Below are 72,089 nucleotides of genomic sequence, written 5' to 3'. Positions count from 1 at the left end.
TGGGTTCAGTGTCAGCCGATTCACCTGTCATCGATCACATCTGAGTTATAAACTTAGATGTGATCAGTAACACTCGATCCTGCATTACTTTACTTTACATTACTTTAGGGGGAAAATGGGAAAAGAGATTTTTTTTACTTGTAACATTTTTTTTCTCCTATTTTAGTAAAAACCTTATTTAACCCTTTCATGACCAAGGATCATTGATACCCCTGTGTCCAGGTCAAATTTGCCATTTCTGATATCCACTTCCTTAAACGATAATATCTTTGCAACCGCTTTGAATATCCTAACTATTTTTACTGTTTTTTTTACAAGACTTATGAGGCTTTAATTTTCTAGACTAGTTTAAAGAATTCCCTGTTTTAAATTTTTATTATGAGCAGACAAATCACTAAAAATTTGAAAAAAACAACACTTGTATTTTTTTAAAATATATTTATCTGTGTTATTTATGTGTGTATATATATACACGTGGTTTTTTTAAAAAATTTAACAAATTTAACAATAGACGTCGGGTCCCCCACATTTTTAATAACCAGCCATATACAAGGCCGCAGCAGCCTGTCATTACACGGGTGGGAAGGGACACTGGGTTTGTCCATTCCCAGGCTAATAACACTGTGTTGTATGTGGCTGTTTATGATAAATTGGGTGGAACCCCATGTCTTTTTTAAAACAAATTATAAATTAATAAATAAATAATTAAAAAAAATTATGTGGGGTCCCCCCATTTTTATAACCAGCCCGATACAACACAGCAGCAGCAGCCTAGCATTACAAGGGTGGGAAGGTCCACTGTTTTTGGCCCTTCCCAGCCTCATAATACCAGCCTGCGGCCGCCCCAGTACCCGACCATTACAACAGATGGTCGGGTACTGGATCGTACCTGGCTCTTCCTAGCACCCCTGGTGGTGGTGGGTACCAGGGTAATAATGGTGGTTAGTGTTAGCCTCTGCACCGGCTAACACTAAGCCTCGCCTTAGTAATGGATGTTGTCACTCAGACAGCGGCCATTACTAAAGTGGTAGTAATAAAAGTTGAAAAGAAAAGACAAAGATATAGATAAAATATTTTATTGAAATAAAGCACCCCCAACACAACCCTCATTAACCATTTTATTGTTGAAAAAAAAGCCGTCATCAAAGTAGTCCTCGATACCGACGTAGTTCAACGACCAAACCTGTAAAAAAAACGTGAATAAAACATGTCGTAGGCTTAGTTTCAGTTTCATGTGTGATACTGACTGTTATACCATGTATAGAAGCCTGCCATAAAGTTGGCTTAGATACAGGGCGCCAGCAGACAGTATCATATATGGCCATACAGACATATATACAAACAAACATACATACATGCAAACATACATACATACATACATACATACATACATATATACAAACATACATACATGCATGCACATATATACATGCAAACATACATACATGCATACATACATACATGCCAACATACATACATGCAAACATACATACATACATACATACATACACTACCGTTCAAAAGTTTGGGGTCACCCAGACAATTTTGTGTTTTCCATGAAAACTCACACTTATATTTATCAAATGAGTTGCAAAATGACTAGAAAATATAGTCAAGACATTGACAAGGTTAGAAATAATGATTTTTATTTGAAATAATAATTTTCTCCTTCAAACTTTGCTTTCGTCAAAGAATGCTCCATTTGCAGCAATTACAGCATTGCAGACCTTTGGCATTCTAGCTATTAATTTGCTGAGGTAATCGGGAGAAATTTCACCCCATGCTTCCAGAAGCCCCTCCCACAAGTTGGATTTGCTTGATGGGCACTTCTTGCGTACCATACGGTCAAGCTGCTCCCACAACAGCTCTATGGGGTTGAGATCTGGTGACTGCGCTGGCCACTCCATTACAGATAGAATACCAGCTGCCTGCTTCTTCCCTAAATAGTTCTTGCATAATTTGTAGGTGTGCTTTGGGTCATTGTCCTGTTGTAGGATGAAATTGGCTCCAATCAAGCGCTGTCCACAGGGTATGGCATGGCGTTGCAAAATGGAGTGATAGCCTTCCTTATTCAAAATCCCTTTTACCTTGTACAAATCTCCCACTTTACCAGCACCAAAGCAACCCCAGACCATCACATTACCTCCACCATGCTTGACAGATGGCGTCAGGCACTCTTTCAGCATCTTTTCAGTTGTTCTGCGTCTCACAAATTTTCTTCTGTGTGATCCAAACACCTCAAACTTCGATTCGTCTGTCCATAACACTTTTTTCCAATCTTCCTCTGTCCAATGTCTGTGTGCTTTTTCCCCATATTAATCTTTTCCTTTTATTAGCCAGTCTCAGATATGGCTTTTTCTTTGCCACTCTGCCCTGAAGGCCAGCATCCCGGAGTCGCCTCTTCACTGTAGACGTTGACACTGGCGTTTTGCGGGTACTATTTAATGAAGCTGCCAGTTGAGGACCTGTGAGGCGTCTATTTCTCAAACTAGAGACTCTAATGTACTTGTCTTATTGCTCAGTTGTGCAGCGGGGCCTCCCACTTCTCTTTCTACTCTGGTTATAGCCTGTTTGTGCTGTCCTCTGAAGGGAGTAGTACACACCGTTGTAGGAAATCTTCCGTTTCTTGGCAATTTCTCGCATGGAATAGCCTTCATTTTTAAGAACAAGAATAGACTGTCGAGTTTCACACGAAAGCTCTCTTTTTCTAGCCATTTTGAGAGTTTAATCGAACCCACAAATGTAATGCTCCAGATTCTCAACTAGCTCAAAGGAAGGTCAGTTTTATAGCTCCTCTAAACAGCAAAACTGTTTACAGCGGTGCTAACATAATTGCACAAGTGTTTTCAAGTGTTTTCTAATAATCCATTAGCCTTCTAACACAGTTAGCAAACACAATGTACCATTAGAACACTGGAGTGATGGTTGCTGGAAATGGGCCTCTATACACCTATGTAGATATTGCATTAAAAACCCAGATGTTTGCAGCTAGAATAGTCATTTAGCACATTAACAATGTATAGAGTGTATTTCTGATTAATTTAATGTTATCTTCATTGAAAAAAACGGTGCTTTTCTCTCAAAAATAAGGAAATTTCTAAGTAACCCTAAACTTTTGAATGGTAGTGTACATATATACAAGCATGCACATATATACATGCAAACATACATACATGCAAACATACATGCACATATATACATACATACATACATGCAAACATACATTCATGCAAACATACATACATACATGCCAACATACATACATGCAAACATACATACATGCAAACATACATACATGCAAACATACATACATGCATACATACATGCATACATACATACATGCATACATGCATACATACATGCATACATACATGCAAACATACATTCATGCAAACATACATTCATGCAAACATACATACATACATGCCAACATACATACATGCAAACATACATACATGCAAACATACATACATGCATACATACATGCATACATACATACATGCATACATGCATACATACATGCATACATGCAAACATACATGCAAACATACATACATATATACATACATACACACATATATACATACATGCATGCAAACATACATGCATAGATGCAAACATACATGCATACATGCTTACATACATGCAAACAAACATGCAAACATACATACATATATATATATATATACACAAGCATGCACATATATACATGCAAACATACATACATGCAAACATACTTACATACATGCAGATACAGTGGAGGAAATAAGTATTTGATCCCTTGCTGATTTTGTAAGTTTGCCCACTGTCAAAGTCATGAACAGTCTAGAATTTTTAGGCTAGGTTAATTTTACCAGTGAGAGAAAGATTATATATAAAAAAAAAAAACAGAAAATCACATAGTCAAAATTATATATATTTATTTGCATTGTGCACAGAGAAATAAGTATTTGATCCCCTACCAACCATTAAGAGTTCAGCCTCCTCCAGACCAGTTACACTCTCCAAATCAACTTGGTGCCTGCATTAAAGACAGCTGTCTTACATGGTCACCTGTATAAAAGACTCCTGTCCACAGACTCAATTAATCAGTCTGACTCTAACCTCTACAACATGGGCAAGACCAAAGAGCTTTCTAAGGATGTCAGGGACAAGATCATAGACCTGCACAAGGCTGGAATGGGCTACAAAACCATAAGTAAGATGCTGGGTGAGAAGGAGACAACTGTTGGTGCAATAGTAAGAAAATGGAAGACATACAAAATGACTGTCAATCGACATCGATCTGGGGCTCCATGCAAAATCTCACCTCGTTGGGTATCCTTGATCCTGAGGAAGGTGAGAGCTCAGCCGAAAACTACACGGGGGGAACTTGTTAATGATTTCAAGGCAGCTGGGACCACAGTCACCAAGAAAACCATTGGTAACACATTACGCCGTAATGGATTAAAATCCTGCAGTGCCCACAAGGTCCCCCTGCTCAAGAAGGCACATGTACAGGCCCGTCTGAAGTTTGCAAATGAACATCTGGATGATTCTGAGAGTGATTGGGAGAAGGTGCTGTGGTCAGATGAGACTAAAATTGAGCTCTTTGGCATTAACTCAACTCGCCGTTTTTGGAGGAAGAGAAATGCTGCCTATGACCCAAAGAACACCGTCCCCACTGTCAAGCATGGAGGTGGAAACATTATGTTTTGGTGGTGTTTCTCTGCTAAGGGCACAGGACTACTTCACCGCATCAATGGGAGAATGGATGGAGCCATGTACCGTCAAATCCTGAGTGACAACCTCCTTCCCTCCACCAGGACATTAAAAATGGCTCGTGGCTGGGTCTTCCAGCACGACAATTACCCGAAGCATACAGCCAAGGCAACAAAGGAGTGGCTCAAAAAGAAGCACATTAAGGTCATGGAGTGGGCTAGCCAGTCTCCAGACCTTAATCCCATCGAAAACTTATGGAGGGAGCTGAAGATTCGAGTTGCCAAGCGACAGCCTCGAAATCTTAATGATTTACAGATGATCTGCAAAGAGGAGTGGGCCAAAATTCCATCAAACATGTGTGCAAACCTCATCATCAACTACTAAAAACGTCTGACTGCTGTGCTTGCCAACAAGGGTTTTGGCACCAAGTATTAAGTCTTGTTTGCCAAAGGGATCAAATACTTATTTCTCTGTGCACAATGCAAATAAATATATATAATTTTGACAATGTGATTTTTTTATTTTTTATTATATAATCTATCTCTCACTGGTAAAATTAACCTAGCCTAAAAATTCTAGACTGTTCATGTCTTTGACAGTGGGCAAACTTACAAAATCAGCAAGGGATCAAATACTTATTTCCTTCACTGTATATACATACATGCATACATACATGCATACAAACACACATGCATACATACATACATACATGCATACATACATACACACACATATACATACATACATGCAAACATACATGCATGAAAACATACATACAAATATGCACATAGATACATACAAACATAAATAAACTCACTTGAGACGTTCCCACGAAGATCTGAACGGTCCCGTCACTTTTCTTCTTACTGCTCCCATTCACAATTACAAAGCGGTGGGCGCAGATGAAGTAATCACGTGAGCGTGATATGATTACGTCATCTGCGCCACACCGCACTGTTACTATGAATGCGAGCGGCGCCAAGTAGCAGTAAGATGGCAAGTGACGGGACCGCTCAGAACTCCGTTGGAACGTCTTAGGTGAGTTTATTTTTTTTATATATTTTATGTTGTTCGCCGGGTGCTGATGCAGCTACATGTAGTGTGAGGGTGGGGGGGGGAGTGGCTTGCCGAAACGGGGGGAATATAGTGTAGTGTTGTTGACATTTACGTTGCGTTCGTCTTAATCGGGCTTACCGTGCCTGGTTGAGACGAACATTCTCCCGATGTTGCTAGAACTACAGTATCAAGCAACGTCGGAAACGCGCACACTGCAGAGCGGCTTGATTGACATCGAGCCGCTCACGCCCCTTTTTACAAAAGATAACCAGCACTAGCTGAGTTATCAAGTGTAAAAAAAAGGTAGTTAGGGAATTAAATTTTTAACATCAAATGTTTTAATATTAAATTCCAGCTTAGAATGTAAAAAAAAAATAATTTGACTCAACTTGGGAATAACCCGTTAAGTATCCTACAAAGTTTGGTATCGTCAGCAAAACTGATACCTTTCTATCAATCCCATGCACAAGGTCATTAATAAAGAGATTAAAAATAATTGGGCCTAACACCGATCCTTGTGGTACCCCGCTGCTGACTTCAGCCCATTTTGAGTAAGTTCCATTTATAACGACTCTTTGTTTTCTGTCCCATAGCCAATTCTTTATCCACTTGCTTATCTGGTCCCCCAGTCCCTGTATCTTCAGAACAAGACTGTTGTGTGGAACAGTATCACATGCTTTTGCAAAATCCAAATAAATCACATCAGTCGCATGACCAACATCCAGATTTGCATTTACCTCCCCATAGAAGCCGAGAATGTTATGTTCACATAGAGATTTTTGCAGGCAGAAAATTCTGCATGGAAAAATCAGCTGATTTTTGGCGCATTTTTTGCCACGATTTTTGCCACGTTTTTTTTATAGCTATCTCTTCAACAGAAAGATGGAATAATTAGGCTGGATTCACACTTTTTTTCAGGCGGAAAATCTGCCTCAAAATTCTGTTTGGAATTTTGAGGCAGATTTTGCTCTGCCTGCACGCCGATTTTCGCCCGCAACCATTGAGCGCCACGGGCAAAAAACGCCGCAAAATACGCTTTCTCTGCCTTCCATTGATGTCAATGGTAGGTCAGAGGCGTAAATGCCCGAAGATATGGCATGTCCGTTCTTTTTCCCGCGAGACGGTTTTTTCACTCGAGGGTAAAAAACGCCTCCGACTCCCATTGAAATCAATGGGAGGCATTTTCGGCCGTTTTTTGGCACGTTTTCCCATGCAAAAAAATGCGGCAAAAAACGCGTTTATTCCGTCTCCCATTGATTTCAATTACGTTTTTGAAGCGGAAAACGCCTCAACATAGGGCATGTCGCTTCTTTTTCCCGCGAGCGTTTTTTTTTTGCGGCAAAAACCACGGCAAAAAATTTAGTGTGAACAGTTAGGAACGACCTGTTTTTCATGAATGTATGCTGGTTATCAGTTATCAGACTTTTCTTTGCTATATATATAGAGATTCTGGTGGTTTTATTTTCTTATTATTTACAGCGGTCACCGTGTGAGTTAAATAATGCTATATTGTAATAGTTCGAACTTTTACGGGTGCAGCGATACCAGTTTTGTTTATTTTTTTTTTTTTTATTACATTACTTTAGAGAAAAAAGAAAGAAAAGGGTTCTTTTTTTGTTTTTTTTTTCACTACTAAAAACTTAATGTAACCTTTTTTTTTTTCACAATGTATTAGTCCCCTAATGGGACTTGAACCATTTATTGCAGTCTATTGTAATTTGTGCAGACTTCTGTTAGTCCCCTGGGCTGCCATGACAACCATCGGCACCCTGCGATCTTGTCACAGGGGGACCCGATGAGCTGTCGGAGGGGGTCGCCCACCTCTTTTAAACGCCTCAGATACTGCGGTCGCGATTGACCACAGCATTTGAGCGGTTAAACTGCCAGGAGCAGCGCGATCGCTGTTCCCGGCCGGTAGTCTCGGGTGGCAGCTGTAAAACACAGCTGACACCCGCAGCGTATAGAGCACGCTCCATACATTCCCCCCTGCACCCGGATGTAATAGCACATCGGGGTGCCCAAAGGGGTTAAAAAGAATTGGGCCTAACACAAATCGTGGTACATACTGACTATGTAATCAGTAAGTGGCCGGGAAGCAGCGTGAGCACAAAAAGCTAGAACAGGGTTTAGGGGGCCCCGTTCTAGAGATAGGTGCGGGTCCCAGAAGTGGGACCTGCATCTATCTGACATTTATGATGTATCCTGTGGATATGTCATAAATGTCCTTCATGGGAAAATCCCTTTAACCATTTTTTCAGCTAACTAACCTACTATTCCTGCCTGCTTATTCCAACACTTAGGCTCTATGCACACGACCGTATATTGCATCCGTAATTACGGCCTGTAATTACGGTCCGTAGTTACGGACCCATAAAGTTCTATTGGCTACAGACACCTTTCCTTATATTTACAGAAAGGTGTCCGTGCTCAAAAAAATTATAGAACATGTCCTTTTTTTGGCCATAATTACATCACAGACTCGCCCATAGAAGTCTATGGGAACTTCCGTAAATGGGGACGGCTACGGATTTGCATCTGTAGCCATCCATAATACGGGAGCGTTGCTAGGCGACATCAGGGGATTCCCCAGTAGGCATCCCACAGCCCCATTTGAGTTTAAGTTATACTACTTGTAGCAGGGTGACATGGGGCAATGGGCACAAGGGCCAATTACGGTTATACTACTTGTAGCAGGGTGACATGGCAGCAATGAGCACAGGGGACAACTACGGTTATACTACGTGTAGCTGTTTGTAATTGAAATATAGGGACACTGAGTGAGGCGGCTTCTTCACACTGATGTTTTTCCCATCCAGCGCGCCGACACAGTTGGAAAACTGTGCAGATGTGTAGAAGCCCGCAGCAATTCGAAGCCGGTCTTGTGCTTTGGACTATAGCATCACCGACGCTCTCAGTCACTCCCAGATGGCTTTGCAGGTCAGACGGATTATCTGAGAAATTGTTGATGAGCCAAGCAGAAACTCAAAATGCAGGGATGCAATTGAGTTCCCTGTTGCCAGGAATAAAAAAATAAATAAAAAAATATGAATGCTAGCTGTAGCAGGGTGACATAGCGGCAATGGGCACAGGGGACAATTACGCTCATACTACTTGTTACAGAATGACTTGGCGTCAATGGACACAAGGGCCAATTACGGTTATACTACTTGTAGCATGTTAACATGGTGGCAATGATCACAGGGGACAACTACGGTTATACTAGCTGTAGCAGGGTGACATGGCGGCAATGTGCACAGGGGCCAATTACAGTTATACTACTTGTAGCAGGGTGACATGGGGGCAATGGGCACAAGTGCCAATTACGGTTATACTACTTGTAGCAGGGTGACATGGCGGCAATGAGCACAGGGGACAACTACGGTTATACTACGTGTAGCAGGGTGACATGGCGGCAATGGGCACAAGGGACAATTATGCTTATACTACTTGTAGCAGTGTGACTTGGAGGCAATGGACACAAAGGCCAATTACGGTTATACTACTTGTAGCAGGTTGACATGGCGGCAATGAGCACAGGGGACAACTACGGTTATACTAGCTGTAGCAGGGTGAAATGGCGGCAATGTGCACAGGGCCCAATTACAGTTATACTACTTGTAGCAGGGTGACATGGCGGCAATGGGCACAAGGGCCAATTACATTTATACTATTTGTAGCACCGTGACACGGCAGCAATGAGCACAGGGGACAACTACAGTTATACTACTTGTAGCAAGGTGACATGGCGGCAATGGGCACAGGGGACAGGTTTTCTTACCTGAGGGTGACGATGAGCCATCCCTCTGGAGAGATGCACTGTCGTATGTTGGTGTCCTGGAAGGTGATCCCGGTACAGAGATCTGACGGTCAAAGCTTGAAATTGACATGTGGCAGAAGTTGTGAAACGTCTCCGGGTGCTGCCGCAGGTCATCGTAAAGGGTAGGGAAAAACGCCTTTCTGGGCCTTTGGGAGATAATGGGGTGAACCCAATACCTCCTCCTCTTCCTTAACGGTTCTTTTTCCAGCATAGCTTGCTATCCGAATCGCCACGAGACAAGCCAACCCAGCAGAGCATCATCCGGACGTGTGTATGACATCCTTGCAATGAATAAAATGCCAAAAACCAAAGCTATATCAGCAGAGGAATCCAACACAGCTCTCACAATGCACAAATGCCAGAGAAAATGGCGCCTGAGTGATCGTGTAACCAGTAGTACCACCATAGGAGAAATAAAGCTCATTAAAATCAATGCTCAGGCCGGGTAATGCAACCATGTGCTGGGTCCTTCAGAGTAATGCTCTGTTTACATCTGAGTCATGGATTCAATTTATAATGGAAGCCATGATCACAGATACCAGCAGTGGCCGACGAAACACACTGACTTGTGCTGGGGTCCGTTGAATTCTTCGGAGAAGTTTATGGAGTTTTGATGGAAAAAATAGCGCTGCACGCAGCCTCTAATGCAGATGTGAACCTAGCCTTGGAGACACTCTTTGAGACACTAATTTAGCAAACAAAATAGCGACTACCCAAAAAGGTATGCACACCCAAAATGATGAACAATATAGAAAATGTTCTATTAACCAATACAAACCTACATTAAATACAGATTAAAACACTATTAAAACAAAGGGTAGGGGGGATTCAAGCGAGGGTCACATAAAATAATATAGCCCTCTTGCGGTGATGCCCCAAGATAAGGGGTAAGGCCAGACAAAAAATATCAATAACTGTTGCTTTCTACAGCATGTATTGCTTTTTCCTTAAGAAAAGTGCAGTGCTAAAGAAGGATACATATGTATATATATATATATATATATATATATACATATATATATATATATAAAATAAAGTGCATAATGAACAAGTGTAAATATATGACAATAAAGCAGAAGTACAAAGCCAAAGCAAAGGCCCCCCTGAGCCACTGTTTGCTTTGGCTAAATGATAGAGGTCCAGAATTTGGGACTTTCCTCGGTTGACTCTGAATGCCCTAATACAGTATTTGAAAATGGCATGTCAATTACAACCACTTCAAGGCTTCCTTCACACGTATTTCTTTGGTGCACACAGTGATTATACTATAACAACTCTATGACCAATTATTCTTAAAGGGGTATTCCAGTCTCCAGTATGTTTCACCTATCCACTAGACAACAGCTAGGAGAGGCTGGGCATGTGCGGTACTGCGCCATTCAAAGTCTATTGGGCTGACGAAAAAAGACCTCTGCTACATTCATGCTCCTCCTAGCTGCCGTCTTGCCATCGGACCCCCTACTGATCTAGCATTTGCACCTATCCAGTGGATAGGTGAAATTGGCTAGTATTTAACTTCAGCAAGCTTGGGATCATGTGTGGGATCTGGTTGGTTTTCCCTGGATCTCACAAAACGTTTGTAAAAATTGCTGCCACAGAACCGTGGAGAAGCGGGATCCGGGACCGGTACCCAGCACTTCATTTTATTTGCGTCCTTAGGACGTGGATGCAATTGAGCAGTCTTCTCAGCGCTGGCGAGGCAAGGAAACTATCAGTTTTCTGCCACGCCATTCGGCACTTTAGCTATGATTCAGGCGGTGTGATTATGTCAGTCCACTGGAGCAGTCCTGGCCAGAAGAGACCAGTCCTACATCTCTGGAGGACAACATGGGAAGGACAAGCTTGGTTCTGGTACTCTAATTCTGTGCTGAGCTGTATTTGTGCTGGTTCTGTATACATGTACTGAGCTGGGTTCTGGTGCTGTATTTATGTTATAAGCTTTGTTCTGGTGCTGTATGCTTATACTGAGCTTTGGTGTGGCACTGTATCTATGAATTAGCCGGGAGACTTGCTGCGCACACCGCACTGTTTTCTCACAGTGCATAGCTGAGCATGCTTAGGGTACTGAATGTGCACATATAGGTCTATATGTAATAGGTGAGTTTAGTGTAACAAGTGTGGGTACTGTAGGTACGTACAGTATGCCTATGTAATTATATATATATATATATATATATATATATATATATATATATATATATATATATATATATAGTGTGGCAATCCAATTAAAGATTCTGAACAGGGAGCCACACAAATCTTGGAAAGTTTCTAGGATATTACTGATACATACAAAATATTTATTTACATTAGTATATGGTGTATTTGGAATATTGGGATTGTTTTATTTGATTATTAGAGTCATAATAATTTTCTCTGGGGCGACACACCATGACACCACTTCCCCGGGCTTGCATATCTTTGTCGGCAAACTAGAGAACTTTGAATCTCACCCCTGCATGGGGCTCACATATGAAGAGAAATGGGCTCTACATTTGTAATACAGTGCACAGTCACATCATTACAGTTTTCATTTAAATTCAAAATCTTTAACTCATTTGAACTTCTTTACTCTCAGATCAGTTTGCTTGCATTCTACATTAGAGTCATATCATATTTTATTTGAGTGTTACATGGATGACTTGAAAGATATTTAGCATTCTTTCGGAGTGCTGCAGTTGCCTGCAGAGCTTTACCCTCATAGCATTCATTCCTCATTAAAAAAAAAAAATATTCAAGCCATTTTTTAAATTTCATTCCAAAGAAATTTTAGATCCACGGTGAGCAACTGCTTCTGCAAATACAATCTCTCTTTAGCCCAACCCATTGACTCGTGACTAACTTCCGTCACATGGCTATGATGTCACCTAAGGTCCTTTTAGCAAAAAAAAATCAGGCTGCGGAGGATAAACACAGGAAATTACTCTGAGAAATGCTGGAAGGAGACTTATCACATCAAGAATGTGAAATGAAGGAGATTCTACTTTTATCTCATGAGCACACCGACATGTAAATTGTGTTATTTTATATTGTACATACAGTACATAATATTTGGTCGCTTACATTCTGCCTTGATACAAAGATTCACCATGTCAGGTATTCTCAGGTCTATCGAGGAAAATGATCTGCATGGTAAAGCCCGGGATGCTATGAGAGCAAATAAGCCAGAAGAACTACGTATGTTACTGTCTACGAACAAAGCCAAGAAACTTATCAGGAAAACTGGTGGGAATGTGTTATCATATTGTCTTACAGATGCCATAGGTCATAGACATTTTGAATGTATTCAAGAATTATTAAAAGCTGGAGCCAACCCATGCGTTGTGGGTGAATGTAACCCTGTGATGCGCACAATTATGTATGGCGGGAATCTCAAAGTCCTCAAGCTTCTTTTAGAGTATGGAGCGCACCCTAATTCTGACTCAGGACCGGGCACCCATGTACCTTTGTACTTCTTAGCAAATTTCGCAGATCCGGGTTGCTTTAGAATGTTGCTTCTTTATGGGGCTGACCCAGATTACAACTGTTCACACCGTTATTTCTTAAACAGCACTCCAGATCCTACATCAGTACTAGGGATGTGTCTTACTAATGACTACGAGGTCCTATTCGTGAAACTGCTTATTCAGTTTGGTGCTAATATGTACTTACCGGATATACAGAAAATCCTCATGCAAGCCGATAATGACGCAGCACGACTTCTGAACAAAGAAAAGGGTATTGACATTTTTTCTTTTCTAAATAGAAATAGAGGTTATGTAAAGTCCTGATTTAAATTTCTACACTTATTCCCTGTAAATATTTTCACCCTATACCTTCTTTCAATTGTATGTATTGTAAACTCAGATAATACAATTCAAAATATATATATATTTTTTTTTATAAAATACTTAATTCTCTCAAAGCACAATCTCTGCTCTACACACAAGTTTCTCCTCTTTTCAACACATCACTTCTTCACCTCCCGTCCCGTCCCCCCTTTAGAATTTCCTAGCACAGTACAGCTGCTTTCCAATTCCTCGCACAAAACCTAAATATCACCTCATCAGACAAGCACATACTATATTCTATATTTTTTAGTTAAATTATATTATCCCTACCTGTGGTCTAACAATCTTTTCATTTTAAGTAAAATAATCAGGATGTCTACTGTATTGAATTTATTTTTTATGTTTGAAATTGCATTATTTTGTATCACTTTCCATTAAACCAGTGAACATGATGGCATTCTAGAATTTAAAAAAAATAACAACATATAAATAAATGAATGAATAAGTAAATAAAATAAAAAAATTATAACAAATAAATACATAGATAATACAAAACACTTTCTCAATACATGCTGGTATGGATTTATTTTAGAGAAACTTATGGTTTGCTATTTAATTTATTAGTACATTACAGTATATTCAGGAGGAACCAAGGGGTATTTGATTCCCCTGCGTTTACTCTAAGGGTATGTTCACACGAGGTCATTACGTCCGTAATTGACGGACGTATTTCGGCCGCAAGTACCGGACCGAACACAGTGCAGGGAGCCGGGCTCCTAGCATCATAGTTATGTACGATGCTAGGAGTCCCTGCCTCGCTGCAGGACAACTGTCCCGTACTGAAAACATGATTACAGTATGGGACAGTTGTCCGGCAGCGAGGCAGGGACTCCTAGCGTCATAGATAACTATGATGCTAGGAGCCCGGCTCCCTGCACTGTGTTCGGTCCGGGACTTGCGGCCGAAATACGTCCGTCAATTACGGACGTAATGACCTCGTGTGAACATACCCTAAAAGTATATGGAAAGTTCATCAAATATTGCATAATGTTTGCTTCACTCCATCTGTTTATGCATTTTTATCCAGTTCCTTAGATTTTTATATAGGAAGGCCGAACATGAACTTTACAGGTTGTGGCCCCTTAATGGCACTATTTAGCTAAAAATACTGTCATGTTGATAAAGGTGTAATAAATTCAGTAAAAAGTTCAGTCAAATATAAATACTGTATATGCTTTATAGTAAATAATGGCAGGACACTCCTTGAAATACTGTGGAGACATCCACAATGGAGAGATCCAGTTATGTATCTGCGCTGCATTGCTTGTCATGGCAGCTGCCTTCATTTCTTGTAATCCTTATCAGATATGGCACAAAAGACCAAATCACATGTACAGAAGCGTAAACAGAATTTTGTCATGGAAGGTTTTTTTTCCCGGCCATGGATATATGTGCACGTATATACAAAAATGCCTTGAAACCTCCTAGTCACATTCTAGTGATTGCCCTGATTAAAAAAAAACACATAAATATCAAGCTGCACAACACAACAATGCCAACATGACGTAGACCTAAACAATACCGCCATAATGTACAATGTGCATAGGGAGGGGTTAAACGCCGTATCACCTGATACTGGACCAAAAAGATAGAAAATACTGAAATTAATAATAAAGAACATCAAATATTAAAAAGAAAAACTTGTCATGGTGCCCCCTGGTGTTCTTTTGTTTCCCTCTTGGAACGTCCACCTAATGTGTCCAGTTCTGGTAAAAGGAAGTACGCTTTTTGTGCGCTGAATTTTATTGGCTGGCCTGCACGATAGCATGAATCACTCTCGCTGCCTCTGTATAAGAGGATGAAGGCGGTGCGACTGAGCATGTGATACCACCAGAACTGGACACATTAGCTGGACCTTCGGAGAGGTAATTAACCCCTTAGTGACCAGCCTATTTTATGCCCTAATGACCAAGCAATTTTTTTTTTCGCATTCAAAGAGCTATAACTTTTATATTTTTCCGTCGACATAGCTGTATGAGGACTTGCTTTTTGTGCGATTAGTTGTATTTTTTAAATTTACATATCATTTTTTTATTAACTTTTATAAACTTTTTTTTTTGGGGGGGGGAATAGAAAAAAACCCTGAAATTCTGCCACTGTTCTATGTGTTTTAAATTCACGCCATTCACTGTGCAGCGTAAATAACATGTTACCTTTATTCTATGGGTCGGTACGATTATGACGATACCACATATGTAGAGGTTTTTTATGTTTTACGATTTTTGCACAATAACAACACTTTTGAACTAATATTTTGCATCGTCGCTTTCCAAGAGCCGTAATTTTTTTATTTTTTCGTCAATGTAGTGATATGAGGGCTTGTTTTTTGCGGGACAAGACATAGTTTTGATTGGTACTGTTTTGGGGTACATGGGACTTATTGATTAACTTTTATTATAACTTTTTTGAAGGGCAATGGAAAAAAATATAAATTTTGCCATGGTTTTTTGTGTTTTTTTTTACGGTGTTCACCTGCGGTTTAAATTACATATTAACTTTATTGTTTGGGTCATTGCGGTCATGGTGATACCATATATGTGTACTTTTATTAATTTTTTACACTTTTACAAAATAAAAATACTTTTTATAGAAAAAATATATATTTATTTTTTTACTGTAAATTTAGTTATAATTTTTATTTCACATTACTTACTTATTTTTTTAGTCTCACTACAGGACTTTACTATGCGATCTTTAGATCGCTGCTATAATGCTTTGGTATACTTAGTATACCAATGCATTATTGCCTGTCAGTGTAAATCTATTATGCCCAGGGCAGACCTGGGTGCTTTTATCAGGCCCCCGGCTGCCATATCACCCATCGGAGGCCTACGATTGCATTTGCGGGCCGCCGATGGGTGATAGAAGGAGCTCCCTCCCCTGTAAACAAGTTAAATGCCATGGTCGCTATTGATCGCAGCATTTAACGGGTTAAACGGCCGCGATCTAAGTAAACTTCGATCGCGGCCGTTTGAGCAGGAGCCCGGCTGTCATCAGACAACCAAGCTCCAGCTTCAGCCTTACATGGGTCACCCGTGCAGGACTTAGACTGGGCCGCCGTGAAAAGGCGACAGCCTAACCTAAGGCCCCTTAATGACCGCCGTGAAAAGGCGTATTGGTGGTCACTAAGGGGGTTAAAAGAACACGAGGAGGCACCATAACAAGTATGTCACAGCAATGTGTAGACACAGAAGCAATTCTTTAAAATAATTCTAATTGAAAAAAACTTCATGTTTTGCATGATCTAAAAGAGAAATGTAATATTTTCTCGAGGGACAACCCTTTAAAGGGATATTCTATCACAGAAAGAGATGCCATATTGCTAGGATATGCCATCACTTTCTGAACTGTGTGGGTCCGACTGTTTGGGGCTGTGATGCATGTGGCTGGGATCATCGCTGTGCAATGTAAACTAGTGATGGGGCTGTAGCCCAAGCAATATGCCGTTACTTGCTGTGATTGGAATTACCCTATAAGTAACTAACTTTAGGCTTATTAAATTATATTTTTCTTCTGTTTGTCTTACTAAAGAATAGAGTCAAGCTAATATTTCATTCTGTATATGTTTTCATTTTCTGTACAGTTAATCCAAGATCCCTGATGTCTCAGTGTCGTATAGCTATAAGAAGACTGCTGAACCAAGTGAAGAAGCTCAGTCTCATCGATCAGCTAGCAATACCTAACAAGCTAGTGAGATACTTACAGTACCATGATGAGCTGGATAACCCAGAGAAGTTTCCACGACATTACAGGGAATATTCTAAGGTAGTTATTAAATTGGAGCTCCGGTTTTAGACAAATTAAATACTATATTAGGGAATTGCATTAGGAGCCATTCACGAATACATGACATATACTTTCTGTCTGATATCTGGACACATTTCCAGCATAAAACTGCTAAATAATCTAAAATTTGACAAAACCAGAACCCGCTTTTAGGTTGCCATTTAATTTGGGTAATCCTAAATGGCGACCCGGGCGTCTAAGTGGCTACAGTGGGAGGGGGCTTCCTCTATCACCCCATTGGTGACCATCAGTAAATATTTCCGCAAAATACGCATGTAAAATACTTGCATTGTGCATTCAAATCTGCATCAAAATTTTGCAGCGTCTTCGCTGAAGTCAAATCCATGATGGAAAAATATACTATGTGTCAATCCAATGTTAATTGAACTGCTACCACCAATACTGCCAGTGGTGTGACTGCTTCTACTCCAGGTGCCCCCAATATTTTATCTACAGTGCTGCCCATTGCCCTTAAATACTACACACTGCCGAAATAACAGTGCCTGAGGACGCAGATACAGTAGAAAGCAGACGCACAACTAAAAAACGATAGACACCATAGCAAAGTTTTAAATTAGCTGTACCCAAGAAATTACTAGCTCCATGTGTTAGTTAGGGTGAGGGTACACGTTAGTCATGGTTAAAAAAACAACAACACAATTTCTGTGAAAGTACAACTCCCATCATGACCTGACAGTGGATCATCATCAGAATACGATGTAGTGTACAATATAGTTTCACAGAACAGGGATCATAACTCTTATGAAAGTATATCCTGATCTCAGCATGTCCTGACAAATTATCAGAGCATGCTGGGAGTTTTAGCTCCGCAAACAATTACACTGCATACTATCAGCCACAGAAATAGAAAATGCAGAATAGGGGCAGGGGAGGCATCAAATACCAGGCCAGACAAAAAATAAATTCAAACGAAAAACCAGACAACAAAATTAATATAGATCTCAGACCAGACCCTTAAATAAATTCATATGCCAGGCCCCAAAATAAAATGAATCCATACCCCAGACCAGACCACAAAATAAATCTAAACCCAGACCATACCCCAAAGTGAATCAAGACCAGACCCAAAATGACATCAGATGCCAGACCCCAAAAATAATCCAGACTTTAGACCAAACCCTATAATTAATCCAAATCTTAGACCAGACCCCTAAATATATTCAGACTCTAGACCAAACCCAAAATTAATCCAGACCCTGACCAGACCCCTTTATTCATTTACTGGTTCCTCTTCATCTGTAGGCGTCACCTTACACAGTACACACTACATTCTAGTGCGAGAGCGCCTGGAGCTAGGGCGGACCATGAATGAGGAGAGGTAAATAATGCTGGACGTGCTCACCACTGATTGGGCCTTCTGGACACTAATGCATACCTCCTAACTTTCAGGTATTGCAAAGAGGGACAACAGATTTAAGCCACGCCTATAACCCTGCTTATCCCCGCCCATATACACCCAGTTCAGCCCACACAGTATCATGCTCTCATAGTGCCTCTCAACAGTATATTGCCCCAATAGAGCACCCCGTACAGTATAATGCCCCCATAGTGCCCCTACACAGAATAATGCCACCATAGAGCCCCCACACATTATAATGTTCCCATGGTGCCCTCCACACAGTATAATGCTCCCATAGTGGCCTCCACACAGTATAATGCCCCGATAGCTGCCCCCACACAGTATAATGCACTATAATGCCTCCCACACACATTATAATGTCTTTATAGCTGCCCCCCACAGTATAATGCTCTATAGTGCCTCCCACACACAGTATAATGCCACCTTAGCTGCCCCCACACAGTATAATGCCCCATAGCTGCCCTACACGCAGTATAATGCGCCCATAGTAGCCCCCACACAGTACAATGCACCATAGTGCCCCCCTTCATAAATCGGTCACATCTTACTCCAGTGGAAAATAAAGCTAAGACTGGTGTGTGAAACCCCAGTCTTAGGGTGGTCTTACACGGCCCGACACTCCTCCCCATACATTTCTATCATGTCGGCAGCACGTCTCCTTGTTTACACAGGGAGATGTGCAGCCGACAATGATAATATTTTCGGCATTTAAAACGATACAATCAGCCAATGAACGAGCATCGTTTATCGGCTGATCATTGCCCTGTTTACACAGGGCAATTATCAGGAACGAGCGTTCTGTGAACGCTCATTTGTCCGATAGTTGGCCGTTGTAAAAGGGCCCTTAGTAAATCTGACTCTATGTATATTCGATTATTTACATAAAACTGGAAAGTAAACGTCTGTTTTGCTCCTCTACAGTATCACATGTGTGTATAATGCATCACGGGGAGAATGAGGAAACCAATGAGATGAGTGGATATTCACTGACTGCCCATGATGACCACTGCAAAAGGCGGGGATGATATTGCTGACTGAATATGACTGTACAACGCTATGACTTCTACCCTGACAGTTTTGGACTAAAATTGTCCCTGATCACACCTAGAGTGAATAATGGTGGAGTCATGTCATGTAGTTTATAGTTAAAGGGATTATCTCACTAAAGAGATTGATGGCACATTGCTAGGATATGCCATGAATATATGACCAATGGGTCCAACTACTGTGAGGCCCCCCATTTCTGACATTACTTGAACTTACTCTGTTTTAGTGTGGTTAACAGTAGTCTGAACTCCACCGATCGGACATTAATGGGATTTCCTAGTGATATCCAATCAATATCTTTAGTGAGATAACACTTTAATTTCTATGCTAACCACATTTACCTAAACTATTGCCTCTTAACCCCTCCGCATTCAAAAAGACAACTTTTTAGTTTCCATCGACATTGCCGTTATAAGGGCTTTTTTATTGCAACATTTTGTGGTACATATAACGTATAAACTATTAATTTTTTGGGGGAGTAAGGATAGAAAAAAAACCAGCAATTCCGACATTGATTTCTGCAATTTATTTTTACGGCGTTCACTGTGCGATTACAGCGATACCTAATTTATTAGAGTACTTTTATTTTATTTTGCACAATAAAAACATGTTTGTTTTTTTAAATAATTTGTTTTTGTGTTACCTCATTTTGAGAGCCAAAACTATTTTTTTTCCTGGCGACTAAGCTGTATGAGAGCTTATTTTTTGCGGGATGAGTTGTAGCTTTCATTAATACTACTTGACATTTCGATTACTTGTAAGGCGTGAGAAGCAAAATACAGCAATTCTGCAATAATTTGTTAGGTTGTATTTGTTTTTTTTACATTGATCACTGTGCTGAATAATTGCATTTTAATTCTATAGTACGGCTTGTTACGGATGTGGCAATACCAATTATGTGTAGTTTTTAAATTTTTTCCCATAATAAAGCATTTTTTATTAAGCTTTTTTTTTTACTTGGTTTTGCAATTCCCTGATCTCTTCTATAATACATTGCAATACTCCTAGAAAAAATGGATTGAAATTGAATATATGCAAAAAAAAAAATGATGCCAACATAAAGTAGACATATAGGAAATGTTTTTTAGTAACTATTTAGTGTGGTATAACTATCTGTCTTACAAACAGATAAATCCAAATTGTGAAAAATGAAATGTTTACAATTTTTTTAATATATTTTTCTGTTTTCACAAATAAACACTGAATGTATCGAATTTACCACTAACATAAAGTGCAATGTGTCACAACAAAACAATCTCAGAATCACTTGGATAAATGAAAGCATTAGAAGTTATTCTTATATAAAATTACATGTCAGATTTGAAAAATGAGGCTCTGTTAGAAAGGCCAAAACTGGCTGCGGCGGTAAGGGGTTAAAATATTGTCACTATTGTGGTTTCCCTTCCATAATCTGGTGGTAAACGATTGTGAACTTAACACAACCACCGGTCTTTAAAAAAAAAATAGGATGGCTACAAGCAGGGCCGGCCTTAGGTTGGATAGCGCCCTGTGCGGGATTCTCTATTGCTGCCCTCCACAAACCCAAAAAATTAACTATATAAATACACTACAATTCAAAAGTTTAGGGTCACTTAGAAATTTCCTTATTTTTGAAAGAAAAGCATAGTTTTTTTTCAATGAAGATAACATTAAATTAATCAGAAATACACTCTATACATTGTTAATGTGGTAAATTACTATTCTAGCTGCAAACGTCTGTTTTTTAATGCAATATCTACATAGGTGTATAGAGGCCCATTTCCAGCAACCATCACTCCAGTGTTCTAATGGTACATTGTGTTTGCTAACTGTGTTAGAAGGCTAATGGATGATTAGAAAACACTTGAAAACCCTTGTGCAATTATGTTAGCACCGCTGTAAACAGTTTTGCTGTTTAGAGGAGCTATAAAACTGACCTTCCTTTGAGCTAGTCGAGAATCTGGAGCATTACATTTGTGGGTTCGATTAAACTCTCCAAATGGCTAGAAAAAGAGAGCTTTCATGTGAAACTCTACAGTCTATTCTTGTTCTTAGAAATTAAGGCTATTCCATGCGAGAAATTGCCAAGAAACTGAAGATTTCCTACAACGGTGTGTACTACTCCCTTCAGAGGACAGCACAAACAGGCTCTAACCAGAGTAGAAAGAGAAGTGGGAGGCCCCGCTGCACAACTGAGCAACAAGACAGGTACATTAGAGTCTCTAGTTTGAGAAATAGACGCCTCACAGGTCCTCAACTGGCAGCTTCATTAAATAGTACTCGCAAAACGCCAGTGTCAACGTCTACAGTGAAGAGGCGACTCCGGGATGCTGGCCTTCAGGGCAGAGTGGCAAAGAAAAAGCCATATCTGAGACTGGCTAATAAAAGGAGAAGATTAATATGGGCAAAAGCACACAGACATTGGACAGAGGAAGATTGGAAAAAAGTGTTATGGACAGACGAATCGAAGTTTGATGTGTTTGGATCACACAGAAGAACATTTGTGAGATGCAGTACAACTGAAAAGATGCTGGAAGAGTCCCTGATGCCATCTGTCAAGCATGGTGGAGGTAATGTGATGGTCTGGGGTTGCTTTGGTGCTGGTAAAGTGGGAGATTTGTACAAGGTAAAAGGGATTTTGAATAAGGAAGGCTATCACTCCATTTTGCAACGCCATGCCATACCCTGTGGACAGCGCTTGATTGGAGCCAATTTCATCCTACAACAGGACAATGACCCAAAGCACACCTCCAAATTATGCAAGAACTATTTAGGGAAGAAGCAGGCAGCTGGTATTCTATCTGTAATGGAGTGGCCAGCGCAGTCACCAGATCTCAACCCCATAGAGCTGTTGTGGGAGCAGCTTGACCGTATGGTACGCAAGAAGTGCCCATCAAGCCAATCCAACTTGTGGGAGGGGCTTCTGGAAGCATGGAGTGAAATTTCTCCCGATTACCTCAGCAAATTAACAGCTAGAATGCCAAAGGTCTGCAATGCTGTAATTGCTGCAAATGGAGCATTCTTTGACAAAAGCAAAGTTTGAAGGAGAAAATTATTATTTAAAATAAAAATCATTATTTCTAACCTTGTCAATGTCTTGACTATATTTTCTAGTCATTTTGCAACTCATTTGATAAATATAAGTGTGAGTTTTCATGGAAAACACAAAATTGTCTGGGTGACCCCAAACTTTTGAACTTTTGTACACAGAGTGACTGCAGCGGTGACATCCCATCGACAGTACATCACCGCTGCAGCCTATTACTGGTCTCAGCTGAACACCGCTGAGGCTATTAATAGGCTGCAGCGGTGGTGTACGGTCAACATGAGGTCACCGCTATATACAAACAGAGAACAGATCTGGCGGGAGCCCCCAGCGCAGGAACATCTGGGAGGAGAGAGGTAAGTATAAGTTATTTTTTTTATTTTAACTCCTCCTGCTGCTTCAACAAAATGTTTAATTTGTATTTCAGACAACCACTTCAAAGGCTATGCACACCTTTGAAATATTATTATTAGTTTTTTAAATATTCAGTGTGTTTTGTGCAACTTTCTAAATAAATACTTTTTATTAAAAACTATTTTTACTTTTTGAGATACAGCTGCTTTGTATTCTGTATACAGAGCAGCCGTATCTAGCGCTGAGACCTGAATCCGTCAGGCTAGTGGGACTCACGGGTTCAGTGTCAGCAGGTCCTGTGTCTCTGACACGCAGGACCCACCTGTTATCAATCACATCTAAGTTATGAACCGTCGACACGCAGGACCCGCTGACACTGAACCCGTCAGTTTCACTGACCTGACGGACTCAGGTCTCAGCGCTAGACACGGCTGCTCTGTATACAGAATACAAAACAGCTGTATCTCAAAAAGTAAAAATAGTTTAATAAGGCTCCGTTCACATGTGCGTCAGGGCTCCGTTCAGGCGTTCCATCTGAGCTTTCCGTCAGAACGGAACCCTGACTGAATCAATATTGTAGTCGACTGCGCTTTTGATTGTCAAAACGACGGAACCCTTGCATAACGGAGACAAACGCAAACCATTTGCACCGGATCCGTCACCATTGCAATCAATGGTGATGCAAACGGAAAACCTATGGTTTCCCTTTGTTTCAGTCAGGGTTCCGTTCTGACGGGAAGCTCTGACGGAAAGCCAGAAAGAACGGAACCCTGACGCAGATGTGAACGAAGCCTAATACAGGTTTCATCAGGGGCTGAGGGACCTGTCTAGCCCCCTCAAGCTCCTTGGCGTGGGTGTCATTGCAACCTCTGCAGCCCTTATAGGAATTGTCCTGCACACTGGTGTTTTCATGTTTTAGGGTTTTGTTTTTTTATTATTTTTTATGTAAAGGTACAATTGACTATCATGAAACTAGAGGGTAAATGTAGTATTATATATACCATTCAGCCATATCATTAAACCACCTGCCTAATATTTTGTAGGTCCAAACAGCTCACACCCATCGAGGTATGGACTCCACAAACCTCTGAAGGTGTCCAATGGCATCTGGCACCAAGACATTGGCAGCAGTCCTGTAAGTTGGGCCACAATGTTTTAGACTTGTTTTTTCTGCACTTCCCACAGATGTTCGATCAGATTGAGATGTGGAGATCAAGTTGACAAACTTAAACCTAAAATCTTTGTCATGTTTCTTAAAGGGGTTTTTCTAAGTTACTTAAAAAATTGGCCACGGTAGAAGGGATGCAAGAAAAAAAAAAGAGCTGACGGAAAGCTCAGATGGACCGCCTGAACGGAGCCCTGATGCAGATGTGAACGAATCCTTAAATGTAATTACAAAGTTGCACCAAACACACTGATTTTTATAAAAAAGAAAAAAAAAATTCAAAGGTGTACAAAGCTTTTCACATAATCTGAACAGGGTTTAAAAGGGCAACAAATGGTAAATGTGCACTATGAAGGCACTGAATTCTGTGCCAATTTGACATTTATTAAAACTTTAGTGCCACCATGGTGCCCATTTGCCACTTATTGCCCCTTTAGCGTCTTTCTGTTTGGTGGCCCCTTGATGGCCATTTGCTGCCCCTGTAGCCTTTAGCATCTTTTGGTCACAGAAGAACAATAAAGGGGCAACAAAATGGCAAATGGGCATCAAGGGGGCACTGAATAGGACACTAAAGGGGCAATAAGTGGCAAATGGGCACCAAGGTGGCACTGAATCCTCTGTCCATTTGCCATTATTGCCCTTTTAGAACCCCATCAGTTCCCCCATTCAAACAAAGTCCAGTCTGTGACTTACCTGTTGGGCTTCCGGTAAACGATTCCTGCTGGAGCTGGAGCCGCCCTGGAGAAAACGTTCCCTCTGTGTCTCCACCAGCCCTGGAAGCGCACAGGAAGCGCGGTGTCTTCTCCTTTGTATATAATGATACACAGCCCCCCGTAGATAGTGCCACACACAGCCCCCTTTGGATATCGCCACACACAGCCCCCTCTTGTAGATAGTGCCACACACAGCCCCCTGTAGATAGTGCCACATACAGCCCCTCTTTAGTAGATAGCGCCACACAATGTCCCCTTGTAGATAGCGCCACACAAAGCCCCCCTTGTAGAGAGCACCACACACAACCCCCTTGTAGATATTGTGCACAGTCCTCCCTTGTATATAGTGCCACACCCCCCTTGTATTTAGTACCACACACCCCTTGTACTTAGTGCCATACCCCCTTGTACTTAGTGCCACACTGCCCCCCCTGTACTTAGTGCCACACAATCCCCCTCCCCCTTGTACTTAGTGCCATACAACCCCCCTCCCCCCTTGTACTTAGTGCCACACAACCCCCCTCCCTTGTACTTAGTGTCAATAAACCCCCCTCCCCCTTGTACTTAGTGTCATACTGCCGGCAGATCGTAGAGCAGTAGCGGTAGCCTACCGCTTCCATTTTTCGCTCTGCCTGACGTGACTCAACATTGGGAGGAGGCATGAGGTCCTGCGGCGGCGTTCTGACTGGGGTCGGTGCCGGCCCAGGAGTGGACCAGTCCAGTCACCTGACCTGAGTCACCTGACCTCATGTCACAGACGTGAGGTCAGGTGACTGGACTGGTCCACTCCCGGGCTGGCACCTACCCTAGTAGTAACGCCGCCGCAAGACCTCCTGCCTCCTCGTAATGCAGATCGCTGCTACAGCCACCCGGCATACATGGCGCCTGTCAGCAGTGATCAGCTGTTTTTATACGGCTGCTCTATGGCGCCCCCCTTCCCTAGCACCAAGTTGCACCCGGGGCACATGCCCCGCCTGCCCCCTTTAGCTACGCCCCTGCTGTGTGGCACTATATATACAAGCGGGGGGGGTTGTGGGGCACTATATAAAAGGGGGGCTGTGTGGCACTATAAACAAGGGGGCGCTGTGTGGCACTATATACAAGGGGGGCTGTGTGGCACTATATACAAGGGGGTGCTGTGTGGCACTATATACAAGGGTGGTCTGTCTGGCACTATATACAAGTGGGGGCTGTGTGGCACTCTATATACACAAGGGTGGGGCGTTGTGTGGCACTATATATAAGGGCAGGGGCACAAAGGGTGCATTACTGCTGTGGGGGTACATAGGGGGCACAGTTACTGATCGGGCACTTTTATTGTGTCGAGCACTGAGTGATCATTATTACCATCTAGGGCACTGTGGATTACGAGTTTGTTTAGAGGATGGGGTATAGGTGTGGAAGTTGCTTGACAAGCGAGAAAGCAACACGTCTGTGTGTCAAATTCTGCAGAGACGAGTCGTGGCTGGAATAAGTCGTCACAGTGGTCTGGGCCGGATGGAGAAAAAAGTGAAAGTGAATGACTGTAATCATAGAAAACATCACCTCTAGTGAGTGACTAGATATAAATTTGCTGTAATCACTTATATTGTCTGCAGAGCTCTTGTGTATAACTGGCATCTACCACTATATGGTCACTACATGGTGGTAATATTTGTATAGTGGTTTTTATTATTATTCAGTCACTATGTGGTTATGATGTGGTGGTATTATTCAGTAACAGTATGGGGGTATTATTCAGTCACTATGTGGTTATGGTGTGGAGGTATTGTTCAGTAACAGTATTGGGGTATTATTCAGTCACTATGTGGTTATGGTGTGGAGGTATTGTTCAGTAACAGTATGGGGGTATTATTCAGTCACTATGTGGTTATGGTGTGGAGGTATTGTTCAGTAACAGTATGGGGGTATTATTCAGTCACTATGTGGTCATGGTGTGGAGGTATTATTCAGTAACAGTATGGGGGTATTATTCAGTCACTATGTGGTTATGGTGTGGAGGTATTGTTCAGTAACAGTATGGGGGTATTATTCAGTCACTATGTGGTCATGGTGTGGAGGTATTATTCAGTAACAGTATGGGGGTATTATTCAGTCACTATGTGGTTATGGTGTGGCGATATTATTCAGTAACAGTATGGGGGTATTATTCAGTCACTATGTGGTTATGGTGTGGAGGTATTATTCAGTAACAGTATGGGGGTATTATTCAGTCACTATGTGGTTATGGTGTGGAGATATTATTCAGTAACAGTATGTGGGTATTATTCAGTCACTATTTGGTTATGGTGTGGTAGTATTATTCAGTAACAGTATGGGGGTATTATTCAGTCACTATGTGGTTATGATGTAGTGGTATTATTCAGTAACAGTATGGGGGTATTATTCAGTCACTATGTGGTTATGGTGTGGCGATATTATTCAGTAACAGTATGGGGGTATTATTCAGTCACTATGTGGTTATGGTGTGGTAGTATTATTCAGTAACAGTATGGGGGTATTATTCAGTCACTATGTGGTTATGATGTGGTGGTATTATTCAGTAACAGTATGGGGGTATTATTCAGTCACTATGTGGTTATGGTGTGGTAGTATTATTCAGTAACAGTATGGGGGTATTATTCAATCACTATGTGGTTATGATGTGGTGGTATTATTCAGTAACAGTATGGGGTATTATTCAGTCACTATGTAGTTATGGTGTGGAGGTATTATTCAGTAACAGTATGGGGGTATTATTCAGTCACTATGTGGTTATGATGTGGTGGTATTATTCAGTAACAGTATGGGGGTATTATTCAGTCACTATGTAGTTATGGTGTGGAGGTATTATTTAGTAACAGTATGGGGGTATTATTCAGTCACTATGTGGTTATGGTGTGGAGATATTATTCAGTAACAGTATAGGGGTATTAGTCAGCCACTATGAGGTTATGGTGTGGAGATATTATTCAGTAACAGTATGGGGGTATTATTCAGTAACAGTATGGGGGTATTATTCAGTAACAGTATGGGGGTATTATTCAGTCACTATGTGGTTATGATGTGGTGGTATTATTCAGTAACAGTATGGGGGTATTATTCAGCCACTATGTGGTTATGGTGTGGTAGTATTATTCAGTAACAGTATGGGGGTATTATTCAGTCACTATGTGGTTATGATGTGGTGGTATTATTCAGTAACAGTATGGGGGTATTATTCAGTCACTATGTAGTTATGGTGTGGAGGTATTATTCAGTAACAGTATGGGGGTATTATTCAGTCACTATGTGGTTATGATGTGGTGGTATTATTCAGTAACAGTATGGGGGTATTATTCAGTCACTATGTGGTTATGGTGTGGTAGTATTATTCAGTAACAGTATGGGGGTATTATTCAGTCACTATGTGGTTATGATGTGGTGGTATTATTCAGTAACAGTATGGGGGTATTATTCAGTCACTATGTGGTTATGGTGTGGAGGTATTGTTCAGTAACAGTATGGGGGTATTATTCAGTCACTATGTGGTCATGGTGTGGAGGTATTATTCAGTAACAGTATGGTGGTATTATTCAGTCACTATGTGGTTATGGTGTGGCGATATTATTCAGTAACAGTATGGGGGTATTATTCAGTCACTATGTGGTTATGGTGTGGAGGTATTATTCAGTAACAGTATGGGGGTATTATTCAGTCACTATGTGGTTATGGTGTGGAGATATTATTCAGTAACAGTATGGGGGTATTATTCAGTCACTATTTGGTTATGGTGTGGTAGTATTATTCAGTAACAGTATGGGGGTATTATTCAGTCACTATGTGGTTATGATGTGGTGGTATTATTCAGTAACAGTATGGGGGTATTATTCAGTCACTATGTGGTTATGGTGTGGCGATATTATTCAGTAACAGTATGGGGGTATTATTCAGTCACTATGTGGTTATAGTGTGGTAGTATTATTCAGTAACAGTATGGGGGTATTATTCAGTCACTATGTGGTTATGATGTGGTGGTATTATTCAGTAACAGTATGGGGGTATTATTCAGTCACTATGTGGTTATGGTGTGGTAGTATTATTCAGTAACAGTATGGGGGTATTATTCAGTCACTATGTGGTTATGATGTGGTGGTATTATTCAGTAACAGTATGGGGGTATTATTCAGTCACTATGTAGTTATGGTGTGGAGGTATTATTCAGTAACAGTATGGGGGTATTATTCAGTCACTATGTGGTTATGATGTGGTGGTATTATTCAGTAACAGTATGGGGGTATTATTCAGTCACTATGTAGTTATGGTGTGGAGGTATTATTCAGTAACAGTATGGGGGTATTATTCAGTCACTATGTGGTTATGGTGTGGAGATATTATTCAGTAACAGTATGGGGGTATTAGTCAGCCACTATGAGGTTATGGTGTGGAGATATTATTCAGTAACAGTATGGGGGTATTATTCAGTAACAGTATGGGGGTATTATTCAGTAACAGTATGGGGGTATTATTCAGTCACTATGTGGTTATGATGTGGTGGTATTATTCAGTAACAGTATGGGGGTATTATTCAGTCACTATGTAGTTATGGTGTGGAGGTATTATTCAGTAACAGTATGGGGGTATTAGTCAGCCACTATGTGGTTATGGTGTGGTAGTATTATTCAGTAACAGTATGGGGGTATTATTCAGTCACTATGTGGTTATGATGTGGTGGTATTATTCAGTAACAGTATGGGGGTATTATTCAGTCACTATGTGGTTATGGTGTGGAGGTATTGTTCAGTAACAGTATGGGGGTATTATTCAGTCACTATGTGGTCATGATGTGGTGGTATTATTCAGTAACAGTATGGGGGTATTATTCAGTCACTATGTGGTTATGGTGTGGAGGTATTGTTCAGTAACAGTATGGGGGTATTATTCAGTCACTATGTGGTCATGGTGTGGAGGTATTATTCAGTAACAGTATGGTGGTATTATTCAGTCACTATGTGGTTATGGTGTGGCGATATTATTCAGTAACAGTATGGGGGTATTAGTCAGCCACTATGAGGTTATGGTGTGGAGATATTATTCAGTAACAGTATGGGGGTATTATTCAGTCACTATGTGGTTATGATGTGGTGGTATTATTCAGTAACAGTATGGGGGTATTATTCAGTCACTATGTAGTTATGGTGTGGAGGTATTATTCAGTAACAGTATGGGGGTATTATTCAGTCACTATGTGGTTATGATGTGGTGGTATTATTCAGTAACAGTATGGGGGTATTATTCAGTCACTATGTGGTTATGATGTGGTGGTATTATTCAGTAACAGTATGGGGGTATTATTCAGTCACTATGTGGTTATGGTGTGGAGGTATTATTCAGTAACAGTATGGGGGTATTATTCAGTCACTATGTGGTTATGGTGTGGAGGTATTATTCAGTAACAGTATGGGGGTATTATTCAGTCACTATGTGGTTATGGTGTGGAGATATTATTCAGTAACAGTATGGGGGTATTAGTCAGCCACTATGAGGTTATGGTGTGGAGATATTATTCAGTAACAGTATGGGGGTATTATTCAGTAACAGTATGGGGGTATTATTCAGTCACTATGTGGTTATGATGTGGTGGTATTATTCAGTAACAGTATGGGGGTATTATTCAGTCACTATGTGGTTATGATGTGGTGGTATTATTCAGTAACAGTATGGGGGTATTATTCAGTCACTATGTAGTTATGGTGTGGAGGTATTATTCAGTAACAGTATGGGGGTATTAGTCAGCCACTATGTGGTTATGGTGTGGAGGTATTATTCAGTAACAGTATGGGGGTATTATTCAGTCACTATGTAGTTATGGTGTGGAGGTATTATTCAGTAACAGTATGGGGGTATTAGTCAGTAACCGTATGGGGGTATTATTCAGTCACTATGTGGTTATGATGTGGTGGTATTATTCAGTAACAGTATGGGGGTATTATTCAGTCACTATGTGGTTATGATGTGGTGGTATTATTCAGTAACAGTATGGGGGTATTATTCAGTCACTATGTAGTTATGGTGTGGAGGTATTATTCAGTAACAGTATGGGGGTATTAGTCAGCCACTATGTGGTTATGGTGTGGAGGTATTATTCAGTAACAGTATGGGGGTATTATTCAGTCACTATGTAGTTATGGTGTGGAGGTATTATTCAGTAACAGTATGGGGGTATTAGTCAGTAACCGTATGGGGGTATTATTCAGTCACTATGTGGTTGATGTGGCGGTATTATTTGGACCTTATAATGTATTATTATTGGTAATATTGGTCTTATAATAGTGAGTTGTGTTCAGTAACAGTATGCAGGTAATACTTCATCTGGTATAGATGTATGTTTTAATAACTGTATATGTATATAGATAATTTTTTGTGTGAGAGGGGGGACATATGCTTTGGGGCTTTCAACACTTCTAGACGCGCTAGAAATCAGTGATGCAGTTCTCTGCACACCGCCTTCTGAATTGACTGCATTATTGATACAGTAAAGGTGTGTTCACATCTGCGTTGGGGTTCCATTGATGGCTTCCGTCAGGGGAACCCATGAACGCAAACCAAACGGAAACCATAGCTTCCGCTTGCATTACCATTGATTTCAATGGTAATGTTTCCGTTGCAAATGGTTTCAGTTTGTCTCCGTTCCGTAAGGTTTCAGTTTTTTGGACGGAATCAATAGCGCAGTCGACTCAGTTATTGTTTCCACCAAAAAAACAGAAACCTTACAGAACGGAGACAAACGGAAATCAATGGTAATGTAAACGGAAGCTATGTTCTGACGGAAGCAATCAATGGAACCCCAATGCAGATGTGAACAGGACCTAAGTCAGAATTTGGGGTCCCATTTTTAACCTTGCCCAGGGCCACACTTTGTCTAAAACCGGCCCTGCTGACGGTTTCAGTGACAGCGTTTCCTGCATGTCTCTGACACACAGGATCCTCATGTAAACTATTATATCTAAGGTCACAACTTAATATGACAGTTTACAGGAGGATCCTGCATGTCAGAGACACACGCCGCACCCGCCGACTTTCTGAACCCGCCAGATTCGCAGAACTGATGGATTCAGTGAATAGCGCTAGATACAACTGCTCTGTATAGAGAATACGGAGCAGCTGTATTTAAAAAAGTTAAATTAATTTTTAATAAAAAGTATTTGTAAAGTTGCACCAATCACAATGATACACCTTTTTATTAAGAATTTTTTTTGCCTTTCAAAGGTTTACATAGCCTTTAAGGATTTGCCAGATAATCTGCGGTAGAAATCCATGCTGTCCCCTGTATTTCTGACGTGGATTTGCAGTTTAATCTGCCACAGATTAACCCCATTCAAGGCATTAACATAATTAAAAACACATCAGCAAAAAAAAACGCATGTAAAAGACGCCACAACGCTTGAAACGTATGCCATTATTTACATGTGTTTTAAAACGAAGAGGTGAGTGAAGAGGGTAAAAGCTGCACGACAATGCTAGGTATGAACTGAGCCTAAAAAAACTGATCATGGCAGATCCTATTTATTTCTACAAGATAAAAACTAAAGCACAAAAGTGAATCAGTTACATTATGCTTAGGTTTTTTTTTTAAGCATTCAGGTAACAGATTGAAGGAATTGATGGAAACTGATGAAATTAATTTACTATCAACAGTTTTTTCACTCAGTTTTATTAAGAGCATAAAAACAGAAAAATCTACTCCACAACTGTACTGGTCCTGGCCTGTGCTGCGCTGCGATGCAGATGTAAATTGTTGTAAAGCGCGCCATCTACTGGCTACACCTGTAAACGCATGGCTGCAGTATATTGTAATGTGCCGTCTGTTCCTATGATCAGCAGCGTCTATAATAATAAATTGAGTCGGACATGTTGCTGGACCGAGTCAATGCGGCACTGCTGGCATTAGTCTGTGCAGCTGGCATTAGCAGGAAGCAGCTGGATGACTGGCTCAGTGCGCGCCCTTTCTACATGCTCATTGCTTCTTGCTGCTGTCAGTCATAGCCGGGACCAGGAAGTTCTGGGTCTGCTGCATAGAATTCAAGGTACGTATATGAGAATCACCGGCGCAGGAGACGTCCTCCTGGAAACGTTCTCAGAGGCGATTCCCTCTTTTTAGTAAAACTCAATTATTTGCAGCATGAACGGTGATTGGTGGAATCCCTTCCCTGGATCCTCACATATGAAGGTCCTGTCAGCCAATCAGTGCGCAGCTCTCATACAAGCTTCATAGAACGGCAGGGTCCTGGTAAAGGGGCGCACAAGCAGTGATCATATATTTCTAAGCACCTGCATCTATGGATTTTTAATTAAAAAAAGGATTTGTTACTTTTATTTCATGGTAAACGTTTTAATATACTTTGAAGTGAAGTTTTACCTGTTTTTACCTTGTACATCAGGGAAGTTCGTTGCCAGCAATTCTATAATATACTTCTATTACATAAATACCTCCCTTTTCAAGCCTGAGCATTTTGGGTGATAGGGGAGAGAGAATACAGGCGCTGTTTACGGTATGTGTCTACTTGTATTGTGTCTATGGCGTTGAGAAGGTAATTTGCAGCCGCACTCCTCTTTCCATTCACAGAACACAGGCACCATAAATATCACTAGTATCCTGCAGGTGACACAAAAGATCACCTATAAGGGTATGTTCACACGGCAGCGTCCGTAACGGCTGAAATTACGGGGCTGTTTTCAGGAGAAAACAGCACCGTAATTTCAGCCGTAATGGCATGTTGAGACGCTTTTTGCTGCGTCCATTACGGACGTTAAATGGAGCTGTTTTTCCATGGAGTCCATGGAAACGGCTCCATTTACCTCTGAAGAAGTGACAGGCACTTCTTTGACGCGGGCGTCTTTTTTACGCCCCGCCTTTTGACAGCGGGGCGTAAAAAAAATGACCGTCTGCACAGAACATCGTAAGACCCATTCTAATGAATGGGCAGATGTTTGCCGACACTATTGAGCCGCTATTTCGGACGTAATTCGGGGCAAAAACGCATAGGTCTGCATAGGAGCTGTATATACAAAACAGTAGGAGATTTTTAATTGAGGATATTTGTAAAGTTGTTTCATGTTAGATGCACTGTAACATTATTTTTTAGGGGTTACTAATGTATCCATAGCCTCCCAAAATAGAGCAGCGAGACCGCACCTGCACAGACCATCTTGGTTGAACTTCTAACCAATTATCCGATATACTTCTATCACAGACAAGAGGGATTGAGGTTTAGGCTGGGTTCACACGAGCATGTTACGTCCGTAATGGACGGACGTATTTCGGCCGGAAGTCCCGGACCGAACACAGTGCAGGGAGCCGGGCTCCTAGCATCATAGTTATGTACGACGCTAGGAGTCCCTGCCTCGCTGCGGGACAACTGTCCCGTACTTTAATCATGTTTTCAGTACGGGACAGTAGTTCCACGGAGAGGCAGGGACTTCTAGCGTCGTACATAACTATGATGCTAGGAGCCCGGCTCCCTGCACTGAGTTCGGTCCGGGACTTCCGGCCGAAATACGTCCGTCCATTACGGACGTTAATGTGCTTGTTTGAACCCAGCCTAACATGAAACATGAAGCAACTTTACAAAGATCCTCAATTAAAAATCTCCTACTGTTGTGTATATACTTCACCTATGCAGACCTATGCGTCTCCATGATACCAACAAACAAACCAACCATCTCTGTGTAGCTCGTCCTGCAGCCATACTTCATTCCACCTGTCTTCTACAAACCCATTGCAAAGTTGAATAATTTTCCATTTTAGGTTCATTGGGACAATAAAAAAATAGTTTGCAAAGGTGAACATAGCTAGTCGACTACGCTATTGCTTCCGGCAAAATGACAGGGCACAAAAGAGGCAAACGGAAAACACGGGCACCGGCTCCGTCACCATTCGAATCAATGGCGATGGAGACGGAAACCTCTGGTTTCCGTCGGTATCAGTTTGTGTCTGCTCAGGGTCCCGTTCTGACGGAAACCTCAGACGGAACGTCAGAACGGGACCCCAACGCAGATGTGAACAGAGCCTAAGAAGTGTTTTCCCACGGGTGTTTCCAGCTGCTTTTTTTTATTGTATCTCTGTGAATATTCATCCTGGATTGTAATTTTTTGTAAAAGTAGGAAAAGCGAAACTAAATAAATTTGGTATCGCTGGAATCTTATTGACCCACAGTATAAAGTTAAATTTTCATTTTTCCCACTCGGTGAATGTGGTAAAAACAAGTCGTCGTCCCTCCCAAAAATAATGGCAAAATTGTGTTTTTTCCATTTCCCTCAATATAATTTTTAAACGTTTTCCAGTACATTATATAATACGTTAAATGGTGCCTTTAAAAACTACAACTCATTCCACAAAAAAACCCTCATACGGTTACATCAACGGAAAATTAAAAAGTTATGGCTTTTGAATGTGGAAAGGAAAAAAACAAAAATTTAAAAATGAAACATGGATGCTGCGGGAAGGGGATAAAAATAGAACCCTACATATTTTTGCACTTTTTTCGTAAAAGATGTGACCTGGTTACACTAGATTTTTCCCTTCCAGAAGTGTCTACTGTATTCTTGAATATCACGAGCACTACAGATCCTCCATGCTAAAATACAGAGGGGATGAAGACGACCATGCAGAGAGCTATGAGCTCCACCTCGCAGTGCAGATGGATAAACCACAACACCTATCTGAGTTGCTATTGCAGGACAGATATAGGGAATATATTGAGAGCAGAAGCGGATGGGGTGTCCCAGTAACCCCTCTCCGTCTGGCGGCTTCTCAGGGCTATCTGGAGTGTGTGAAGATACTTCTATCCAATGGAGCAAAACTGGACTGCTTAGATGTTAAAGCACAGACTCCACTCTTTGCGGCCGTAAGCGCTGGACACTTTGACTGTGTTAAAGAATTATTAAAAGCTGGTGCCAACCCTTGTGGCAGTGTCTATAATAATTGTTCCCCTGTGCTGGCAGCATCGCGGGACGGCCGAGTGCAAATTTTGAAGGAGCTTCTGGATTATGGTGCAGATGCTAATATTAGGTCAAAGAAGACATCAAGGAGAACTATATCTAGCACAGGTTGTACCGGACCCTTGTACCTTGCAGCTGTGTATGGCCACTTTGAATGTTTTAGAACTCTTCTCCTTCATGGAGCTGAACCGAATTACAATTGTACAGACCAAGATATTTTAAGAAGAATGAAGCATCCTGTATCTGTGCTAGAGATATGTCTGAAACATGGCTGTAACCCAGAGTTCTTAAAACTACTTATTGACTTTGGCGCACACTTATATTTACCCAACATGCATGCATACCAGTCATTGGCACACCACCACTTTTTGGAGCTTCTAGAGAGAGAAAAAGGTAAAGTTATTTAATATAATGTTCATTAATAGCTTTCAATGGGCAGTATTTGCACTCATTTTAGTTCAGGTGGATTCACAGACGGGGGAATTTATCAAGGTAAGTGGGAAAAGAGGCAAAAGTCACAATTCTCGTTGAAAATTTCTACTTTTGGGCATTTTAAGCTGTTCTCTGTACTTTTAGAAAATAAATGGTGTGGCTTAAAGTGCAATTAAACTTTCAACAAACTTCTGACACACGTCAGAAGTTGTGATCGGTGGAGGTCTGAGCACTGAGACCACCACCGATCGCTAAAACTAAGCAGCAGAAGCGTTCAAGTGAGTGATGAGCCGCATAGTTTCTGATCAGCTTTTCTCGGAAAGCCGATGTAATGGTGTACGGGTTCATAGACTTTCTATTGAATGTACACCGCTACATCGGCTTTCCGAGAAAAGCCGATCAGAAACCAAGCGGCTCAGCTCTCATGTTTTAGTGATCGTGGGGGTCTCAGTGCTCGGTCCCCCACCGATGAAAACTTTTGATATGTCAGAAGTTTGCTGAAAGTTTAGTTACCCTTTAACTAAAGGGGCCTGACAAATTTATAATTTATGCCAGAAAACTGGCGCAAAGTATAGCAGAAGTCTGCTAGATTTTTTTATCCGTGGGGCATCGCAAGGTAAAGCCTCGTGCCAGACCGTACCTTGCCCCCCCCCCCCCCCCCCGATCAGGCTACCCCTTCCCCCTTTCCCCATCTGACAATAAAATAAAATTTTAAAACTGAAAAATATGTATGCTCCTTTTCGCTTCTCCCCTTCGGGTTCCTTCAGCATATTGCGGCTCATAGGCTGGATTCACACGACCATGTTACGTCCGTAATGGACGGAACGTATTTCGGCCGCTAATCCCGGACCGAACACAGTGACGGGAGCCGGGCTCCTAGCATTATAGTTATGTACGATGCTAGGAGTCCCTGCCTCGCTGCAGGACAACTGTCCCGTACTGTAATCATGTTTTCAGTACGGGACAGTAGTTTCACGGAGAGGCAGGGACTCCTAGCGTCATACATCACTATGATGCTAGGAGCCCGACTCCCTGCAGTGTGTTCGGTCCGGCACTTCCGGCTGAAATACGTTCCGTCCATTACGGACGTAACATGGTCGTGTGAATCCAGCCTTACAAGGTACTGACATTGGGTAGCATCCAGACATTGTATGTGACGCAGCACTGATGATGTTGAGTGCTGTGTCACATATAAGGCACTGATGTTGCGGGCCATCAGGACCTTGTATGAGCCGCGGCATACTGAGGTAACCTTAGGGGACCCGGAGGGGAGGCGCTGTGAGGTCAGTATACATATTTTTTATTTTATCTCCTATGGGGGGAATGCATGGTGCATGGCCGCAGTCGTTACGCCACAGCTAGTGGAAATATGCGACAGATTTATTAAGAGGAGTTCATCTCATAATAAATTGGTCGCAGCCAGCGGAAGAGAAAGCTAAGACTGGCGTACGAGATGCCAGTCTTAGTAAATCTGCCCCACAGTGTTTAGTTCAGGTTTTCCAGGCAGATTTTTGGTTATTGTTAGTTTGCCAAAAACTCTATGGCTAGATATTTGCTGATTGTCAATACGTGAATATGACGTTTTCTACACATACTGGGGGAGATTTTTCAAAAATGTTGTAGGGTGTAATAATATACAGTCTGCGGAGATGGCAGAAATTGTGCCATAGTTATCAATGCACACACAGCATGATAAATTTGGTGCAACTCGCTAGGCATGTCAGACACTTCTAACATTTCTCTTTATTCCGTTCTTTTTTTCTAGACAAAATTGTCAAGACGGGTCTAAAAAGTGTCTAAAAAGTTTGGAACACACCATGTACTTCCCCAGCATGAATTTACTCCATTATGGATTTACTCCATTACCGTTTTGTACCTAATACGATGGATTCTAAAATTGCCAGAAGAAAGGGGCATGGCTATAGAAATATAAATGTTAAAAAAAGGCCTAATATATAAGAGAAGGGACCTGTTATCATCTGTTATTGTAGGGACACTGTGCCATATAGACGCCAATCAGAAAACCTGTTCTAGAAAAATGAAGCCTGGATTCTGGTTGTTTGCAGTGGACTGATTTTTTAATAAATTAGGGGCAGTGTCCCTATGACAACACTGAACCATTGGAACACACAGGTAGAAACCATATCATGGGAAAACCCAAAACCTGTGTTTCCCACCGGCAACCTGTAACCCTGAAGTGCCATTTTCTCAAGACAGTGAGACTTTAGATACAAGCATTTATAAGATGCCTAAGGGGAGTAAGAATAGCGGGCGCAGTTTAGGGGTGCTGTCAGTAAGTTGCTTTCCTTCAATTAATGACACCTCTAGAACAGCTTGGCACCACTGATATTATAACTACCCTTAGGAATCTTAGTGCCACCATAGCATAACAGACAGGGGCACAAAGTGCAACACTTTTCCATCGGTTGTATCCGGCTCAGGCCCAAATAAACTGGCTGGATACATCTGATATATGGGATCGTACCCTTACACAAAAGTAGGACTTGCTTTACAGTATGTCATGATACAGAGGCTAGAAGGCAAAAGACCATCAATAGAAATAATGAAATGTATCAAACATTGATTAATATATTTATATTGCTTTGCAGAATATCCTAGGTCCCTGATGTCTCAGTGTCGTCTAACCATAAGGAGAAGGTTGACCCAAATGGGAAGGTTACGTCTCATTGATCAGCTGAACATCCCACAAAGGATAGTGAAATACTTACAGCACCAAAATGACTAATGCTGAGAGGGGACAATACATAAAATAAACATTTAAAGGGAGTATTTTTAAAAGATTTCACATTATTTGTATAAGTAGAACACTGATGATACCTGATACGTTTATGCTGGAATCTTACATGATGCTTTTGATACAGTTTTTGTTGCATTTTTGATGTAGTAAGATGATTTATTTCTGCCTTTTATACTTTTTATTGTTTTTGGATCCAGTACTTGCTTGGGCTAAAAAAAAAACTGCACCAAAAAGTATGTGAATCTGGCCATATTTGGATATATTTTTATTGTTATTACATATATTCTATTGCAGATTTTATATGGACATGTGTGCAATGATGTACATACCATACAGCTGCTTAGGGGCCCCTGCTTAGGATAGTGGTACCCCTTTTTCCCACAACCTGTGCAGGGCTCTACTAGAATGTTATGAAACACGTGAGGGGAAAACAACTGTTTAGAATCTTTAACCCCTTAATACCAAAGGTATTTTAAACCTTAATGACCAAGCAATTTTTAAAGTTTTTTTTTTCATCGTCGCATTCAAAGAGCTATAACTGTTTTAGTTTTCCGTCGACAAAGCTGTATAAGAACTTGTTTTTTTGCGGGACAAGTATTTTTTAATAGCACAATTATAAAGTACTTATAATTTATTGATTTACTTTTCTTAATCTTTTTAGTGGGGTAATAAGAAAAAAAACGGAAATTTCGCCACTCTTTTTTTTGTGTCTTAAATTTACGCCGTTTACCGTGTGGTATAAATAACATAATAACTTTACTCAGTGGGTCATTACAATTGCGGCGATGTCAAATTCATATAGTTTTTTCTACTATTTTACTACTTTTTACACAGTAAAAACACTTAGGGTATGTTCACACGAGGGCGTCCGTTACGGCTGAAATTACGGGGATGATTCAGCCTGAAAACATCCCCGTAATTTCAGCCGTACCGGCATGTGGAGGCGCTTGAACGCCGCGTCAATTACGGCCGTAATTAGCGCTGCTATTCATTGGAGTCAATGAATAACGGCTCCAAATACGGCCAAAGAAGTGACAGGTCACTTCTTCTACGCGGGCGTCTATTTACGCGCCGTCATTTGACAGCGGCGCGTATATATACGCCTCGTGTGAACAGACAAACGTCTGCCCATTGCTTTCAATGGGCAGATGTTTGTCAGCGCTATTGAGGCGCTATTTTCAGACGTAATTCGGGGCAAAAACGCCCGAATTACGTCCGTAAATAGGCCGTGTGAACATACCCTTATTTTTACAAATGATTTGTTTTTGTGTCGTCATATTTTAAGAGACATAACTTTTTTATTTTTCTGCTGACATAGCTGTATGATGGCTTTTTTTTTGCGGGACGACTTGTAGTTTTTATTTGTACCATTTTGGAGTACATGCGACTTTTTGATCACTTTTTATCAAATTTTTTGAAGGCAGAATGAACAGAAAACAGCAATTCTGGCATTGTTTTTTTATTTTAGCTTTTTATGGCGTTCACCTTTTGGGTTAAATAATGCAATTGTTTTATAGTTGGGGTCATTACGGACACTGTGATACCAAATATGTGTAACTTTTTACTTTTATTCATAATAAAGTATTTTGTAAGGGGAAAAAGTGGGTTTTTATTTTTTTTTACTTGGGACTTTTATTTATTTATTACAAACTGTGTGATATTTTGATTGCATTTATAATACACTGCAATACTTTCTGTCATGGCCTAAGGCTGGGTTCACACGAGCATGTTACGTCCGTAAAGGACGGAACGTATTTCGACCGCAAGTCCCGGACCAAACGCACTGCAGGGAGCCGGGCTCCTAGCATCATAGTTGTGTACGACACTAGGAGACCCTGCCTCGCTGCAGGACATCTGTCCCGTACTGTAATCATGTTTTCAGTACGGGACAGTAGTTCCACGGAGAGGCAGGGACTCCTAGCGTCGTACATAACTATGATGCTAGGAGCCCGGCTCCCTGCAGTGTGTTCGGTCCGGGACTTGCGGCCGAAATACGTTCCGTCCTTTACGGACGTAACATGCTCGTGTGAACCCAGCCTTACAGGAGTTTACTAAAGGCAGACCTGGGTGCCTTTGTTAGGTCCACAGGCTGCCATAGAAACTATCGGCCCCCGCGATCGCATCACGGAATGCCGGTGGGGTGAGAGAGGGAGCCCCCTCACTCTAAAACCACTCAGATACGGCAATCAATAGCGACCACCTGAGGGGTTAAACATGATCGGAGACCACTGCTAGTGCTAGTGGTCTCCGATCAATGCCCTGAAGCCCGAGGCTGTTCGCAACAGCCTGGGCTTCAGGAACAACCCACCCGATGCGGGGAAACTTCTTCTGAAGTGCCGCTGTGAAAAGGCGGCGCTTCAGAAAAACTACCCCGAACGGTCGATGTAGAAAGACTATACGCCAGTCGGTAAGGGGTTAAAGTGCACCTCCACTTTCAGTGAAAAATGATTATAGTGCAGGAGTGTGCACAATAATCGTTTTTCTAAATCACTTGTATTACTGATCTGGCTTCTAGCAGCAGAACGGACTGTGTAAAGTCTGTGCTCCCGGCTGTTCATAACTATGCAGTAGGAGACCGTGTCCTGCTCATTTCCATGGCTCCTGTATGCAGAACAGCTGTTAGTATAGTATAATTCGTACAGGATTCTATAGCGCTGGCGGACGTTCTGCATACAGGAGCCATGGAGACGTGCTACACAAGGTTTTACCAGAGAAACGCAACTCAATATCTATTTCCCAGATTCCGCCATTTTTGGAAGTATCCAACATGTGGCCCTAGTGTGTTAATGGACTGAAGCACAGGCCTCAGGAGCAAAGAAACACCTTGCGGATTTGGGGGCCTTCTTTTTATTACCATGTCAGGTTTGAAGAGGTTTTGTAGTGCCAAAACAGTGGAAACACCCCCAAAAAGACACCATTGGCAAACTACACCCCTCAAAGAATTTATCGAGGGGTATAGTGAGCATTTTAGCCCCACAGGTTTTTTCCTGAGTTCAGTGGAATTATGCAGTGAAAATGAAAATTTAATTTTTTTCTAATAAAACGTAGAAATTTTTACAAGGAATAAAGGAGAAAAAGCACCCCAGCATTTAAATAGGAATTTTTTCCCGATTTCTGGCAATACCTCACAAACTGCTGTTTAGAAACTCGGCTGGGTTTAGAAGGGAAGGAGCACCATTTGGAGCTCAAAATTAGCTGGAATGGTTTTCGAAGTGCCATGTCGCATTTGCAAAGCATCTGAGGGACCAAAACAGTGGAAACCCCCCCAAAAGTGATCCCATTTGGGAAACTGTACCCCTCAAGGAATTTATCTAGGGGTATATTAAGCTGTAAAGGATCTGCCAGGCACAGCTTCGGGGTTAACTCCCATAATTAATCAGTCAGCACCTGAATCTACATCCCTGAGACTGACTCCAGCTTCCACCACTCAGGCTGGCAGGCTTAGGAGTGGGAGAGCCTATCGCAACCTGGCCAGACTCAGCTAGCTCCCGCCCTTGGTCTATTTAAGCCTGCCCTTCCTGTCCCTCGGTGCTTGTGATTGTTTTCGTGTGGTTTCCTGGCCCAGCTACAGCTCCTTCTATTTTGATCCTGCTCCATACAAACCCTGGCTTACTGACTACTCTTCTGCTCTTCGTTTGGTACCTCGCACACTCCTGGCTTGACTCGGCTCGTTCACCACTCTGGTTGCTCACGGTGTTGCCGTGGGCAACTGCCCCTTTCCCTTGCTTGTATTCCCTTGTATGTTTGTCGTGCACTTACTGAGCGCAGGGACCGCCGCCCAGTTGTACCCCATCGCCTAGGGCGGGTCGTTGCAAGTAGGCAGGGACAGAGTGGCGGGTAGACTAGGGCTCACTTGTCCGTTTCCCTACCCCCGTCATTACATAATCACAAGCCCATACCTAGTCTACCCTGGTCCCTGACACCACTATGGACCCCCGTGAGACCCTGGCTCAGCAAATGCAGGGTCTCTCCATACAGGTCCAGGCCCTGGCTCAGAGGGTCAAACAGCCTGATGCTACCTTGGTAGTTCCCCTCACCTCACCTCTTGAACCCCACCTCAAGTTGCCCGACCGGTTCTCAGGGGACCGGAGGGCTTTTCTCTCCTTTCGGGAGAGTTGTAGGCTTTACTTTCGTTTAAAGCCTCATTCCTCAGGTTCTGAGAGCCAGCGGGTGGGTATAATTATGTCCCGGCTCCAGGAAGGGCCCCAAGAGTGGGCCTTCTCCTTGGCTCCTGATGCCCCTGAACTTTCCTCCGTTGATTGTTTCTTTTCTGCTCCCGGACTTATTTATGACGAGACTGACAGGACTGCCTTTGCCGAGAGTCAGCTGGTGACCTTACGTCAGGGTAAGAGACCTGTTGAGGAGTATTGTTCTGACTTTAGGAAGTGGTGCGTAGCTTCTCGGTGGAATGACCCTGCCTTAAGGTGCCAGTTTAGGTTGGGTCTGTCGAATGCCCTGAAAGACCTGCTAGTTAGCTATCCCTCTTCTGACTCCCTAGACCAGGTTATGGCTTTAGCGGTACGACTTGACCGACGTCTCAGGGAAAGACAACGTGAACGTTTATGTTTTTTCTCCTCCGACTCCCCCATGATGCCGCCCGAAGTTCCGTTGCTTCGTTCCTCCCCAAAAGACTCCGAGATACCTATGCAACTCGGGGCCTCCGTGTCCCCCCAACAACGTAGAGAATTCCGCAGGAAGAATGGTCTCTGCTTCTACTGTGGGGATGACAAGCATCAAGTGAACAACTGTCCTAAGCGTAAGAATGCAGCCAGAGAACTTCCGCGCCTAAGTGATCATCGGGGAGGTCACTTGGGCGCACAGGTATTTCTCGTAAATAGGAAACGTACTAAGATCTTGCTTCCCTTTCAGGTCTCTTTTGGTGGTAGGTCTGCTACCGGCAGTGCCTTCGTGGATTCAGGGTCCTCTACTAATATCATGTCTGTGGAATTTGCTATGTCTCTTGCTATGCCTCTGATTGATTTGCCTAAACCTGTCCCGGTAGTGGGTATCGACTCCACTCCTCTTGCTAATGGTTATTTTACACAGCATACCCCTGTTTTTGAACTCCTTGTTGGCTCCATGCATTTGGAGCAGTGCTCTGTACCGTTGATGCAGGGATTATCGTACGATTTGGTTCTAGGCCTTCCCTGGTTGCAGTTGCATAATCCCACGTTTGACTGGAATACTGGGGAGCTAACCAAATGGGGTAATGAATGTTTTACGTCATGTTTTTCTGTTAATTCTATTTCTCCCCCTGAGGAGGCGAACACGCTACCCGAGTTTGTTCAGGACTTCGCTGATGTTTTCTCTAAGGAGGCCTCCGAAGTGTTACCGCCTCATAGAGAATACGATTGCGCTATCGAATTGGTACCAGGAGCTAAGCTTCCTAAGGGTAGGATATTTAATCTTTCTTGTCCCGAACGTGAAGCCATGAGAGAGTATATCCAGGAATCCCTGGCCAAGGGTTACATTCGTCCCTCCACTTCTCCGGTAGGTGCTGGCTTCTTCTTCGTAGGGAAGAAGGATGGTGGTCTTAGGCCATGCATTGACTACCGTAGCCTGAATAAGGTCACGGTAAGGAACCAGTATCCCCTTCCTTTGATTCCTGATCTCTTCAATCAGGTTCAGGGGGCCCAATGGTTCTCTAAGTTGGATCTACGGGGGGCGTATAACCTTATCCGCATCAAAGAGGGGGATGAGTGAAAGACTGCGTTTAACACGCCTGAAGGCCATTTCGAATACCTCGTCATGCCCTTTGGGTTGTGTAATGCCCCTGCGGTCTTCCAGAATTTCATAAATGAGATTTTGAGAAATTACCTGGGGATATTTCTTGTAGTGTACCTTGATGACATACTGGTGTTTTCCAAGGACTGGTCCTCCCACATTGAGCAAGTCAGGAAGGTGCTCCAGGTCCTTCGGGAAAACAAACTGTTTGCCAAAACCGAAAAATGTGTGTTTGGGGTACAGGAAATACCATTTTTGGGTCAAATCCTCACTCCTCATGAATTCCGCATGGACCCCGCCAAGGTTCAGGCTGTGGCGGAATGGGTCCAACCTGCCTCCCTGAAGGCGTTACAGTGTTTTTTGGGGTTCGCTAATTATTACAGGAGATTTATTGCTAACTTCTCGGTCATCGCTAAGCCTCTTACGGACCTCACTCGCAAAGGAGCTGATCTCCTCCACTGGCCTCCTGAGGCTGTCCAGTCTTTTGAGGTCCTTAAGAAGTGCTTTATCTCGGCCCGGGTGCTGGTTCAGCCCAACCAAATGGAGCCATTTATCGTGGAAGTTGACGCATCTGAGGTGGGAGTGGGGGCTGTCTTGTCCCAGGGTACCAGGTCCCTCACCCATCTCCGCCCCTGTGCCTACTTCTCCAGGAAGTTTTCGCCAACTGAGAGTAACTATGATATTGGCAACCGCGAACTCTTAGCCATTAAATGGGCATTTGAAGAGTGGCGCCACTTCCTGGAGGGGGCTAGGCACCAGGTAACGGTCCTTACCGACCACAAGAATCTGGTTTTCCTAGAATCTGCCCGGAGGCTAAACCCGAGACAAGCTCGATGGGCGTTATTTTTTACCAGATTCAATTTTTTGGTTACCTATAGGGCTGGGTCTAAAAATATTAAGGCTGATGCACTGTCGCGTAGCTTCATGGCCAGCCCTCCTTCGGAGGAAGATCCTGCTTGTATTTTGCCTCCAGGTATAATCATTTCCTCGATCGATTCTGATTTAGTCTCTGAAATCGCTGCTGATCAAGCTTCAGCTCCCGGGAACCTTCCTGAGAACAAGCTGTTTGTTCCCCTGCAATTCCGGCTAAGGGTACTTAGGGAAAATCATGACTCCGCACTATCTGGTCATCCAGGCATCCTGGGTACCAAACACCTCATTACTAGAAACTATTGGTGGCCTGGGTTGCCTAAAGACGTTAAGGCCTACGTCGCCGCTTGTGAGGTTTGTGCTAGGTCCAAGACTCCCAGGTCCCGACTAGCGGGCTTACTGCATTCGTTGCCCATTCCCCAGAGACCTTGGACACATATCTCCATGGATTTTATCAGCGATTTGCCTCCATCCCAAGGCAAGTCGGTGGTGTGGGTGGTGGTAGACCGCTTCAGTAAGATGTGCCACTTTGTGCCCCTCAAGAAACTACCCAACGCCAAGACGTTGGCTACCTTGTTTGTCAAACACATCCTGCGTCTCCATGGGGTCCCTGTCAATATTGTTCCGGACAGAGGGGTACAATTTGTTTCATTGTTTTGGAGAGCCTTCTGTATGAAGTTGGAGATTGATCTGTCCTTCTCCTCTGCCTTCCATCCTGAAACCAATGGCCAAACTGAGAGGACTAATCAATCTCTAGAACAATATTTAAGGTGTTTTGTCTTTGACTGTCAATATGATTGGGTCTCATTCATTCCCCTCGCCGAATTTTCCCTTAATAACCGGGTCAGTAACTCGTCAGGGGTCTCCCCCTTTTTCTGTAATTTTGGGTTTAATCCACGGTTCTCCTCCGTTTCACCTGGTAGTTCCAACAATCCCGAGGTAGAGGTCGTTCATCGGGAACTGTGCACAGTCTGGGCCCAGGTTCAGAAGAACCTAGAGGCGTCCCAGAGCGTACAAAAAACTCAGGCTGATAGAAAACGTTCTGCTAACCCCCTGTTTATGGTCAGGGATCTGGTGTGGTTGTCGTCTAGGAACTTGCGTCTCAAGGTTCCGTCCAAGAAGTTTGCTCCCCGGTTTATTGGGCCGTATAAGGTCATTGAGGTCCTCAATCCTGTCTCCTTCCGGCTGGAGTTACCCCCGTCTTTTCGTATACACGACGTGTTTCATGCCTCCCTCCTTAAACGCTGCTCCCCGTCCTTGGCTCCCTCGAGGAGACCTCCTGTTCCCGTCCTCACCCCTGAGGGGGTGGAATTCGAGGTGGCCAAGATTGTGGACAGCAAGATGGTCCAAGGCTCCCTCCAGTACCTGGTCCATTGGAGAGGATACGGGCCCGAGGAGAGGACTTGGGTACCCGCCCGGGATGTTCACGCTGGGGTATTGGTCAGGAGGTTCCACCTGCGTTTCCCCAGTAAGCCAGGTCCACTTAGAAAGCGTCCGGTGGCCCCTCATAAAAGGGGGGGTACTGTAAAGGATCTGCCAGGCACAGCTTCGGTGTTAACTGCCATAATTAATCAGTCAGCACCTGAATCTACATCCCTGAGACTGACTCCAGCTTCCACCACTCAGGCTGGCAGGCTTAGGAGTGGGAGAGCCTATCGCAACCTGGCCAGACTCAGCTAGCTCCCGCCCTTGGTCTATTTAAGCCTGCCCTTCCTGTCCCTCGGTGCTTGTGATTGTTTTCGTGTGGTATCCTGGCCCAGCTACAGCTCCTTCTATTTTGATCCTGCTCCATACAGACCCTGGCTTACTGACTACTCTTCTGCTCTTCGTTTGGTACCTCGCACACTCCTGGCTTGACTTGGCTCGTTCACCACTCTGGTTGCTCACGGTGTTGCCGTGGGCAACTGCCCCTTTCCCTTTCTTGTATTCCCTTGTATGTTTGTCGTGTTTGTCGTGCACTTACTGAGCGCAGGGACCGCCGCCCAGTTGTACCCCATCGCCTAGGGCGGGTCGTTGCAAGTAGGCAGGGACAGAGTGGCGGGTAGACTAGGGCTCACTTGTCCGTTTCCCTACCCCCGTCATTACATAAGCATTTTTACCCCACAGGTCATGAAACTAAATCCCCAGTTTCTATAACGTCATCAATTTTGTTTTGTGGTGATTTCTGTTTCTTCTTGTCTGATGACTGCTGCTGACTAACTAATGTCAGCATCTACCATTTAGCAAGATAGAAAAGATAAATTCATAAAGAAATAGATAGAGACAAGGAGGAAAAGTATATCAATAGATAGAGATGTAGAAAGTTCTGGGTAAAGATCATGCTAGGCTATGTTCACACTGCATATTTTCTGGCGTATTTCGGCACCTAAAATACTTGTATTACTTGCTGAAATACACCTGCAAACAGCTGGAAATACATTGTGTAGTTTGTGCAAGGTAGAATTTTAGACCATTGAATAAACCGCCACGTAAAAATACACTCTAAAAAAAGTGACAGGTCACATTTTAAAGGGTAACTAAACATTAAACAAACTTCTGACATGTCATAGTGACATGTCAGAAGTTTTGATTGGTGGGGGTCCGAGCACTGAGACCCCCACCAATCGCTAAAACAAAGCGGCAGAAGCGATCGTGTGAGCGCTGAGCCGTTTAGTTTCTGTTTGGCTTTTTCCGGAAAGCCGATGTAGCGGTGCACGGGCTCATCGACTTTCTATTGTGCCCGTACACCGCTACATTGTTGGCTCAGCGCCCACACGAGCACTTCTGCCGCTTCGTTTTAGCGATTGGTGGGGGTCTCGGTGCTCACTATGACATGTAAGAAGTTTGTTGAAAGTTTAGTTACCCTTTAAAGCGTTTTACGAGCTGATTTTTCCATTAAAGGGGTTGTCCACTACCAGACAACTGATGACCTATCCACCAAAAAAAACACCAGTAGAGAGTGCCCCCTGTATCTAGTGTCACAACCCCCTGTATGGTGCCACACACAGCTCCCCTTTAGCTAGTGCCACACACCCCCCCTTGTAAATAGTACCTCCCAAACAAACAAAAAACATATACTTACCTAGCACCATTTCCATAACGAACAGAGCTGCAGAATCTCACTCTCCTCAATCCTGTAGCCTATTTAACGCAGAGATGGAACTCTTGTGTAGGCCGGCGCAATCCAGTGATGTCATCACGCTAGCCTGTGCAGGGATCCTGTTGCAGCGTCTTATAGGCTGCAGGCCTAAAGTGGCCTGTAGCCTAGTGAATGACGTAGCAGGGAGCTGGTAGCACACTGCTCCAGCATAGTATTCAATTGTGTCTGCGTCCTGATGATGCAGATACAATTGAATGTAGCAGTCGTCTGCGGCACCACCGGGCCAATAATCCGAGGCTTTGGCACCCAGATGCCCGGTGCTAGTGACCCCATTGGGTGAGTGGCCCTATACTAAAGGTACTGAGTGCATTATTTTACATGTTCTGTTCCATGGGCAAAGTCTTATGCATATTTACTTTTTTTCCCTACAGTATGTTGTACATTTTATCAGTGAAAGTAGTTTCTTAGTGTCTGTCTTAAAATAATTTTATTTAGAAATCTTAAATTGATGTTGATTTTTTTTTCTTTACACACAGTTCTCATTATGCCTACATGTGTAGTGCACAGTTGAAAAATTACATCCTGGTATTCTGCTTGTTTTTCCTACGGATCCACATAAAATAAAATAAAAATTCTACAAACTGGCCAGTAGGACAATAATATTAATGATATGGTGAATAAAGTATTATGAGACAAGAAATCAGACTCCTATAGATTGTGCTCTCTACGGTTTGAAAGTGCTTACTATATTCATGCAGGTTATCGAAAGAATCCAGAAGAAAGTTGTGTTACACAAATGTATTTGCTCATACAAGTCTTTCCACTTGTGATAATTTATATGAAGCCATTCATTTGGTGCGTGAAATGCGTTCAATAGCTTAGCAGGATATTGAAATCAATAATTTTCCCTTCAACACAAAACACTAATGTAAGTGTAAAGATGTCTGTTGTGGAGAGGAAGAATCCTCATCAACAAATGACATTCAGATTTCTGTGTCCTTTATTTTGCCACCTTCTAAATAAACAGTCATTTATTGTCACTCTAAGGCTTCGTTCACATCTGCGTCGGGTTCCGTTCATGGTTTCCGTCAGACATTTCCGTCAGGGGAACCCATGAACAGAAACCATATCTTTCCGTTTTCATGACCATTGATTTCAATGGTAATGCTTCCGTTGCTAATGGTTTCCGTTTCTCTTTGTTCCGCAAGGTTTCAGTTTTTTTGACAGAATCAATAGCGTAGTCGACTACGCTTTTGATTCCACCGAAAAAAACGATTTCCAAAATTATTTCCAAAAACCATAACATTATTTTTAAAGAGTAGTATCGCAGAGCACAATAATCACCTGCAGTATCCAGAAAATGATATCTAGATGGCGTGGTACCATACACCAGCTATGGACAAACTCCAGGGATAAAAAAAATTCTATCACACACATTAGTGTAATTTCCAAGCACCAAATATTGCATAAAATGACCACAACACTGACACTTCATATCTGTCCCAATGCGTTTCCCCAACCTAGTTGGTTGATCAGGGGACAATACTGGACAATTTGTGTGTAATGGGACACCTATAAAGGTATAGATACATATATAATACATATTTGCTTGTATCGGCACATTTGTGCCAGATATCAACTCACGACTCCTGGGAGTAAAGATGACTATTTCATACTTGCCAACAGTCCTGAATTTGCTGGGATTATCCTGAATTTACATAGACAGTCCCGGCAAATTACAGTCCCGTGATTTGTTCCCCGGCAACTGCTACATTCAATTGTATCTCTGTCCTCGGCACACAGATACAATTTAATACTATGGCAGAGCAGGAAACTATCCACTTTATGCTCTGCCATTCACTTCTCCTGGAGCGAAATCCCCGGCCAAAGCGTTGCCGATGCCTTGGCCGGGGATTCTGCTCATAGACGGAGCCCCTGATTGCACTGTCCATATAAGGGCAGTGATGTCAGTGCAGGTCACCTCCTGCATTGGAATCCCCGGCCAAAGCATTGACGATGCTCTGGCCTCGGATTCCGCCCATGGACGGAGCCCCTGACTTCACGGTCCATATATGGACAGTGATGCCAGGGGCTTCCCAGAGAAGGAGTCCCAGAGCAGAGACTATACTAGCACTCTGCTCCGAGACTTCTGCTCTGGGGAAGCCACTGACATCACTGTCCATATATGGACAGTGATGTCAGGAGCAGAGCAGGAGTCACAGGCAGAGCACTAGAAGCTCTGGGACGCCGGCTGGGGAAGCGGCTGACATCACTGTCTATATATGGACAGTCAAAATAGGAAAAATGGGCAGCACAGTAGAACAACAACCTCCAGGTTAGCAGGGTACAGGCCTCCAGGAATCCGACTTAAAGAGGCTCTGTCACCAGATTTTGCAACCCCTATCTGCTATTGCAGCAGATAGGCGCTGCAATGTAGATTACAGTAACGGTTTTATTTTTAAAAAACGAGCATTTTTGGCCAAGTTATGACCATTTTTGTATTTATGCAAATGAGGCTTGCAAAAGTCCAAGTGGGCGTGTTTAAAGTAAAAGTCCAAGTGGGCGTGTATTATGTGCGTACATCTGGGCGTGTTTACTACTTTTACTAGCTGGGCGTTCTGACGAGAAGTATCATCCACTTCTCTTCAGAACGCCCAGCTTCTGGCAGTGCAGACACAGCCGTGTTCTCGAGAGATCACGCTGTGACGTCACTCACAGGTCCTGCATCGTGTCAGACGAGCGAGGACACATCGGCACCAGAGGCTACAGATGATTCTGCAGCAGCATCAGCGTTTGCAGATAAGTAGCTACATCGACTTACCTGCAAACGCCGATGCTGCTGCAGAATCATCGTTGTCAGCGTTGTCTTTCCGTTCATCTGTTCCGTTCAACCTTTCCGTCAGAGGAACCGATGAACGGAAACTATTGCTTACGTTTGCATTACCAATGATTTCAATTGTATTTTTTTCTTTTAGTTGGATTTAGTTTGCCGCTGTTCTGCTAGGTTTTCTAATTTTTTTTCACAGAAACAATAGCGTAGTCGATTACCGAGCGATAGTTTCCATTTGGCTTTCCGTTCATCTTTTCTTCTGACAGAAAGGTTAAACGGAACAGATGAACAGCAATACAACGCTGATGTGAATGGGCCCTTAGTCTTTTGCAAGTTTCCCTATAATGTATATGAAGAAGGTATCATACAGCTCCATGGACTAAAAACACAAAAATGGGGTGAGGTGAAAAATGGTTTGGTTCTAAATCCATAAAATGACCTGTTTTTTTGCCACTATCAGTTGTATTTGCCTCCATTTTCTCCTCTGACAGGAGACTGAGCACAATTTGACGCAGCAGCCGATTTTAGAATAACGTCTGGTAGACCAGCAACACTACTACAATAATAACATCGTTTAGGCACAGACATTACGGCTCACTGATTCTCCTTTCTAATTGGCTGTGCTTGCTGTCAATCAGAGAATGGGGCAATCAGCGGACTGCTTGTGGCTTTACGGCTGCAAGGTAATTGGTTAATCCGGTGATGTTATTGAGTGCCCTGATTGGTTCACGTGTACATCACTCAGCACAGGCTGGGGGTGGTGGTCAGGTAGAGGCCGCGTTGGTACAGGAGCATCAGTTTGCGGTGCATGGACACAGGAGTCTGGGCAGTGCGAGTAGGACACACCGGTAGCACCGAGGCCTACATCAAAACATAGCCGGTAAGACTGAAAACAGAGTACGGTTCCTATTGAAGCGTGCAGGGGTAAGGGATGCGATTATATGTATTTATATACAGGAGTGCAGCGAATCACTACGTATCACTGCCCTCACATCTAAACTGCTGATGTGTGGAGTAAATAAAGCCACTCGTTTCTACAAAATGGGGCTCCATCTCCTGTACTAATCTGCATAGTGAATGAGCCTCTCACTGTGCGCTTTATGTTGTACCTAGGGAGCAGAAAGTGCCCATACATTCCTGATGCCAGCCACTTGTGTAGCAGATGGCATGGCACGAGAAGCGTCTTGTATTGCGGCTAATCAGAGTGATGTTGCTGGACGAGCATGTGTTTCTTCTAATGACCAGTTACGTAGTCTGTGATGTTCTAATAAAAGCTTCCTGCATAAAACTCTGCTGTTGAGGCTAGTGTATAAATAGCGTTGTTGGTGTTTGTTGTTTTTTGACACCGCTTATGTAAACTTTATAAAAATGCGTCCTTTTGTTTGCTTTTCATCAAATATTGAAGTTTTTATAATATACAAAGGGGCAGATTTATCAAGCCTGTCTCATAGAAAAATGTACTACATGGTAGCGTTATAGACTTGATGGATCTGGTGTCCGTTCCCCCCCCCCCCCCCCAACTTTATCAACTATAATCTGATGCCTGTAGCAACCAATCAGAGCTCCTCTTACAGTTTTAAAACTGCTCAGGAAAAATGAAAGCCAAGTTCTGATTGGTTGCTATGGGCAACAAGGACAGCTTTACTGTTGGTTTTAATAAATGAGGTGCAGTGTCTCTGACCTGGTGCTATTCCTGGCACTGCAGTGTGGAGTGGCAGGGATGGGGTGACGCATCTGCCAGTCTCCCCTATTCACTGGCTTCGCTGATGTCTAGTAATAGGCACTGGTACAGTGTTTTCTCCAGCTCTCTCAATGAGTTTTGATTTGAGGTTACCTCATAGAGACAATGCCTGATAGACTCACCATTATATTGCCTGTACGATACTAAGGAAATTCAGAAAACATGACCTGCTGGGAGTTTGTGAGGACTGTAAACCCTGTACTAGACCACCACTTACCCCTAGGGCCAATAGTGGTGTGGTCTGGAGTCATAATGGATAGTTCTACTACTACTACTACTACTCTCATCAGGCTAGTAGCGATAATATTTTTAGATGTTCTCCCCCCCCCCCTCCCGCTATTTCCTAAAATAAATGGCAAGGTTGTCATGTCGGTTGTCTAACCATTCCAACAACTGGACCCATAAAAAAAACCATTGTCCAAAAAATGTATGCATCTCAGTGCTGGCAATTTTCCCATGGCTCGAAATGTTGCACGGCCATTTTACTCATATGGTTGTTTAATTTGTAAAACAACTGCAGTAAATGTTGTAAAATAAAGGTCACTCCGCCCGCTGCTTTATGGCTGATGCTCTGCTGGTCCCCGTCAGTCTTTTGTTTACTTTTCCTGCAGCGATGACCTGTCGTAAATCCATGTGACTGCTGCAGCCAATCACTGGCTGCGCGGATTCCGCACTGACGGTCCGCTGCAATTTACAGTAAAATAAATGTAAATTGAATTTTAAAGTCCCATCCAGAAGTCGCTGAAACAATGTGCAAGGACTTGAGGGCATGTTGCGGCTTTTCAAATCCACAGCATGTCAGTTCTGTTGTGGCTTTTCGCTCCGGATCTCACCCTTTGCAATGCATTGGGTGAAATTCCCACCAAAACATGGCCTTAGTCCATGTTCAGACGTTGAGGGTTCTTTCAGGGTTTAGATGTGAATATTGCTTCCAATTTCTGATAAAATCCTGTAATCCGGTAGCAATGCATGTTATTGGGGTCTTTGATAACTTTATTCACACACTCGGGTAAATATCCTTGCAGAATAATGAACACTGCAGATTTTAAAATCCATAGCATGCTCATTATTTCCACTGATTTCCCAGTGAAAAGCTGCAGAATAACTCTGTTGAATTCCGCTGGCTAATCTGTGGTTGAAGTCAGAGTTCCTGCCGTGGCCTTCTGCCACAGATTTTCTAAAAGTGCTGTGCGAAAATGTCCTTAGCGTGTATTCACACGGTGCAGCTTTGCCATATGGCTGAAAACCGCACAGCAAAAATAAAATGCATGTGTTATCACGATTCACCGTGGTTCTGCAGTTAACAAGGAAACCGAGGCAAATCGCGGTAAAAACGCATGTGTTTTTGCGGTGTGGTTTTTACTGCGCCGCAAAGAAAATGCTGCAAAACCACACAGTGTGAGTTCACCATTAGAGGTTTAGGGTATGTGCACACGTAGTGACCAAAAACGTCTGAAAATACGGAGCTGTTTTCAAGGGAAAACAGCCCCTGATTTTCAGACGTTTTTTGAGCAACTCACGTTTTTCGCGGCATTTTTTACGTCCTTTTTTGGAGCTGTTTTCATTGGGGGGTCTATGAGAAAACGGCTCCAAAAACGTCCAAAGAAGTGTCCTGCACTTCTGATGCCGAGGCTGTATTTTTACGCTTCGTCGTTTGACAGCTGTCAAACGACGACGCGTAAATTACAGGTCGTCGGCACAGTACGTCGGCAAACCCATTCAAATGAATGGGCAGATGTTTGCCGACGTATTGTAGCCCTATTTTCAGACGTAAAACGCCTCGTTTACGTCTGAAAATAGGTCGTGTGAACCCAGCCTAACTAGGACTGCACAATAAGCCGAATTTGGAGTTTTTGTCCAGAGTTGTAAGTTGCTTGTTCCATGGGTTATCTTTAAAGGCAAATTCCCTGGCAGAACGTAAAAGCTTGTTCTAGAGGAGCTCCCCCTACCCCCATTCTCATTACTTTGTTGAAGATGTCGTTTTGGAGATCTTCAACTTCTGGCCATGGGGTAAAAGACTGGAATCACATGAGCATGTTACGTCCGTAATGGACGGAATGTATTTTGGCCACTAATCCCGGACCAAAAACACTGCAGGGAGCCGGGCTCCTGGTATCATAGTTATGTACGACGCTAGGAGTCCCTGCCTCGCTGCAGGACAACTGTCCCGTACTGTAATCATGTTTTCACCACGGGACAGTAGTTCCACGGAGAGGCAGGGACTCCTAGCGTCGTACATAAGTATGATACCAGGAGCCCGGCTCCCTGCACTGTGTTCAGTCCGGGATTAGTGGCCAAAATACGTTCCGTCCATTACGGACGTAATGTGCTCGTGTGATTCCAGGCTAAGAGAGGATCGGTGGTTCTCTGGAGCAGGCCCTGGGACGCGGGAGGACCGCTATGTTGGCAAAACTGCGTGTTTTGAATGGGATGTCGAGATTTTCCCTTTAATTGTGTTTTAGTGCTTACAGGATTTCTTCAAGTGGAGTAACAGCTGGTTTGATCTGCTTTACAAAGTATTTTATGTGTAAACTTTTATCTTTCAATGTTTATTATAGGTTTGGGACGTGTCCAGTGTGTAAACCAGCTCTGTGGTGACTGTGATTGTGCAATGTATCAACTATCTGTTGGGAAAGATGATGAACATGTGGATTATTGGGTCCCCCGAGTTCACCCCGAACGCTTTATTTGACTTCCATTTCACACCGTAAGTTTTTAACTGCTATATGATTATCATTACTATGGTTTTCAGTTGACTTCAGATTGTCTGGTTTGGAACAAATTCTAAATGTTTTTTTTTTTTAAACTGATTTTTTTTTTAATTTTTATTACAATATACTATGTGATAAATAGTTTATCAAAGTTTACATTCTGATAACACATGACAATACTCTAAATTTTATGCCTGACTTGATTAAAGGAACTGGTCAAACAAATAATCTGATCGGCTGGTATCTTGTTATAGAGCTGGAGGAGCTGAGTAGATATATCGTTTTGTGCAAAGATTTACAGGATACCCTGTCATATATTGCTTCAAATCCCTGCTAACCCTGGGCTTAAAGGGGTTTTCCAGAACCTGACCTGTAATGGTCTGTGACTTTTCAAATTACTCACGCTGGAGAATCTGTACGGTCTTCCCGATCGCATTGCGGGTCACGTGACGCCAACCCCATCTGAATTTCACTCTTCCAGTGATTTCCTGTCCGTTCACTGTACACACTTCCTTCCGGCCTGCTCGATGTACGGAGTGTCATTACTGACGTCATGTACAAGGTTGGGGGCCGGATAGGCTCAATAATACACAGAGCATGCGTGCTTCTAACTAACTTTCCTCCACACATGCTCGGGCTGAGGAATCTGGCAGTGGTTTTCTATCTTCTCCCTATTGAAAACAGGAATTCTCGGCTGAGCATTCTTATGTATGGGGGAATCGTTAGGATTATCTGTCAGCCTCGGCATTCGGCCAACAGCTCTCTAAAGTGTATTGCCGGCCTTAGTCAGAAATGCTGACGAGCTGGGGTGCTTTCTGTTGACAATCCTATGTGGTTGTTTTATATAAGGATGAAGAGAATACAAAACCGCTTTTCAAGTCGTCTCGGCTTGTGCAGAACAATGCCCTAGTGATTTGCTTTGTCCTAGTGTTAAGCATTGATTAGATTTCTAGAGCTAGTTTCTATAGATTGCATGTTTTATTTATGGCCTGCTAAAGCTTTGCTCTTATCCGTGTCCATTTCTTAAAACACTGACATAGAATTGCTATGCTACATCTTATCTAAATGGATTCAGAACAAAAACTGATGACCAGTAGACTGGTCGTCATCTGTAATTCACCTCATTGACCTCAATGATTTAAAATAAAAAACCAAAAACAAACCTGATGAATCAGTCTTGAGTCCATTTTACACGGGCCAATGATCGGGCAAACGAGTGTTCATACGAGTGCTTGTTCCTGAACATTTCCCTGTGTAAACAGCGCAGCAATTAGCCAATGAACGAGCAAACAGTCATTTATTGGCTGATCGCATCTTATCGGCGAAGAAAAATCGATGCTAGTTGGTAGCACTCCGTGTGTAAATCGATTGTGCTGCCGACCAGATACGAATGTATAAGGAATAACAATCGTTCGTCTCCATAGATTGTGAACATTGCTCCAAGTATATGGCGCTAAGGGCATGACCACACGTGGCGGATTTCCTCCGCAACTGTCCGCATCAATGCCGCACAGAATCTGCGTCGCAGATTCTGCTGCGGATCTGCACAAAATGTGCAGAAAATTGATGCGGACTAGCTGCTGCGGACTGCGGGAAAAGTGCTTCCCTTCTCCCTATCAGTGCAGGATAGAGAGAAGGGACAGCACTTTCCCTAGTGAAAGTAAAATAATTTCATACTTACCGCCAGTTGTCTTGGTGACGCGTCCCTCTTTCGGCATCCAGCCCGACCTCCCTGGATGACGCGCCAGTCCATGTGACCGCTGCAGCCTGTGCTTGGCCTGTGATTGGCTGCAGCCGTCACTTAGACTGAAACGTCATCCTGGGAGGCCGGACTGGAGACAGACGCAGGGAGTTCTCGGTAAGTATGAACTTATATGTTTTTTTACAGATACATGTATATTGAGATCGGTAGTCACTGTCCCGGGTGCAGAAACAGTTACTGCCGATCGCTTAACTCTTTCAGCACCCTGGACAGTGACTATTTACAGACGTCTCCTAGCAACGCTCCCGTCATTACGGGAGCCCCATTGACTTCCTCAGTCTGGCTGTAGACCTAGAAATACATAGGTCCAGCCAGAATGAAGAAATGTCATGGTAGTAAAACCAATACGCTCCGCAGCACACATAAGATCTGCGGACTTCATTGCGGAATTTTGACTCTCCATTGAAGTCAATGGAGAAATTCCGCCATGAGTCCGCCACTGCTCCGCAACAGACAGAGCATGCTGCGGACACCAAATTCCGCTCCGCAGCCTATGCTCCGCAGCGGAATTTTACGCCTCGTCTAAACGAACACTGCTAAATTAAAGTGTAAGTCAATGGACAAACGGCACCGCTGCGGATTAACGCTGCGGAGTGTCCGCAGCGGAATTTAAGTGAAATTCCGCCACGTGTGAACCCGCCCTAACGAGTGTCAGTCGACGTGCTGTATCATTGATAGGCACTTGCTTACTGTCCAGGAGATCCGGCCATGTAAAAGCACCTTTAGTGCTTGAAGCAACTTTTTTTTATTTTTTAAGAATAAATAAATTTAGAAGATATCGACCCACATTTACAAACATTGACGTAACTTAAACCAGTCTTCATAAAGGAGATATTTGGTGTGTTTTGAACTATCTCTGAGAGGCAGAAAAAACAATTGTGCAAATTTACAATTTACACCATTTTCACGCCTTACACGTTATTTGACTAAAACAATTTCTACTTGGAGACCATGCCCACTTTTCTTGTCATTTGAAAACTGACCAGAAAGGTTTTAGCGCAAATCATAACCTGTCAAAGTGCATGATAATTGTGGGCCATCGTCTTTTTAGTCCGATTTTACTATTTCAAAGAAGCCTTTAAAGGGAACCTGTCACCAGCATTTCACCTAATGAACTCTATTCACCCCTTGCTGGCCGCTGCTGTCAAAAGTTTTTTTGTCGTCATCCCCTCTCCTAAACTCCTCCGACCGTAAATAAGCGTCTGCAAACATTTTGCGCATTTTATGGTAATCTGTCAGTCTTGTTCGTTCCTGTTTTGTCCGCCCACCGCTAAAAACTCCCTTCCTGAATGCCATGCACCAGAACAGGCCATTGATGCGCGATTTTTTGTGTGTGCTGGGAGGGAGGCGAGGAGCTGTCAGTCAAAAGTAAGGAAGTGGGGTTAATGCAGAGAGACTTGGGGAATGAAGTCATATCTTCAAATTAAGAAATGACTCATGCTCATTAGCATACACTGCAGGAACACAAAAACAGAATACTGAAGGTACAGAGCCTATGTAGAAGATACTAGGTTGCATAAAAGTTTTTTTTTGTTTTTTTTTTTTTTTAATACCCACTACCACCAGGTATTTAATAGTTGAAATGCTGGCTTTAAGGCTATATGTATTTGTTCGGTATAGCTATGTGATTGTACTACAAGCTGACTGTGTTTTTTGCTTATTCCTGCAGGAATACAAAGAAGGTTTCTCTGCTCGTACTAGCTGGCCTCCAATGCCTCTGCAGTCACTCCTCAAATCCGCACACCGTTTAATACATAAGTTGTCATGGAAGCTGGCCATAGTTGCCAAGAGGAAACTTCTTGTATAAAATCCTCCTCCTCGGTCTGTGTAACACTGGGTGAGGTTCCCCATGATGGAGAATCTGCTAAAGTAGATATTCTACCAATACAGACCGGATCATGTGTGGATCAGCAAACTACGGGAAAGCAGAAAAAAAATCCCTTCAAATTCTTTGGAGGGAGAAAGAGTATTTGTACTCTACCCAGCTTCTTTGGAGGAAAGCATAAAGGTTTAGGAAAAGGTAACTCAAAGAAATCAGTGAGTAAAAGCAAGACCCATGATGGCATCAGTGATGTGCATGCGGAGGATGAAAAAGGTTACTCCAATAATACTGTCGGCAGATATCATGGAGGTGATCTTTCCACTTCAGGCAGTACTCTTCCCAGCTCTCATAGTGCAGAGTCTGGTATTACTTTACCTGTTAAGCTTGACTTCAATTTCCAGGATATATCCCCAATGGGAAGCACAGAATGCTTTGAAAAAAAGCTGAATGGAGATAAAGCCTTCTCGTTTCCCAGACCAAAGAAAGGGCTGAAGGGATTCTTTAGTAGCATCCGTCGTTACAAAAAAAACAAAACCCATGACCCAGAAAAGTGTGAGCGATATGACCATATTACACAAAGTGTCATATTAGAGCAATTAAATAGATATTCATCAGAAGATGTCGGTCTGCAAGACCACGGTGAGCAACCAAAGATCAGCAGCATAAACTCTGATATATCAACAGAGTCCTCGTTGAATGTACCGCAGTGTGAGGCAGAAGAGATTCCTGTTTCTTCAGTTAGCATGTCTGACATTACACCTCACACAACTGACGAATTGCATGTAGAAACCAATGACGTTCCTTCTGTAGACGAAAATCATGCCAGTGATTCTAAACCTGATGGCTTTATTGAATGTTCTGATCCTAAAGATGCATTTGCTGACAGTGGAAATTCTGATGCTATAGACAGAGGAGTTCTTCCTTCTGCTGGTGACCAGCTAAGCCTGGTGTTTGAGGACGTTTCATCCCTGAAGAGTTTTGACTCCCTTACCGGTTGTGGAGATATCATTGCTGAACAGGACATTGACAACATCAGTGAGGATTCAATTTTCGTAGAAAGAAGTAGAGAGACCACAAAAAGAAGCTCTTGCCTTGTTACTTATCAGGGAGGAGGTGAGGAGATGGCAACACCGGATGACATGGAGGAAGAGTACCTTCAGCAGCTGTTAGAAAATGGCCATGAAGCCGATTCTAGCTATGAAATGGAAGAGGAAAAAGAGCATGACAATATGTCTAAAAGCTGTACTGAATTGGAACCTAATGCTTACGCTATGGCTGCTGAAGATGCCTTTGTTGACAGGAGTGATCTTAGTAACACAGAATTGTTAACGCCTCAAAGTGATCAGCAAGAATCTGCTCCAAATAGCGATGAAGGGTACTATGACTCTACTACTCCTGGTCATGATGACGAGGGTGGACAAGGCTTTTCACATAAAGAACGTCTTCCCAGAGACAGCTACAGTGGAGATGCACTTTATGAGTTTTATGAGCCGGACGACAGTATAATAAGCCCTGCACCTGGTGGAGAGTCTTTGTATGACAACAAAACAATGTGCTCTGAAATATTTGATCAGTTTTTTGACTTTAGTCTTCCTTTAGACAATGGATTCATTCAGAATGTTGAACACAAAAAGGGAGCAACGGAGACAGAAGAGGAACGGTTGGCAGTGATTCAAAAACAGTTATTGTTCTGGGAAAGGCAACGAGAAGCTGCAATGAAAGGAATGGATCATCAAAGTAAAGATACTTTTTCCAAAGAGAAGAAAAACATTGAATGTGAAATTAGAAATGCTAACTTAACTCGCAAGAACAAGGGCAGCCTTATTAAGGAACAATATGTATTACCAAATGTGAACCAAGATGGAGTTGAGAAAGGAATACAACGAGCCCAACCTGAGAAACGTGGCCGGAAAGACCTCAAGGAAACTTCTTTAGACACTAAAAAACAGGGGGGTTACAAACAGGACCTCAAGGGAAATGGCTTTGTAGTAGATTCTGGTTTTGAGTTGAATGTTGATAGCCTTGGAACTCAAGATCAGAGCGTAACAAGAATGACCAATGTTAATAAACTTTCCAACCCGAATGTCACCCCTTTGGATCACATTGAGAATGTTTTTGATTCTGACTTTTCCTCTATTTCTGGATATAGTCACGAAAATGAATGTGAGCAGGCTGTGAACTTTTCTCAGACGCTTGTTGAGTTTGCCAACAATGGCATGTTATTTTCAAGTATTTCTGAAAGGCTTGGTAGTGCTGGTACAGGATCTTCTTTCCATCACCATCTGAATGCTCTTCCTACTATGGTAACCTTTGATATTGTTGATGTAGAAAATGAAGGCGAGTGTGAACAACAGTTAGACCGAAGTCCAGACGAAGATGTTTCATCATTTGAGGGTTTTGATCACAGCTATGTACAAGAGTCACTGGCTGAATGTGATGAGCAGCTATTGCAGATGGACTCTCATCATTCTTTCCAGAGTTATAACTGGGGAGTGACAAGTCTTCCTCGTCACTTGGACCAATATAAGCTAAGTCCTTCGAGTCCAGTTCCCCTTTCATTCAACAGAAGAAGCAAGTCTCTTGACACCGAGTGTCTAGAGATAGAACTTGGTACTTTGCATGTCTCAAAGAATGGCCTGAAATCCTATGATGATCTTGTTCCTTGGGAGGATGGAAAGAATTCTTGGCGATGTGAAGTTTCTTGTATACCAGAAGGGTCAACTTTTAATAGGTGTAATATTTTAGAGCAAATTGTTCCAACAAATGGGCAATTTGAAACCTACGCACCAATGCTGCCTTTAAAACAGGGCTATAGCAGAGAGCCTCAGGGTTCTAGTTCAAGTAGCCAGATGCCAGTGGACACTAGACAGATGGCAAACACTACAGACCTTTTACAGTGTAACACTAGACAGCCCCAAGAGGGCACTAGCTCCTGTCAATTCTCCAGAGAAAACACGACAAAGAAGCTTGCTCGCGTCCCACCACTGGAAGAGCAGAGGGAAATAAATATAGATTATAGTTATGAGTATCACACCCCACAAAAACAAACTAAGATTAAACCAGTGGGCGTTACACAAGCAATGCCCCAACCACACAAACAAGAAAACGTCAACTCATTACCAGACTATCTGGAAGTGTTTGGGCCAACCAAGAAAGGGAGCTTGGACCACAGGGGAACATCTGCAAATGAATGGAGTAACCATTACAGTGAATGTTCAAACGGCTAAATTATTTTGTAAACAAATTTTTGTGCTTTTACTAGAAATCCTATTAGGGAATTGGCAGGTCTATAGACGCTTAGAGCGAGGCTTAAAGAGGCACTGTCACCAGATTATAATTTCCCTATCTTGTGCATAATATGATCGGCGCTGTAATGTAGATTACAGCTGTGTTTTTTTATTTTATTTAGAAAAACGATCATTTTTGACGGAGTTATGACCTATTTTAGCTTTATGCTAATGAGTTTCTCAATGGACAACTGGGTGTGTTTTACTTTTTGACCAAGTGGGCGTTATGGAGAGAAGTGCATGACGCTGACCAATCAGCATCATACACTTCTCCCCATTCATTTACACAGCAGATAGAGTTCTTATTACATCACTATGTGCAGCCACATAAACACACAGTAACATTACTGCAGTGTCCTGACAATGAATATACATTACCTCCAGCCAGGACGTGATGTCTGTTCAGAATCCTGACACTTCGCTAACGTTTCTGTGAGATTTACAGCAAGACGAACTTAATCTCGCGAGATTACGATGTAACCTGTCATTTAAAACGAGATTACGTTTGCCTTGCTGTAAATCTCACAAACGCTACAGAAGTGTCAGGATTCTGAATACACCTCACCACCTGGCTGCAGGTAATGTATATTCATTGTCAGGACACTGCAGTAATGTTACTGTGTGTTTATGTGGCTGCACATAGTGATGTAATAAGAACTCTATCTGCTGTGTAAATGAATGGGGAGAAGTGTATGACGCTGATTGGTCAGCGTCATACACTTCTCTCCACAACGCCCACTTGGTCAAAAAGTAAAACACGCCCAGTTATCCATTAAGAAAGTCCTTAGCATAAAGCTAAAATAGGTCATAACTGTCAAAAATGATCGTTTTTCTAAATAAAAAACACTGCTGTAATCTACATTACAGCGACGATCACATCATGTACAATATAGGGCACCTATAATGTGGTGACAGAGCCTCTTTAAATAGTTGAGCCAAAACTGAATGGAAGCATCTTGTATACATTTCTGCTAAATGCAATATTTTTTCATTATTTATTTAATTTAGTATTTAACCACACAATTGCAACATGTTTTGCTAACTCACTGCTTTTTGTGGTTATTTATTCTATCAGGTTGTTTAGATTTGGGTTTATCTAGCACCGAGGTGGTTACAAACCTCCTTATAAGTTGATTGTTTCGCTAGCTTAGTCTTCTAACTTCTAATGCAATTGAATACCACACCGCAGTGCTTTAAATCTTCGATTTGTCCTCTGTAATCAAAAGAAGAAAAAAATATGGTATAGATGAGCCTGAACACAAAGGCTGCAGCACTTAAAGGGGTTGTCCACTTCTGAACAACTGATGACCTAGCCACCAGATAGGTCATTCGTATATAATCGGTTCTGGTCCCACATGTTATGGCCCATTATGCGATCTACAGAGCTGGAAGCAGTACTGCATTTCGGCTGCTATTCACTGGCTGGAGCCAACTGCTTCCGGCATGTACGTCCAGTTCTCTGAGGCCGCCAGAACGGCTTAACTGTGCGGGGGGCTGAGTGTCGGACCCCCACAGATCAGGTACTAATGACCTATCTGGTGGATAAGTCCTCAGTTGACCACCCGTTTAAGTTGTGTACTCTGATATTCTGCAGAAGCTCAGACACAGCACTGTATAATACACACTGCAGCTGCTGTAGAACCTCTTTGTAAAAATACAATACTACTGTACATTAGTGGTTGACACGAGAGAACTTCCCGCAAATATGATCAGCACACAGCTGCAGGAAGAGACTAGTGCCGCTCATCTTTGTATAATCGTCCGTTTCTGACATTGGTGTGAAGTTTATACAAATGTAATTTATAGATATGTCATCACAATTTCCATTGATGTGCATTACAATTAAATGAACAAATCCTGTATGCAAGTGCTATGAGGCTTGGTGCACAGTCTTCTTCAAATAAGAAGCCCACAAATGCAACATGACGTAATTTCCTCAATAGATTTTTCTTATGCGTGAGGTACCTGCAGACGAACAACGACATTTGTATGGTAAAGGGAACAAGGAAGGCTTCCTTTATCTAGTTATTTGTTTTGGATTTAGTCGTTTGTTATATACGAAGGCCTCATGCGCACAGCCGTACCCGTAATCCCTGCCTGCGATTGTGGGCACAGCCGACCGCCAAGGGCTGCAGCCCGCATTTTTGGGCCGAAAAATAGGACATGCTCCATAATTCCCGGAACAGTTCTACGGCACGGACACCTATCCGTAGCGATACGGAAAAGTGTCTGCGGCCAATAGAACTGAATGGGTCCGTAATTGCGAACCGTGTTGTGGTTTGCAATGTTGGAGATTTTTTTTTTTTTTTTACTGTCGTGTGCATGGGGCCTAAATTTGTAGGGAAATTATATTTATAAATGCTAAACTTTTTAAAGTCAAACATGGTGCAAAAAAACCTAGACCCTTTTTAAGGGATTGTCCAGGATTAAAAACCCATGGCTGCTTTCTTCCAGAAACCGCACCGCATCTGTCCACAGGTTGTGTGTGGCATTGCAACTGATCAATGGACCTGAGCTGTGATACCATACACAACCCATGGGTAGGTTTGATGCGGTTTTTGGAAGAGGGACAACTTTTTCAGGTTTTTTTTGATCCTGCATAACCCCTTTTTAAGTAGGACATCTGACATTAGCCATTTGTAACCTGTGAACTGACAGACCTTTTATGTTTGAGTAGTGATCCCCACGCCATTTGTTAAATTCAAGAGCATAATGTGGACCCTTTTTATTCTCAAAGGTGTAGCTGCCTGGTTGAAATCTCAAGAATTGCTCTCATGTATGTCATCCCACTTCTGCAAAAACAGTTTTTTTTTTTTTTTTTTTTTTGTATTTTTAATGTCATTATAGTCTTCTTCATTAAAGTGGAACTCTTCATAGAAGGTGAACGGTATTAATTTAATAGCTTGTGTATTGGGCCTTGAATTGTACTATAGGTCCCGCTATGCCCATGAGCCGTAAATCTATTAACCAAGCTTTCTTTCTAGGTTTAGCCAACATATTGATCTTTGTCAATGTGGCCTCCATTCCAGCAAATACTATTTAAGTCTTCCCATAGCAGTGATGTTCTCAATTTCCATGCTTCTGGTTGTCTCTTTCAAATGTCAAATTTTTGTTTCTGCACTCTTTAATACAAACTTCCATTGCTGTGAGAATTGAGCTGCACCCATGGGCTTCATCATGCCAGATCCTTTATCCCCTCTAAAGATTAGCGTGACCGGAGGTGCCTTATTCCCCTTTCCCTATTGAGAATAGCAGTAGCGTTGTTTGGTCCCACCTATTAAAAACTTGAAGATGAAGGGATCAGTGCAGAGTTACTGAAAGGACGGCACATTAAGAAGCAAGCCGATACAATAAATAAGCACTCTAAAGTGATCATTTTGGCAAGTAGTTCCTGGGGTGGGGGCTCATATGTTTAACCTCACTACGTGAATACCACGATTGACCTTGAATTTATACTTTAATGGGATGCTACAGATTAGATTACTTTATTCCAGTTACTCCCTATGCAGCTTTCATACACACCTGGATAATAATAAATGTTCTAAAAAATAAAATCCGTCCCTCACCATTCACCTGCAACCCCCCCGCCCCCCCCCCCCCCCCAAGAAAAACATACACCATTTGTTAGACTGAGGCTATGGTCACATGCTGAGTCAAAGATGTCTGAAAATACAGAGCTGTTTTCAAGGGAAAACAGCTCCTGATTTTCAGACTTTTTTTTTTTTAAGCCACTTGCGATTTTCGCTGTGTTTTTTTTTTTTTTTTATGGCCTTTTTTGGAGCTGTTTTCAATAGTCTATGAAAAACCTGCTCCAAAAAAATCCCAAGAAGTGACCTGTACTTCTTTTTCGCGGGCGCATAAAAAAAAAAACCCATCTGAACAGAACACCGGTTTTTCCATTGCAATCACTGGGCAGACGTTTGGAGGCGTTCTGATTCCGATTTATCGGGCCATGTGAATATATCCTGATTTGGTTTGTGTTTTGTACAAGTAATCAAGTACTGTGCCTGGACAGCTTTGGGTGTGTTTACATCCGCATATTGGTTCCGTCAGACCTTTCCGTCAGGGGAACTCCTCAACGGAAAGACGAATGGTAATTGATTTCAATGGTAATGCTTCTGTTGCTAATGGTTTCCGTTCTGTAAGGTTTCCGTTTATTGACAATAGCGCAGTCGACTACGCTATTCCGTCAAACACAAACCTTACGGGACGGAGACAAATGGAAACCATGTGCAATGGAAGCATAACCATTGAAATCAATGGAAACTGAACGCTGATGTGAACAGGCCATTTAATCTAATCTCTGGAGACCAGAGATTGGGGTGTGCGTGGGTGTGTGTTTTTTAGATGCAGAAAATATACATACATATTTGATTATTAGGTTACAAACTAGGTACAGCTTAAAGAAGGGCTCTTTCATGACATATCTGATAATGAAGTCTTTCCAATTGGGACAGGGGAGCTCTAGCCCCAGCTGCGGGTAAATGCCAGTGTCTGGAGATTGAGCTCCGTGCCTTTTGCCGCACAGTATGCAAAGGACTGACGCCTTGCAAGATTTTAACTGTCCCCTTGTGCTTGCAGACAAGTTCCTACAGATTTAAACACGACTGCTACTTTTAAAGGTTGATGTCAGTTTGGTCATTTGTATATAGCTTGTCCTGTGTAAAGTGTCCCCTCTGGGACACCATTATATTGTTTTTGCTTATGAAAATTTCAAAAGAAGGTGTTTTGTTTTGTTTTTCTTAGGCACTATGGCAAGCTTGGATTTTTTCAATGTGGACATGGACCAGAATAATTTTATTTTCCCTATTTTGGTTTTTTATATATGTTATAGCACTACCATTAAAATATGCATAAGTGGGTGATTCTGTGTTCTTATGTACTACATTGACTAGTGTTAAGCTGGCCGATTTAGGCCGGGTTCCCATGTAGCGTAAACACTGCAGAATTTTCGCAACAGCATTTTGTGTGGTAAATCTGCAGCATATACAGTAGCAGCAAAGTGGTTACAATTTTAATAAATCTCATCCACAGACTGGGAAAAATCTGCTGCGAAAACGTTCATAAACTGACCTGCAGTGCAGTTATTTAATCTGCAGCATTCTCATTTATGCGAAGGAATCGCTACGCTTTTGTTTCGAGTTTTCCCCATTGAATTCAATGCTTCGGTAAAACCCACAAGAAATGGCAAATGTTGTGATATTTTGCAGTGGAAATGATTTTCTACCACAAACTGCAAATCTGAAATCTTCTTCTTTTTTTTCGTTAAATGATTTCTACATTTAGCCCCTGCGGTTGTCATAGTGTCTGCTCCTTTTTTTTCTCTGAGCTATTCTGCGTGCAGCACAGCCTCCTGGGATGACTTTTCAGCGCATATGTCTGCTGCAGCCAATGACAGGCTACAGTGGTCACGTGGGCTGCAGCATCATCCCAGGCGACCGGACTACACGGAGAACAGAGGGATGCATGGCTGTGGCAGCGCCAGTGTGTAAGTATAGACGTATTTCTCCTTTTTTTTTTAAACCTGACTTCTGCAGTTGTGATTCCAGCCAAAATCGTCACTACAATTTTGTGTGGGTCTAGGTCCAATACGCTGTGCACTTTCACGTAGCTTATCCGACCTGTCGGAACATACCCTTGGACTTTTCTGCTGACTATGCCTTTTTATGACACAAATGAGTGACAAACACCGACAGAAGGCAGATCTCTGTGAAAGTTTATCTACGGTGTTGACATTTTTTTCCGCTCATCATTCGGTGTAGTAGCAAATTTGTTAATGTCAAACAGATGTGCAGCCCCTCAATAGAAGAATAGGCCATGGATCAAGGCAGAGATCGACTTGTAGCTTTTAATTTTATAGCGTTCTTTTTCATAGCATCAACTGTCGGTGAGTGACAAATCGTTCAGAAATTGACTGACTGAAATCGCTAGTGTACGGCTGGCTCAAGAAAGGGTTGCCACACTCCATTGATCAGTTTGACTCCATGTTATATTGTATAGCAATACTTTTCTCCATGTAAATTACTCAAAGCAGTTATTAATGAAACAGTCTTTAAATGAAACTCCGGCCCCATTAAGATAAGTGGTCCCTCAAATGGGTTTCCAAGGTGCTCTGTACACTATAGATCCTTGATACCACAGGCAATAAGCATGTTCCTGGCTGTACAGCAGAAGTTGACAAAATAAGTCTCCCTTCTCTGACATCGCTTGGGGCACTTCTGCAATTGGGTGGAGCAGCACCTTCCTTCTCTGCCTGTGCCCTAGACGTCATACTGGTAATACTGAGGGCTCTCTGCTAGCGGTTTAGCTGCTTCTTTCTTCATTTGGACAAGAAAGCGGGGAGAGTAAATATAAGGGAACAAAGAGCTAGACTCTAGAGGCAACTTGCAGAAGTCCAGATTGTCGTGATCTGGCTGCAAAAGGGGATAGTCCCTAGAGATATCCGCACGCATCTGCTGGCATGCTACTTGCGTGTTCGAGACTTGGTTTTAGTTGTACGCCACATCGACCATAGCATACTCTTGTGTTCATTCTCTGATATGCTAGCCTGTTTTTATATAAACCAACAACACTTGGATGTTTGTTTTGTCTTTTTTATATACAATATATAATGGTTGTACAGATGGAAGTGTAATTTATTACTGCTGTTATTTTTTAATGATGGTTAAACCTACAAAATAAAGGAAGTTGCGTACAGCTATTTGTCTCCTGAGTTTTGCAGCCGGTGCAGATGTGCTCCTCCTCCGGCTGCTCATATAGCGGATAATGGACTTCTGCGTAAGTGATGTTTGGTGGGTTTCTTAATGTGTTTTTCTCTAGACAGCAGGCTGCTACAATGTATTTAAAATACTGTCCTAATCACCATATAGATTAACCCCCACCTATTTGTCAGGCCTATCCATATGTACGGTGGATTATTTTACAGTATTATCTTCAGCATGTGTGGAGAAGTGTTCTGTTTCCCTTTTGGCTGAGCAACAATGGTAATGGGCACATTATGAATATAACGTTCTCCCCACCACCACCTACAGTTTACATAATTGATGCACACACTTGGCTAGAGTTATACATCTCATCTGAAAGTGACTGATCATGTAAACGTTTAGATTTCATTTTATAAAATTTTGCAGTAAAGAACATTGCACAATGTATGTTTTAGATCATCGCATTCAAGCAGTAAGTATCAGTCAAGGGAGGGAAGGAATCCGATCAGTAATTCAAATTATGTAACCGTCCTAGAGTAGTCCAGTCATACTTTACAAAACTGTTCTTTATCCGTGACTGTTATGTAAGTGGTCGTTAACTATAATCCAATTTAAATTTTGTATTTCCCTAAATCTAAGGGGTTATTTCAATATTGGCTGCCCAAAAAGTATGCGGTAATAATGATCTTTATATAATGCCAACATATTCCGCAGAACTTTACAATTAAGAGGGAACGTGTACAGACAATATCACACATTACAGTGACAAAACTAATTCAAACAAGAAGAGTGAGGAACCTGATTGCAAGAGCTTACAATCTATGTTGAAAAAGGGGTTAGGCAAATGTAAAAAGTGCTTGTTAAAGCGAACCTTTCACCTGCCGTTATTTAGGTATCGGTGCGGTTATATTTTGCACCCGATATTTAAATAACCCCCTGAACGGTCAATGTGCCTGTAATTGGTAAGGGGGCATGTTACTAGCACTGTGATACTGTCCATTCAGCTACGGGCAGTGTCAAATCAAGAGCTGGAGAGAGGAGAGTGTATTGCGTGCAGCTCTGCCGCCACCACTGAAGAGAGAAGAATGTGAGTTGTTCCGTGGCAGCGGGAGTATCGTCAGCAGCGGTGGCGAAGCTGTGCACGCTCTTATACCTCAGCTCTCGGCAGACAAGAACGACCAGACTGATCTCTCGCGAGAGATCACACAGTCTTGTCGTCCTTGTCTGTTGAGAGCTGAAAAGTGAAAGTATGTGCGCACAGCTCTGACGCCGCTGCTGAAGATAGCTACACACACACACACACACACACACACCTCTATTCAGCTTTTTGCTGTGACGCTGTCCCTAGCTGATTGGACAGTGTCAGTGATAGTAACACGCCCCCTTGCCAATTACGCAACTGATGTGTGAAACACGGACAGCACACAGATGTCGTCCCGTGTTTTTCACGCACTTCTAGACTTCAATGGGGACCAAGATTCGCAAAAACTGACCAAAATAGGACATTGCAGTGAGTCATGCAACGGGCACATGCGTGAAAAAAATCATGCATGTCTGAATAGCCCTATTGGTTTGCATGCGTCTGTGTGCTGTCAGCTAGTTCAATGGACAGCACACAGACGAGGGACACGCTCGTCTGAATGAACCCTTACATATAAGTAAAGTTCGCTGATGGAGAGATTACTCATCTTGGAAACTGGGTAAATTCTCCCTTTTTTGAAGTGAGTGGTGGGGTGACCAAAGAAAGTGGGGTAAGGTGATAGAGGTCTGTTTTTTTTTTTTTGTTTTTTTTTAATGTACGTAGGTCCTGTAGTGAGGGCTGATTGAGCATGAAGCAAGACTCCTTTTCCTTGCTCTTATCTTTTCCTCGTCATCTGCACAGCCGCTTTCAGTATCCGTATATATTTCAAATATTAAAAATAAGCTATGCTGACAACGTGCAACCTATTGTGACACATTGGACACATCACATACGCTTTATCCAGCCATGCATCTGTCTGTAGAATTATCCGTACTAAATAGGGACACATGAACCAGCTGTCAGTGCAGTGGGGCTGTATAGTAGGATGAGAGCCCTGAAAGGTCTGCAGCTCGCTTTCCAATCCGCATCCTTGAGAACGCTCTTGTCAGAATAATATAGCATTATTAAGCAATTTCCCCTTAAAATAGTCACTGAATATGATTTTTAATTACTCAGGGATTAATATTTACCAGCTGTTTTAAGCAGGCCTACTCCTAAACCTTTTGAAAGCTAGATGACCGTAAATATGGCAACTCCCTCAATTTTGACCCAGCTTTACTAAAATCTAGTCAAATTTTCCTAGTACCGCAGCAATATGGGAGCAGAAGGGCATGACCACACATGGCGGAATTCCTCCGCAACTGTCCGCATCGATGCCGCACAGAATCTGCGTTGCAGATTCTGCAGCGGATCTGCACAAAATGTGCAGTACATTGATGCGGACTAGCTGCTGCAGACTGCGGGAAAAGTGCTTCCCTTCTCCCTATCAGTGCAGGATAGAGAGAAGGGACAGC

At 42.5% G+C, this 72,089-nt stretch overlaps 2 protein-coding genes across 6 annotated transcripts; both read left to right on the top strand.

The window, feature by feature from the left end:
- Nucleotides 1–12,463: 12,463 nt before the first annotated feature.
- LOC142659529 (ankyrin repeat and SOCS box protein 12-like) lies at nt 12,464–39,053 on the top strand. 5 transcript variants are annotated; one of them, XM_075835750.1, is made up of 4 exons: nt 12,464–12,583; nt 12,681–13,291; nt 16,988–17,169; nt 35,422–35,531. In XM_075835750.1, the coding sequence occupies exons 1-4, from the start codon at nt 12,507–12,509 to the stop codon at nt 35,440–35,442; spliced, it is 891 nt and encodes a 296-aa protein (XP_075691865.1). In that variant the 5' UTR covers nt 12,464–12,506; the 3' UTR covers nt 35,443–35,531. The 5 variants fall into 5 exon arrangements, with proteins under 5 accessions (XP_075691865.1, XP_075691862.1, XP_075691863.1 ...); XM_075835747.1 differs by having other exon boundaries at nt 12,491–13,291; XM_075835748.1 differs by lacking the exon at nt 35,422–35,531 and adding an exon at nt 19,493–20,414 and having other exon boundaries at nt 12,491–13,291.
- A 13,198-nt stretch (nt 39,054–52,251) lies between these two features.
- AMER1 (APC membrane recruitment protein 1) lies at nt 52,252–63,009 on the top strand. Its single transcript, XM_075835745.1, has 3 exons — nt 52,252–52,407; nt 55,827–55,975; nt 59,411–63,009. Exon 3 carries the CDS (start codon nt 59,506–59,508, stop codon nt 62,788–62,790), a length of 3,285 nt encoding a protein of 1,094 aa, XP_075691860.1. The 5' UTR covers nt 52,252–52,407; nt 55,827–55,975; nt 59,411–59,505; the 3' UTR covers nt 62,791–63,009.
- The last annotated feature ends 9,080 nt before the right edge of the window (nt 63,010–72,089 follow it).

The sequence above is a fragment of the Rhinoderma darwinii genome, chromosome 8, assembly GCF_050947455.1.
Source record: "Rhinoderma darwinii isolate aRhiDar2 chromosome 8, aRhiDar2.hap1, whole genome shotgun sequence".
In the NCBI taxonomy this organism is placed as follows: domain Eukaryota; kingdom Metazoa; phylum Chordata; class Amphibia; order Anura; family Rhinodermatidae; genus Rhinoderma; species Rhinoderma darwinii.
This window is presented reverse-complemented; position numbering and strand designations above follow the sequence as displayed.

What these genes read in the sequence shown, in the direction of transcription:
- AMER1 (XM_075835745.1), top strand. Translation starts at nt 59,506, where the DNA reads ATGGAAGCTGGCCATAGTTGCCAAGAGGAAACTTCTTGTATAAAATCC.
- LOC142659529 (XM_075835746.1), top strand. Translation starts at nt 17,114, where the DNA reads ATGATGAGCTGGATAACCCAGAGAAGTTTCCACGACATTACAGGGAAT. An exon ending in ATTACAGGGAATATTCTAAG is followed by an intron (nt 17,170 to 35,421) that starts GTAGTTATTAAA and finishes TTTCCCTTCCAG; the next exon opens with AAGTGTCTACTGTATTCTTG. An exon ending in GCTTCTAGAGAGAGAAAAAG is followed by an intron (nt 36,228 to 38,875) that starts GTAAAGTTATTT and finishes ATTGCTTTGCAG; the next exon opens with AATATCCTAGGTCCCTGATG.